We start from the raw sequence: 72,089 nt of genomic DNA on the forward strand, positions 1-72,089 counted from the left end.
TATCAGAGGAGCATCATAAAACACACAAATAATTATAAAATAAATAACTTTTTTGGATAATCTGTTTTATTAAACAAAATTATAAAAACATGAAATAATATTAAAGTAAATATGTGAAAATAATAAAGAAAAAAGGTAACTATCAAAGAGAAACGGTGGTAGATGATATCCCGACATTTACAAGGGATGAATTAGATTACGCATTATCCAGGCATAATCGCGTAAGAGCTCTGGGCTGGGCGGCGTTCCGGAAGATGTTCTTAAGAGTTTTTGCCGGAGCATCACCGCTAGCGTTCCTGAAAACATTCAATCTGGCTCTCCTAAAGAAAATACTTTCTAAGAGTTGGAGAGAAGCTCGACTGGTGCTGGAAGCAATGCTCGCCAGGAGGCTCGGGTTGGACTTGGAGCGGCGGGGAGGTCTTTCTGAGAAACAATATGGCTTTAGAAAGGGGCAAGCCTCATTGGGTGCAATCAAGAGGGTAGTCAAGATTTCGAACGATGTGGCAGCCGGAACGAGGCATACGAGAAGAATCTCCACGGTCATTATGATATATATAAAAAATTCCTACAACAGCGTTACAAAGGATGCAGTCATTAGAACAGTAGGAAGAAAGGAAAGTGACTCCCTATCGGGTGGTTAGGATGTACAGGATACCTGACAAGTAGGAAGATGAAGATTTATTTGAATTAGGGGGAGGAGGTCTTCGTGGCAATGGAGCGCAGGGTGTCTCAGTGGTCAATCCTTGGCCCCCTGTTATGGAACGTTGTTTTCGACGGCCTTCTGGCTATGAGGCTTCCGGTTGGTACTGAGTTCGTCTCTTATGCAAACGATCTCGCTGTGTTGGTGAAAACGATGACGGTTAGGGAGGTGAAGTGGCTGGCCAATAGATTTATGATAGACTTGGTGGATTAGCTAAAAACAAGAGGATTATCGGTGTCTCCACATAAGATGCTTATGCTCCATATGACTGGCAGAAGACGCATCCCACAGTTCTCGGTAAGATCATTGATGTGACCCATTCGGTTAGAGCCAAGTACCTGGGAGTATGGCGTATGGACATGTAACTGAAATGTTTAAGAAGGCGAAGAGATTGTCTTGATTGTCTTCCTCGGTAACTAGAATGATGGGGAATGTTGGGGGCCCTCGAGCCACCAAAAGAAAGATAACAGCATCCACAGTCGTTTCAGCCATTTTATATGCGGCACTGGTTTGGAATAAAGCCCTAAGAGTACAACGCAATAAAGCTCGGTTGCATAATGTCTACCGGAGACTGGCGTTGCGGATAACACAGGCGTACCGATCGTCTCTACTTATTGCGTCACTGGCATACCACCAGTAGATGTGATGGCGTTGGAGCAGCTTGTTAGACGTCGGGATAAAAATCCTACGGAAGCCAGGAATTTGTTAATATGACAATGGCAAGAGAGATTGGACGGTGATAGGATTGGTAGATGGACGCATCGACTAATCATCACATGCATAAGGACCTGGTTAATCAGGGAGCAAGGGGAGGTGGACTTTTGAACGGTCCAGTGGCTGACAGGCTATGGAGCGTTCAATGTCTACCTCTACATCAGAGGGAGGCGTGAGACGCTGGTGAGTCAACACTGCGAAAGAGAAGATGACGTGGTGCATGCATTTTTATGGTGCCCCAGATGGATGTCAGAGAACCCGTTCGAGAGGAAAATTTCTCGGGAGGAGTTAATGGACATCATAGTTGGATTGAATGAAAGATGGAACCGATGGTCGAGCTTATTTAGGAGAGTTCTAACCAAGAAACTTGAAGAAAAACGGAACTGATAATAATAAGTAAGCCAAGGGTGACGGTGGAAGAGCAGCCCCCGGGGGTACAACAGGATCGTCGCTGCTGGATGCCCTCAGGGACGCTGAAAGCTTTCACTCAAGGATGACAGTGGGAGATCCCAAATACACACGTGGTGATGATGGCAGGCCTACCGTTAATTCCTTCACCACGTCGTGTGTGGGGGAGGGGTTTTAGTGGGTCCCTGATTCGGTAGGAAACCCCACACACCCAGTAGTACGGACTGCTGGGCTTCTGGTTGTAGATTTTCTCTCCTCTAACGCAAAAAAAAAGAAAAGAAGTTTATTCTCTAAGGCAAAGTAGCATAGAGTGGATCATGTATATTGAACACATATCCATGGAACAACGGGTAAAAAGTAGGTCAAAAGGATTGTTTCTATTTCTTAATTGGCGCTTAAAATCATTCACCTAAAAGCTAGTTATTCATCCCATTTTATCTTGAAATTGATGGTAATGTAACTTAGGATGGGATAAACAATTTTCCATCTACTAGCTAAAGTATATAAGAAGACTTACCTCGCAGAGTTATGTGAAAATATCCCACTAAACTAACAGCTGTTGTCTTGCTAGGTTTCCAAGGAGAATTATCAGTTCTAGTATATTCTAAATAAATTCGAAAATAAAATTCAGAAATATTTTAAAAAAAGTTGATTTACATATCTTATTATTTTATCTGATATGCTGTTTGAGAGAAAGAATTTTAAAAAAAGAATTGGCCCGAATGAAGACTAAATAAATATTCATCAAACTCTATTAACAAACGAGCTACCATGGGTACCTAAAACAGCTGAAGAAATTATTACAGAACTAGGAATCCAAGAACAGAAAATGAAAGGTAGAGATATTCAGAGAATATCTCTACCTTTAATTCATCTCTAAATTCAAAGAAATTGAATTTGAAACTTGAAAAAGTAAAAGTTGAGAATCACACCAAAGTGAAATGGTTGGAAGAGGAAAAAGAAAGAGAGATTGGACGGGAAAAGAATGAAAGAATATTTGGAGAGAAGAAAAAGAAATCAAAAAAATGTTATCTTCTGGTCAATAGTTGTCCTTACCGAAAAAAATCAATTAAAATAGCCCATATACAAGCTATTTAAATCAACAGCAAAATATTTGATAAATAAGTTATGTTTAAAAATACATATTACTTAAATTTCTTTTATGAAATAATATTTTGCTTGATAGATTTTCTATGATTGATTATCTTCCTATGTGACAGAACGAGGGCTTGCTGAAATAGATATAATTCAAAGATATCAGGTATACAGTTTACTGGACACCATTGTATTATTACGTTAATTAATTAAATCCTACACGTGCCTTTTGATATGTGAAACAGATAAACTATTACAGGAAACACAACTTTCAGTGGAGTCCGGATTCAGTAAATTTGCGAAAAACAACTACAAACTTTCAAAATATTATATGAATTAATAAATTACTTGAATCCATCCTCAGTCATATAAAATCTATCAACAAAAATAACTTTGAAATCTACACGTTTTTATTTAAATCAAAATATTTTTAAACGAAGCTGTTTTTATCTGTTTACTTTTTTAATACATTTTGTGAAAGTATATGCAAAAGGAAACGCTGTTTTCATTAAGAATTTGTTGGATCTTCGTGAAAATGTTTAATTTATTTATTGATTGTTAAGACTTCAATCAGATTTAAATTGTCAGAAATATTTCTTTAAAATCAGTTTCACTGTTATGCGGATCTAAGAAGAGGGGTCTTAGGATATTTCAACAAAACTTTCTTCAATTTTGCAAGAAATGCAAAGATCTCAAAGAGCAGATATTTTGAGTTACGAACGTTAAAAATTCGTTCTTCAAAAATTAAGAGAGTTAATACTTTGAAAATATATAATGTTATTTATTAAAATAAACATTTTTTGTGTGTGTGTGTGCTTATATATATGTGTACAGAAAATATATGTGTTATTTATGTAGTCTTAAGTGTTTTTTTAATCTATTTTTATCTTTTTTTTAATATATGTATATACACACACACACACACACACACACACACACACACACACATATATATATATATATATATTTATAAATTTGCATATACAGGTAAAGCGTAATGTCGACCATATTGCAGTCTAATAATTATAATAATAAAAAATTAAAAACAAAACTGAATGGGTCTCTCATCTTGTGGTTCATATTTACAATCATTTTTCTCAGTCTTGAAATTGTAAGAACGCTTGATGGAATCCGAGTGGTGAGTGAAATGATTGAGTGGCTGCCTTGAAAAGATCCGGAAAAAGATTGTCTGCTACAATACAAGCCATATAATTATTTTATTGATCTTTTTTTACTTTCTGAACGGATGAAACGCTACGCTGATGAGCACATCCAGTCATCTACTTCAACCCTCTTTATTCATAAATTTAATATTAACATTTTTTCCCTTTTTTTTATTACATCAAAGCGGGTAATTGAAAATATCCGTTTTGTTCTTTTTTCCATTTAAAATATTAATCTTCGACTAATCCTTAATTCATGGATATCTTAATGAATAGACGTGTAATTAATTACTTTTTATTAAATTAAAAGTACTGTAGACTGGAGAAATTTCCTATCTAATTAAATTAATCAGAAACGTATACACGGTAAAAATAACATATAAAAGTAGTAAACTAAAAACAAATTCCAAATATTAAAAATAAAATGTCAATATCTAGATTAAAAAACAAATTAATAAAAGTTATAATTTGTGTAATTTTGATTTGTTTTAATATACCTTACCAAATAACTTTTCGCGAAACTAGAATTTTGTGTACATTTGAAGTTGAAACTTATATTTAGGATATGAAACACATTAAAATTTTACAAAACATAAGTTTTTTTATTGTAGCACAGTAATTTATACAAACATATTTTTTACAAACACATTTAATTATAACTAAGCCCTTCTTTGAAACTAAAAGTTCAAGGAAGGTTCAATTAATTGTTATTCCTCCATCTTTTGAATTTACTGATTTTATAGACAAAAAACCCATTACATAATAGAATATTTAAGTACTTATAGAAAAAATAAATATTACGTTCCTATTTGTTTGTTAAATATTTTTCAAAAAAAAAAAAAAAAATATTTTATACTAGTTTAGTATATACGAATAACATTCACATTTTAACTGAAACCAATTTACAATCAAAAACATTCGTAATTTTGACCTTTGTACCCTATTTAATTTTCAACATTTTTCTGCAAAAAAATTTCGTGTTTTTTGTTTTTTATCATCTACTTTCTTTTAAAATATTTAACAGATTACACCGTAATAACCCATAAAAATTGATCATAAATCTTACCCATGTATTTTAGAATAGTAAGAAATTAAATAATGATTACATACAGATAATTACTGGCTACGTATCAAAAAAAAATAGCAAGTTGGCTGCAGAATAAATTAACAATAAATGAAAAAAACACAGTAGGTGAAATCATAACGTGAAATATTTTTTAGTTGCCTGTTAACAGGCCTCACACGGGGAATTGAAAAAAGTAACAAACCACTGAAAAAGGCTTCAATCGAAAGGAATGTGTCCTGAGACTATTTAGAAGAAAATTTTAAGCATAATATTAAATGTTTATCTTTAACAATGATAATATATGAATATGTATTCTGTAGAATATTTTAAAATATTACGCGATTACTTAATTCACAATTAATGATTTCCTAAAATTTTTTTTTTTTTTTACTTTCTTAAAAATTGATTGTAACCCTTTAAAATAATCACGAAAATAAAAATATTTAGGTAGATTAAGTAAAATTAAATAACTCTTTTAATTTTTGTTTCACGATAATTCTTTAATCTACGTACGTTGAACATATACCGCCAGATTCAGCTGATACAGAATTATAGACTAATAAACTGAAACGATATAAATATAATTATTGTATTGTAATGTTGATTTAAATTTTATTTATTGTAATCGTTTTTAATCGAGAAAGAATTTCCAATTTTAAGAACCTAATATAGGATTAAACAAGTAAATAAAACATTATTTTCCACAAATGGGTAAATTATTTGTTGCCTTACAATCTCAGTCATCGTTGTTTTGTGACGCATGAAAATCACCCGAGATTCAAATTGAACTAGTCATAGTGTCTTTTTTTCACAGTAATGATATTTATCGTATACTCGTAATTAGCCTGTAATGAACAGAGTGAAATTGTCACTTGTAGGACTGAATATCACATGGGTTTCTGTGGCTTTGATTCCTGATACACAATAGTATGTTTAGTTAATTTCAGAAGACAACGGGAAAAAATTTCATTCTCTTTTCCTTAGCGTGAAAATTATAGGATGCTTTTTAGAATGGCTATATTATTTTAGCAAGTGAGTGTCTAATATCAGAACAAATGGCGTACATAATTACGGTTGTCACCTGAAGTTCATACAGAAATAATTTATCTAACTGGACACTTAATTTGTAGATACCATATAATATTCGGCATCTTATCAAGAAAGCTGATAAAAACAGGAATAAGTACTTGCATTTATGATTATTTATTTGAATTGTATGACATAATACTCTTTCTTCGACTAAAGTATTATGTTGTAAAAACCACATCATAGGTGAAAGACAGCTTAATTAAAGATCTTTCTGAAAAAATAAAACCGGTTTTGCTGTGGATATAATTCAAATTTTAATTATTTTTAATCAAATGTAATACGTCATATTAATTTACATTCAAATCTTTTTCCCGTTATACTAAGGTGATTATTACGGGGGAAAAAAACGATACAAAATAGCTTTTATTTTTAGTTTTTACCACTCTTATATTAATCGCTCTTGGACTATGTATATGAGATTCACGGTACAAACATTTCAGTCGAATTTTAAAGCTTACGCTTATCCATTTGCTCTGAAATTTTTCATGCAGGTTTGCTCCTGATGACAACATTTTAGCAACATTTTCAAGTTTATTAATTGCTAAATGAAAAAAATGCCCCTTGAACTTATGCAACCTCATTTACATGCATATTTTCTTAGTGATAGAATTATCATTTTGTGCTATGTCTCGGGAACGGTTAGACCAATCCCGGATATGTTTGGTATTGTATCCGTTTTGGCTCCTCCTTCCAACGGGTGCCACCACTACACTCCCCATAATCCGACCGCTACAATTTTTCGAAAATTTGGGGTTTGACCATCAATGACCCTCCCCAAAAAAATAAACATCCTACAGACCCCCAAACCCAGTTTTTTCGTATTTCAACGAAAACAAAATTGTGCTAATGTCAAATAACTCCACACTTTAAGCCATTCATCACGCATACGAAAAAATGACAAAAACATCAAATTTTTAATTTGAGGCTATGACTTTTCACATAATCTTACATATCACTATCAAAGCTTGTAGTCAAATTCATTCTGAAATGCCGTCCTACAATTGATTTTTAACTTCTAGTGCATTTAATTTAAGTGGTGTTTTAACATTTTATTTACATACTTTTTATTATTGTTCTATAAACAAATACCAATAAGGGCAAAATTGAGTTTAAAAAACAATTTACAATAAATAATTAAATAATTAAATAAATAAATAATTATAATACTTAAACACAATGTTATTATACAAAATAATATCCTATTGTTATATATATATATTTTTTTTATTCACCTTATACCAGTAATCTTAGTGCTCGAAATATAATATTAAAATTTTGTAAACGTATCAAAAATTATAAGATTGACTGGGTATTTGATTTCAAAATCTTCAGGATGAAAATCTCAGTCACTAATATTTTATCACGGAGATCGCAATTTCGAAAATTTTAATTTAATATTTTTTAAAAACTTTTTCATCAAAATTCTGATTAATGTTTACTTTCTTAATTTAATAAAATATTAATAATTTCTTAATTTTTTTAAATTAATTAATTCATATGTCGTTCAACAGTTTTTGCCCTGTAATAATTTTATTGAAACCGGGTTAGTAAAATTCATAACGAAGTGCTTTTTTCATAAACTGAAGATAACAGGAGTTTATTGCAAAAATAGAAAAAAATAACAATAACAAATAATATTAAAATTGGTTTACTACATAATAATCAATATTTAAAATTTCTTAATATTAAAAAAGAATAAATAAAATAAAATATGTACGAAATAAAAAACAAGCTGATAATGTATAAGGCAGATTTTTATCATGATTTATTATCATGCTCCAAAACACAGAAATTAAAACATTAAAGAAGAACAAAGTGGACATATTCAAACCAGGCAAACGAATTTTTCAAAATAGAATAATAATATTTAAATTAAAACGTTAATCCTAATTAAAAAAGAAATATAACGCTTTGCTTAAAGTGGACAATTTAAAACAAAATTATTTAGCAAATAGAGATGAGGTTTTTTTTCAAATCACACAAGGAGTGTGATAATAACTTCATAAAAAATACTAAATATATTTGCTACAACATATAAATACAAATATAAAAGCTACAACAAGTATCAACCCTTTAAGACTAATTTAATTAATTATATTTATTAAACAAAAATTATTCTAATTTTATTTATTTTTTGCCAAAAGTTATCCCATTAATGTTGTAATTTTTTTTTTTTTAGAACAGTTTCTCTCAACTAAGTTGAATAGAAAATAATTATAATATTAATGCTATTTCTACTGAATTAATTCAAAGACGACGTTTTTATACCGATAAATAAAAAACTTGAGAGAATAAATATATATATAAATTAATAAATCATATTTTATCCACATGAGTTTTATTGCTACAATAATAGATAAATATAAAACTTTAACCATACTTGTTCATCAAAAAAAAAAAAAAGAAAGAAAAAATATTTCATCATTCCATTTACATGACTCAATACTATTACCTTTCGTTATTCACTTTATTTACGTACCATTTTCATCTTTTCAAGTTGTATATGGATGAAGATATATGGATATTAATTTACTGAATTTAAGTTTAAAATTGATGTAATATTATGCGTTATAAATTTTACACCGTTGAGAATTGATATTTTTAATGTGAAATGAATTAAAATAAAATTACACGTTTTATTTTTTAAATTATTAGAATACAATTTAAAAAAAATCTAATTAAAATAAAATCTTCGTAAGAGATTAATTTTATTAATTCATTAGAAAGAATTGAGTAAAAGAGAGCTTTTAATTAAATGTAGGAAAATTATTTGAAAACTGGTCGTTTCACCTACACCCAGCTGTAAAAAAATATTAACTATAATAATAGTAATAATTTAATTTTACATTAATACCGTAATTTATTATTTATATAAATATTATATAATAATTTTTAAAACATTAAAATTTATTTACAAAAGACATTTACTTTTCAAGTAAAAGAATTTGTAATTGTCTTGTAGAGATATTTCTGAGTAATTTCAGGTCTTTTTAAAATAATGATGAAAAAAATTCTCAAAACACAAAATGCTTTTCATATTCTCGTATTCGTATATACTGAATAATTAATTACGAGAAAAGTAGGATGCTTCGAGTTATTCTTCAGGGGTAGGATTATTTTATTCAAACCGTGATTTATCCCATTTTATCCCATTTTTTTTGGATGATTAATTCTGCTTATTTTAGTTACTTCTATAAAATATTTAATTATTAAGTATATTTTATATACATAAGTATATTAAATTATCAGTTCCATATTTTCCACACACCTTTCCATCATTTTGAGTTCTGCGGATATGTCAAACAATAAGGGATAGTCTTATTTATTTGTAATGAAGAAGGGTCGATTATGTGAGGACCGATCCAGGAATTCAGCAAGGTGTTCAAAAGGTACACGCAAGCCTGATTGCTGAAGTGTTTATTAGTAAAAAAGCGTCTCCTAGTTATTTATAAAATATAAATAAACTACCGGTAATTCGCGCACAGTAAATACCACAGTTTAAATACATGGTGAATATGGCTAAAATATAAACACAATCAATGCTGACCACTTGCAGACGCGTGAACTATGCTTACATGCTATTTGCTGATCACGCGTATACGAGTGGTAGTATTGGGGCTTTTCTATCTTTAGTGGTGGGGGTGAACAAGTTGCAGTATCGTATGTAAGAGCATCAGAAAAGCATATATTTTTTACTATGCAGTTCGTTAGTAGTTACCATGAACAGGCTTTTTTTGGTGGAATTTTAATTTTCGTGAACTTTCATCAATTTTGAAAGACGACAGATTTATAATAAATTTGACTCGTTTTATAAATTATTTGTATTTCAGTTAGTATTGAATAGATAATTATGTTTTACTTTTATTTTATAATCAATACATTGACACAATTTTCATTTTAAATTAATATTTTTTGGCGATTATTTTTATTATCATATATAATAAAATGTGCATTGTATAAATATTTTTAATTTTACTATTATTCTTTTAAATAAAAACTATAAAATAAACAATGTACTATAATTGTTAATAAACAATGTGTTTCATTATGTGTTTAAAACAAACAGTATAGTTATTTGTTTGTCAGATCTAGTCTAAAACTTTCAAAAGAATTTACGTAAAAAACGTGTTTCAGGTCGTAAACAAGTCAGGTTATAGACGAAATTGAATGAAAATAAACTGTAAATTAACTGCTACAAAAGTAAAATAAAAAATTCTAAAATCCACAAACTTAGGCGTTTCTTTTTTCATAAAACGAAGAAATATACACTCAACCACGCGGTATAAATCCAGTGCATGGTCGTATTTAGGGGGTTTTTCAAAAGTTTGATATTCCAAAACATACACAGATGCTGATATCTTGTATGCTTAAGTACGAGAGGTGGATCAAAAAATTAGTTACACCCGTGCCGTGTTCTTGAACTTAAAGGATATTTTAATGTCTTGTGGTGTCAGCACTGGTGTTGTCTTCGCGCTCTCTTCACGCTCTCCCAGCAGTAATTCTGCACTGCATTCAGTACGTGTGTAGTGTCTTTCTCAATATGGCGTGTCCTGTAGAGATTTCGTCCAGCATAGAAGTGCGTTCAGTAATTCGTTTTTTGTGGACAAAAAATTAAAATTGTAAAATTCATCGCCAAATTATTGATTTATACGGTGAGAATTCAATGTTAAGAAACGGAAGAACAAATGTCAGTGACAAACTCCATGCTGGGCGTCTTTCATCTGCAAACATGACGGATAATGCAAAACGCGTCAATGAATTGTTCTTGAGTAACCGGCGCATTAAAATTAGAGAGATTACAAGTAATTTAACATAAGTTATGGTAGTGTGTTTGCGATTATTCACGATCAGCTGATTACCGTAAGATGTGTGCACGATGGGTGCCACATCTGTTGACCGACAACCAGAAACATCAACGTTTTGCGTCTGCTACTTCATTTCTTCAGCGTTATTCCAGGACTAGACCACAGTTTTTGAAGCAAATCATCACAGGGGATGAGAGCTGGGTGCTTCATTATACTCCTGAGTCTAAACGAGCATCACATGAAGAGAGACAAAAAAGTGAATACATCCTCACATGTTTGAAAGTTTATGCTGATAGTATTTTATATTCTGAGTGGGTTTTTTACAGTGAATTTAAGCCCCCATTACAATCAATGCCGAATCTTCCTGTTTGAATTTAAAAAAATTTCGTGAAGTCATTAAAGTCCAAAACGGAGAAGATTATGCGACGGGATCGTTTTTCTTCACGACTGTGCTACTACTCTTTCAGCTCTGTGACAACAGAATTACTGCAAATATTCAAATGGGAAGTGTGGTCTCATCCGCCTTACAGCCCTTAGCACTCTGCGACTACCGCCTGTTTGATCCTCTCAAGCGAGACCTGGGAGAGGAGCGTTTCGCTAATGATGATGAACTGAACGAAGCGGTTCTTAAATGGTTGAAGGAAAATGGACTAAATTTTTATGAGTGGAATTGGAAAACTCTTCACAATATATGAAAAGAAAACAAGGTATGAAATTATGTAGTTTTTTGTTCAATAAAAAAAATCTTATAAATATGTATTTGTTTCATAGAGGGGGTGCAACTTACTTTATGATCGTCCCTAGTAAGTAAAAGAAAAAATCCGGCTCGAAGGGTTAATACACCGATGAAAAACAAGCACTAAATATGTTTTAATGAAATATTTGCATGGGGAGTTAATAATAATTATATGAATTATTTTAAATATAATAATTCTGTTACCGGGTAACAGAATTATGTAAAATAATTTTACTAACGTAATTTGTTGCTCGGCAACATAATTATATTAAATTAATTTTTTTGATTTTGTTTATTATAATTATTCTACCATTCGTTATATCACCAATAGGTGGTGATATAACGAATGGTTTCTTTATCAACAAAAATAAAAGAAAAATGGCGCAGTGTAATCATTGTATAAATTGGTTAGCTAAACCTATAAGAATCTTTCATTCTAGACAAACTCTAAGTAAAGAATTTACAGAAATATATCTGGATACAGATGGGGAAATGCATAATGCTATTCAAGAAATATCGGATAAAAACTCTCTTATAGAACAGCTAAAAGCACAATTAAACCAGAATCATGAGGCAAATACGTATATTGTAAATGATCTAAATGAAAAAATTAATCGGTTCCATAATGATAATAAAAGATTAAAAAATGAATTATGCGACGCCAACGAAAAATACGATCGACAAGAAAAATTAATAACAGATATCAAAAACGAACTATTTGGCTATCATAAAAAATTAGCTGACGCAGAAGAGGCAATTATCAATTATGAGGAAACAATTACCAATTTAACCGCGCAAACGATTTCAGATCAAAAAAGAATCCAGAAATTAAGTGCAATGGAAAAAGATTATAAAGCTTTTTTTGAATCTCATCAAGACTGTGATCTAGTGAAGGCAAAACTAGAAAGTTTTGATGAATTATACAAAAAACAAGAATACGTTAATTCATTTTTAAAAAATGAAAATGAACATCTGAAACAAGAGCATCAGTTAAAACTTTTAGAGTTTAATAGAGAATATGAAAAATTGAGATGGCAATTTGAAAAAGAGGGGGCTGCATTTAAGAAGAAATTTATAACAGCTTTTGCTAAACAAGATTACTTCGATATTGTACATAAGATAGAATTAAAAAAACAATTAGAAAAGATAAAGGAAGATTATTTAGAAATTTACATTGAACATAAAAAATGCCTTGTAAACAATTGTGAAGAAGCTAAAGGAAATTATTTAAAACATTTAAACAAGGGCGATCTACCAGCAGGTGAACCGGAAGGTCTTACGACCAGAGAACAGTTAACATTTGATGAAGATACTTATAAACCGGAAGAGCAGAAGAATGATGAAGATGATATGGAGTCAGAAAGTGGTTTAATTCCAAGTTGTGATTCTATTAACGAAAGTATTTGTGATATCCGGATATCATTGGGAAAATTGAATAAAAGTATTTGTCATATCCGGATATCATCGGAGTCAAACCGAAACAACATTAAACAATTGTATTCTGTTAGAAGTTTTCAATTATATCCAGAATATACAACCTCGCTACCATCATTTTATAACTTGAAGGAAGTCACGCCACAATGTAGATCTCTTTCTTCACCTAACCTTAGAGCAACTGGAATCGATAAAATATTGACTAACGATGAGTCTGAAGAGAAATCTGATGATAAAGAATATTTAGCTTCTCAAAAAGAGCCTTCAATGCAATCGACAAGGAATAGCATTTCCCCTATCCATATGGGTAAGACCAAAGAGGATGATATCCGAAAACTCACTCCTTTTATTTAAATTAACAGTGTAATATTAAAATTTGTTATAAAAAGTTCACCGTAAAAGATCATTACATTTCAAGATGTAATTACTGAAGGTAATTACAGGTCTTGTATTAAATTTGTGGTAAATTTTACCAAATATTGGTAAAAGGTCTATTTTTGTATTAAATATGTCTGGATGTATTGATTATAGATTATAATTATCTATAATGAATACATCTTTGTTTTTGTTGTTTTATAATATCTGATGGTTAATTAAACTGTTGTTTGATATTATTATTATTACAAGATATTACAAGATATTACAAGATATTACAAGATTATTATTACAAGATTATAATTATCTATAATGAATACATCTTTGTTTTTGTTGTTTTATAATATCTGATGGTTAATTAAACTGTTGTTTGATATTAATTGTAGTGTCTTTTTTTTTAGTATTACTTTAAGATTCTAATCGCTAAAGGATAAATAGTTTTTAATTAACATCTTTTATAATTAATTATTTACAATGTTACTTGTTACAAATATAAAAAAAATAATGCCCCCGTAATAAACTGTTTTATTACGGGGACAAAAAAAAAACTGTTTTTGAGAAACATAAATTTTGTATTTATTCCTAACCGGTTAATCAAAACTGAATTTCTCCAATAAACACATCCTTTCCATTCAAGTGCCGTCATTTAAATACCAATAACTTCAATGGACAAGGAGAAATACACTTTGTTAGGATTTAAAAATGTATGAACGTTAGGCGTTATAAATTAGTGCTGATAAAAAATAAAAAGATTAAAATCTAAGCTACTGTATCAAACTTCAATTATTCTGATTAATTTTAGCGTTTAATTTTTCGAAGTAAATTCTATGCAGTATTACTTTTCTGATAGTATGTGCAGGTGTTTCGTGAAACAAGAGATAAATATTAAAAAATAGAACTGCCAAAAAAAAAAACATGACAATTTTGTATATAATATTTATTTATAGTATCATTTTTTCCTAATTATTTAAATTAAATCAAACTCACAGAGACTAACACACATTTGTATAGCCTATCACAGTTACAGTAACATAAAGATTCTAATGCAGGGTCATAATCTATGTCGGTTCAGCCGTTAAGCTGTTACGATGCAACATACATCCTAAATACATTAAACTCTGTTTTGGACAGTTGTGTAATAAGTGAAGTGGCTAGGCTGGAAAGGATGACCGGTCTTATTTAAATGAACAGGTCGATTTCTTTTGCTGCACTTCTGTTTAAATAATACTGCTTTAGCAGTTACCGTTAAAATCACAAATGTCTATTGGTTTTGGCAATTTTACTGTTATTGAATTAACATCAGAACTGGAGACAAATATTAATTTAAACATGGAATTTTGTACAACATTTTATATATAAGAAAATTGTTTCTTTTTAATTTAAATAAAGGAAAATTTATTATTATTATTTTTTGTTTTCCGGGCATCGACTGCTAAGGTCATTAGCCCTCGTTACATTCTTAAAAAGAGATTAGAATCACCATCAGGATCGTCATATGTAAAGGGCGCTTATATTTTTATTTTAAAACACGAAGTACACAAAACATTTAGACTCAAAAATAAACAAACAACACTTACAGGGTGTTGTTGGGCCCTGATCTTAAAAAAATTTGATAAAATATCACATAGAACATAAGTGTAAAAATACTAGTCTTTACAATACCATTATCTCCTTCTACCTGTCTCGCTTATTTATTTATTTAAGCACCCTCGGGGCAACCAGAACCGCCGTTAAGCAGCATATCAGTCGCCTCAGGATGCACTGGCAGTAAACTCCCCCCTATAAACAGTACCGTAGGACGTAACCCATCGGGTTCCTCCCAGAGTCATAAGAGCAATCTGACAACCTGTTAAGGACGGCCAAAAAGCCCCTTGCCGGGGAGGCTACCCTTCCCAGTCATGACCTACTTGGCTACAGGCATGCATTGAACTTACCCATAGCCTCACACTCTCAGTCCACCCTTGAGGGTCCCCCATGCCCACACACCCCGACTCACTGCTCTTGCATGCAGGCGAGCCAGGGTGGCCTAGGTAAGAGGGCTACCTCTCGTCACTACACGTGCCACGCTTCGAGACTCTTATATATATAAAACTACTTATTAGAGTTTGTTTAACACCGCTTTAAATTTTTCACTTTTACAGACTTCTAAGACGTCCACTGGCATGTAAATAAGCAACTATCTTTTCTTCATTTCCATTATCCAGATCAGTAGCAGTATCATTTCTTAGCCGGAACCTCTTTTTGAGGTCCTCGTATTATGATACACTCTTCTATTAGATGCTTAATTGTAAGTGTTTTATTACAAACACCGCACATTGGTCTCTCTCTTTGCCGGTTAACAAATGTAAATTTGTTATTCGCGTGTGACCGATTCTAAGTCTGGTCGCAGCTACTTTTTCTCGGCGAGTCAACTTCACGTCACTTTTCCATTTATACGGAGAAGTTTTTATCGAGTTTAATTTTGTATTTAAACTCCTCCAATCAATATTCCACTTGTGTCTTATTGTGTTAGTTAGACAGTTTTTAACATCTGCCACCCTTACAGGAATTGCATCCAAAACATCGCAGACTGTTGCCTTCCTAGCAGCTTCGTCTGCGCTTTCATTACATGTAATACCAGCATGCCCTGGAATCCATACAAATACGCATCGCTGTCCTCGTTGACTTAGAACGGTCAAAATGGACAGGATGTTTGCAATTAGGACATCCTTAATGTTCTTGTTCCGAATTGTAACAATTGAACTTAGAAAATCGGAACATATTAGCACTCCCTCTTCGCAATAATGTTCTGTGTACCGAAGAGCTTGCTGTATGGCAGTAAGTTCTGTCGTGTAGACACTGGCCATATCTGACAGTTTCCAAAAGTGGGCCTCTCCATTTACATATATGGAGCATCCAACACCATGTTCGGTTTTAGAACCGTCAGTATAAATTCTAATATGTTCTTCGTAGGTACTGACGTTTGCTAAAAATTCCTGTTGGATAACTAACTGCTGGCTTCTTTTTTATTTCTCCCTGAGAGAGACCCAACCTTATATTTACCGCTGCCTAGAGCCATGGCGGTATTTCTTTCGTGGAAATTGCTGGTGTCTCTGGAATAGCAATTTCGTATTTTCTTCTTAATTTGTGGTACCTAATTCCGGCTGGTCTGGAATAGGTAGCACGATATTCATATAATGCAGCCAAAGGATGGTTGTTAAAAAATTTATTATTTATATGAGCAGGAAAACCCCATATCTTTGCTGCATATCTTAGAAAAAGGATCTCTCTTCTATAATGTAGAGGCATTATTCCGGCTTCGGACATTAGACTAATCGCCGGACTTGTGCGGAAAGCGCCTGTCGCATATCTTATTCCGCTATTATGAAGTATAACTTTTTTAAATGCGTTTTCCTAGCGGATGAAAATACAATACATCCGTAGTCTAGTTTCGATTGAACCAATGCCTTATACACTATCAACAATATATCTTTATCTGAGCCCCAATTGATCTTCGATAAACATTTTATAATGTTTAGGGCTTTTTTGCATCTATCACTCAAGTCCTGCATATGTAATCCCCACGTAAGGGATTTATCCAACACCAGTCCTAAAAATCTCATATTGTATCCATTAAAGTTAGTGGGAATCTCGACCGTCTGTTAGAAATGTGTATAGTCATTATATAATGCTTCAAGAAAAAAACTCGAATATTATAATAAGTTGCTGTAACAAGTTGCAGTATCGTATGTAAGAGCATCAGAAAAGCATAAATATTTTTACTATGCAGTTCGTTAGTAGTTACCCTGAACAGTTTTTTTTTTGGTGGAATTTTAATTTGCCTGAACATTCATCAATTTTGAAAGACGACAGATTTATAATAAATTTGACTCGTTTTATAAATTATTTGTATTTCAGTTAGTATTGATTAGATAATTATGTTTTACTTTTATTTTTAGTTTATTATTATTTTCATTCAAAAATTATTACTTTTTTGCAATTATTTATATCTTTTACAATAAAATGTAAGTTACATAATTTTATTATTAATCTTATCATCAAAAATCATAAAATATACAACGTATTACTTCATTATATGTTTAAACCTAATTGTACAATTACTATACTTGTTTATTCTGAAACGTACAGAGAAATTTACGTAAAAACTAATTTTCAGGTCGTAATTAAGTCAGATGATAGATGAAATCACGTGAAAATAAGGCGTAAATTAATCCAACAGATAAAAAAATAAAATAAAAAATTCTAAATCAATTATTCATGTACGGAATAAATTTGGAATTTATTGCACGTAAATTTAATACAGATTTTTTAACTTATGTCATTTCATAAAACAAAAAAAAAATTATTTTTATCTAATTAAAAGACAAGAAAATTAGTTAACATAAATTATATTATCAATCACGCGCGAGTGAATGTTTACCGACCGTATAAATCCAGTGCTTTTCGTCTCCTGTGTGCAACACGCACTAGCGAGTGATGGTGTTTTTTTGGGATTTTTAAAAAGCTTATGTATGTAAGAAAATATTTATGTGTTTCGCATTGCTTCTGGCATTATATCTCAGGATTGAACATACTGATTTCTTCAAATTTGTCTAAAATATTTATATATATTTCAATTTTCTTCAAGAGGCATTTTAAGAAAAAATTATTAAGCAAATTTTTTACTACGTTGCATACATAAATTTCAAAAAAAAATTTAAAAGATGAACGCCAACCTCTTAAAATTGAAATATATGTTTTCTTTGTTTTCTGTCTATCCTTTGATATAAATATTCTACAAAAACATTTTGAAAGTTTATATTTCATATAGAGAACAAACAAGAAATATCTATAATGTTTTTTTTAAATTGTAGACCCCCTGACTTAAAATTCAGGACAGCTATTTTTGGGAAATTACTTTTTCTTATTCTAGCCTTTATTGAAGAAGATTTAAAAAAAATCTATACTGAAGCAACGTTTTTAAGCTTTACCTTTATATGAAAATATATACAGAACATTTTTTTAAATTTTATTCTTCACCTCTAAAAGAGTACATATTCTGATTTTAGTTTTATAATTTTTGTGTCAGTAAATAAAAACAATTTTTCAGAAAAAAAGAGAATTTCCGTAAGAGAATTATAATAAATTCTGGAAGCATAAAAATATAATAATAAACTTTAAAATTGTTTTCCCAAATTGTAAACTGTTTTAGGATGAAGATTAATGCTTTATGTAACTAAATAACGTCTTGACTTATCCCATTCTTGTAAATTACTGAGGATTACCATGATTATTCGGAATTATCCTATAAATTATTCCGAATCCAAAATGCATGTTGATTAATAAGATTGTTTATGTATATTAAGTACCTCTTATATTGCTATTGTTTTGCTATTGTTCACACAGCCCAAAACAACAAATAATAACTAACATTCGGAAATTTCTTCAATATAACATGTACAAACTATAAGTCTTTATGACTTGAATATAGAAAGTCAGCAACAAACGTATTTATTTTTCATCTAACTAAAAGGAGGGAATTTAATAAAGAACTGTTAAAGTAATCAACCATTACAATGAGCACTTTATGTTTAAGTCTAATGAAAAACTGATTAGAAAAATTATATGAAATTTTCAAGATTAATATAATGATTATAAAGCATTGTTTTATTACTTTTGAGAAAACCTTTGATCGAGAGACACCATAAGTTAAGAAAGTTTCTCCATATTTAATTCCCATTCTGTAATATTACTGCTATTTTTTGAATCACGATAGTTTATAATAAAAACAATGTTTCACACAGAATATACTGCACCCCGTTTCTTGTTATACGTATATTTGTTAATTCTTCAATTAAAGTAATGACGTAATGCATTGTATGTCACCACGCGTTAGATTCATTGCGTATATGGAATCATTTTTAATACGTAATTTACTTACTTCATAACAATATAGAGTACGAACGGAAACCTTCTCTTAAAGTTCAAACCACATGATTAGAGCAACCAATTTATCAGTCTCAATTAAAACTAATTTTAATTAGTTCAATTTATGCTTAATAACACAGGACGATAATTATCAAAACTATTGTTAACAAAAAAAAAAATTAATTGACTTTTTTTATTTTAATATTTACCAAAATTTACAGTCTATTTTAATGTTAAAAATAGTCATTTCATACTGGTAAGAAAATTTTAATTTTTAATAAAGATACGAATTGTAAAAAATTAAGTAATAATAGATAGTTTTCCTTTAAAAGTCATTTTATATGTAATTTAAAATTAACTTTCTTTTCCATCTTTATAATAACTAGTGACCCTTGCTGTTCCACGGTTATTATTACAAAGTAATATTACATGTTATAAAAAAATCTGGTTAAAAACCTACCAGATATTCTACATCACTGATCGGGCTAATGTTTTTTTTTTATTTTGGTCGGAATAGCTTGCAGATACGTCATCAACCATTGACGGACCTTCAAAGTGACTTTCTTACGGGTAATAACTTTAAACATTTCTCAATTAAGGAATAATTGAATTTTTTTTCAGCGTTTCTCTGAGGGAACTCAAGTTTAGGATCCGATGACGCTTGATTACATATCTGTTGATCATTCCAAGCAGAATAAGAAATTCAGCCTAATCTATGCAGTAGAATATGCTCACACTGACTTAAAATAGGTTTACAGCCCGATCTTTTTAATATACATGTAACGTTACGTAGATCTTATGTAGTTAATAAAAATATAGTGTACAAAAATTTCAGCCGCGGTCTAATACGTTAGTTGTGTAAACTGTATACATTAAGTAATTGCCGGATAACCAAATATTATTAAGCACTTCCTTTATTTACTTTTAAATTTTTATTGAATTAATTAATCGTTACGTTAAATCATAACAGTTTAGTACTTTAGTTAAATACACATTTTTAAATATATGTTTAACATACTGCTTAGCTAGAACAGATACAAAATTAGTAATGCTGTTTAGTTCACATCTTAAAGGAAAGTACAATTCATACAATTAATAATTCTACAATAATTAAGATCAGCTGGTTCCCAACAAATAAGAATATGACACTATTTGTTTACATTAGGTAAGTGGTTAAAGATAATGAATGAATCTTAACATACTGCCCGTCAAAAAAGAAGTTCTGTGAGAACATCAATATAATTGATTTTTTAGTACCTAAATATTATAATACAAATATAAATTATACTAATAATATCGTTCAGTAACTTTTTAAAATGTAATAAATACAGATAAATCAAGTATACTATTATAATACAATTGAATACATAAATTTTTTTTTTTTTTTTTATCAATAGAATATATAACAGTGATTACAAATTAATAATGACAATGCATAATAATAATCATAATGCTCATAGCATCAATAACTTAGTTACAATATACGTAAATATATATATATATATATATATATATATATATATATATATATATATATTCTTGCAAACTTTTACCTAAATGTTATAGATTAGGATTTCTTTAAGTATGTTATTCGTGACGCACCTACTGCGAGAATATTTGTCCAATAGTCCGAATTACCATGATGCCAATGGCTTGAAAGTGCAAACAATGATGACTTATTGAACATTTAGCGACTTATTGCATCTAATATATATTTGTGTGTGTGTGTGTGTGTGTGTTTATGTTGAATATGTTGTTTGTGTTGTCTGCGTATGTGCCTGTATGTAGAATATATGTACATGTAAATATAATATGATAATTAGTCTCTAGATGGTTAGAAGTATAAGAGCATATGAGTAAGGTATAAAGATATTGATATAAGTGCGAAATATTAAATTATAATGACAATATAAAACATTTATGAACACACTACGAATCACAATTGAAAGCATATTAATAAAATACAATAAATAAATTACAATAATAAAATACAATATCAAATTAACAAAATTATTATTTTTAAAATATTCTCTATTTTTTAATTTTTTTTTTTTTTTTTTTAATAAACAATATTCAATTATTTGTCAAACATTGGCAGTAAACATAATGTATGCACAAATCTTCGGAGCTGACTATTAGCAGTCTTTAAATCGACAACTCAGGACTAATTGTTCAGGAACTGTATACATTTTAGTGATATTCCGTATTTCCACTGCACTGGTGGAAAATTTCCTTGAGATTAATACTACGTCACCAGTCAGATTACGCGAAGGAAAACACAATTTATTTCTCTGCTAGAGATAATGATGACAGTCCTTAGACCGTCTTTTTCAGATGGCTTGGACAAATTTCTGGAGTAAAAGCCAACGCTCAAGGCGGTTAATTTCAATTTCTTGGTAATCGGGTTCAGGTAATGACGTAAGTGGACAGCCGATAAGAAAATATCCAAGCGATAGGGGTTCTGCGTCCCTATGATCTGTAGAAACAGTAAAAGTGGAGCAAAAATTAAGACAGGCCTCAACCTGTGTTAAAACCGTATGAAATTCTTCAAAGTTCAGAATTGTTTGTCTTACTAACGTCGTAGATGATATTTTACGCTTTTAAATGATTTCTCCCATAAGCCTCCAAAATGTGGCGGAGAACGTGAAATATATTATCATAATACGTTTTATTTGGGTGAAAAAACTTGAATGTTTCATTTTAGATTTTCTGAATTTAAGAATTTGAATAAGTCATACAAAATATTGCTGGCAGAATGGAAGTTGAACGATTATGGGAAAAGATTACGGGTAGGAATACCTCTTCGTGAAATAAATTTCCTGAGTTTTTCTATGAATGACTGTGTAGTCAAACCTGAGACTAATTCTAGATGAATTCCTTTAGTACTGAGGCATATAAAAAGTGCGATATAAGACTTATGTAAAGCTTTGAACCGCTGCCCGTTATGATGAATCAAAAGGGAACCTCCACAGTCAATTGCACGGACAGAAAATGAACGGGAAGGTACGAGTCTGAAAGGTGGTAACCTCCTAGATGTTGCACTTGAGTTTTTGCGTTAAAACGAAAACAATTCACATAATTATTAATGATTGATTAAATGCTTGTTTTTGAATTTAAGAGCCAGTATTTCTGGCGTATTGAATGTAAAAGATGCTCAGCAGTAATAATTAATTTTGTTATATTTGCCTTTGAATGTAGGATAATAGGATGTTTAGCTTAATAATATAATAAAGAGTGTTGCAATATACCGCCCACTCGTAATATTCCTAAGTCATCCAGAAATAAGTCAAATGAAATGATTTTACTTTGGTTAGAAATAATTTGATTTTTCTTAAGTTTATTTCAATACTAAACTGTACATGTTGAGATTTTTTGTGGAAATGTTAAGGGTCTGATTTATTTCCCTTGAATTTATGTAGCCAATGGTTCATTCAGACCGATTTAATTTAATATTGTAAATAAATCGGAAACAAAAGCTAAATATGGGAATTTATTATTTAATATAATAATAACTTATGTAAAGATGAAAATTGTTGTATATTATTATTTGTTGTTCTCCGGGCCGGATAATTAAAAAAAAAAATATGGAAAAGACCGTATAATATAAAATTATCATAAATATCGGCTATTTTTTAAAGTATCAAAACGGATACATAGTATCAGTTAAAAGAAATTCAATGCAACTTTGCAAATTCATTTACACACAAGCTTCATTGGTGACCTTCATTAATAAAAATAGTTAATTCGTGGATGAAATTGGATATCGATCATGAAGTTTAATTATGCTACAATGAAACTGGTTTCGTAATTTACGCTAATATATTATCTATTTAATATTATTTGTTTAATCTAATTTACTTTGTTTTTGACCATACTAATAAATGTAATTATAATGGATAAGGAACAATTATTAATGCAAAGAGAATCAACTAAGGCCTCCATTACAAGAATTGGAACATTCGCAGATAAATTTGACACGTCACAAGGTGACAGCTACGCTTTTAAAGTCAAATTACGAAATCTTCTTGATTTGCACAGCAAATATGATTCCATTCAAACACAATTAGAAATGGACTTTGATGATGATATTTTGTCTTTAGGACGAGTACAAGTCTAGAAAAATTTATGCAACATAGAATGTAAATTGCAACATTTATTAAATAGTCATCATACGGTAAATAATCAAGACCATTCGTAGATAGAGCTATCAAACAATTATAATTGCTACCTATTAATTTACCATTGTTCAAAGATAAAAATGCCATCACTTTTGTAACATAAATAATGATTTAATCTACACTCGAAAGAATTTAAACAAATATTCAAAAGTTACATCACTGATATTCGTCGCTAAGACTCGAAGCCTTAACCATTATTAAAAATCTTCCAATAACCAATGAAAATTATAAAAACGCGTTAGATTTATTGAAAAAACGATTTGACAATAATTTATGATTGTATATTTTACTGCAGACCCCATTTTAAAAATACGTTCATTACAAGGAGAATCATTAGATCTTTTATCTAAATTCATTAATGACATTTCTTTATTTGTCAACTCGCTTGAATCAATGCAACTTCCAGTTAGCATAATTGAATTCATTGTAATTCAATTTCTAACATCAAGGTTAGACATTAATACTGCCAGACTATGGAAGTAAAATAAATACGCGTATTTTTAGACGCCTCCATTAAGGGCTGTTTTATCTACATTTGAATTTCATTTTCCAACCAAAAAATGTCATGTAACTTACTTTCTTCCTAATCAAGACTTGCCCTTTTAAAGCAAATAACACTACCAAAGCTTAAATTATTTGGTTGTTTACTACTCTCACAACTACTGGTGAAGGTAATCAATGCTCTAAATGTACATATTGATGAGATACATTTGTATTCAGATCCAATAATAGAATTGTCTAGATTCAAGTACATCCGTCTTCTTGGGAGGTATCTATTAGTAATAGAATTACTGAAATTCAAAGAGATACCTCAAATGCTAAATGGCACTATGTTAAGTCTTTGGAAAATCAAGCTGACGTATTGTCTAGGGATTATAATCTAATTAAATTCATTGATATGTCACTTTGGTTGCATGGTCCTCCTTAGCTTTTACAATTTTCATCTCACTGGGCAAGTACTCATATTAACTTTAGTAACTACAGTAAGGGTTCGGAATGTCTTTTAGAAAAACGGAAAAGCATATCAATAACTTTAGTACATACTAATTTAATTGACTACACACAACAATTTTCATCTTTACATAATCTAATTCGCATATTTAGCTTTTGTTTCAGATTTATTTACAATCTTAAATTAAATCGATCTAGACGAACCAATGGCTCAACTAGAAGGGAAATAAATCAGACCCTTACCTTTTTCGTATAAAAAAATCTCAATATGTACATGTTAGTGATCACATAAACTTAAGAACATCAAATTTTTTCTAACCAAAGAAAAATCATTTCATTTGACCTATTTCTGGATAACTTATGACTATTACGAGTGGGAGGTAGATATAACAACACTCTTTACTATAATACCAAGCTAAACATCCTATTATCCTACGCTCAAGGACAAATATAACTAAATTATTTTTACTGAGCATTTGCGTCTTTTACATTGTAATATACAATTAACACCTTATTTATTAAATCATAATAGCTTCATACTTTACTTAAATGCACAATAATAATAAATAATATATGTTGAACATACTATCTGACTAGAACAGGTATAAAATTAGTAATGTTGTTTTCGAGGAAAGTAAAATTCTTGTAATTAATAATTCTACAATAATTAAAATCAGTTGGTTCAATAACAAATAACAATACTTGTTTACATTAGGTAAGAGGAAAAATAAAATGAATGATTCTTAACACATAACTCTTGCTGATTCATTTGAACTCCTATTACCATTACTTTCCAAAATTCATCCGCATTAAAATTAATTTAAAAATATAAACTTTTATGAAAATAAATTTTACAAAGTTTTAATAAAAACTTATTTAATTAGGTTTTGTTTAAATCTTATTAAAAAATATTATCAGTTGCTTTCAACCACCCTTAATGATCCTACTTTGATCACTGGCTTCAGCTGATGTTATTTCTGGTAATTTTTTTTTCTCCAGTTAGGCAGAAACGTATTTAGAATGTTAGTTGTTTAATTTGAATTGTGCTGTTCATTCAGTATATCTATATTTTGTGTGTTGTCGTTTGTTAGCAATTTTTAATAATTTTTAAGAATATAAAATTGTATTTTAAAAAATTTCAGATTGCTGTCAATGTTAAAGGATTTTTATCTGTATTTATAAAATAACCAGATTCAGAGTACGGTTTTACAAATAAATATGTCAGCTGATGTCAGTATGAGAACAGCGATAACAGTAATTAAAATGTTTCCAACTGGCAACTTTTTCAGTATGTTTATTATAAAAATTATTTAAAACATTTTCTAAAATTTCTCAATACAACCAATTAATTTTTTTTAAATTAATACATGAACTAAATATCAGTGTATTAGAAATGTGAGCTGTAAGAGATTGTTTTGTGAACAAACCTCATATGCTTTCAGTAGATAAACAGTAGATATTGATATGAGCTAGAAATAAATTTCTCGATATTTTCCATCCACCTGCATTAAATATAAGAAAATAATTACTAAAAAGTTGTTTTTAATTGCTAATAATTCATGTATATACAGTCGAACTTTTCTATAAGCGACTTCTCTTTTACAAAATTCACTATAGTACGAAATTATTACAAAACCTTGACTTTAAGAGTATTTTCTGTGTGTTATTGGTTTAATTTTCTGCATTATTATGTGTACGAACAAATGATTTCTACACAACAAATTTTTTGGGCATAATAATAGTTAAAATTTTTTTTTGTTTTGTATGAATTAGTTTTAAGTAGTCAGCTTTTATTATGATGAAACAGCAATAAACGATACAGTATGCTACTTGATGACAGCGGCTACGTGACTCATGGTAAGGCAGTCCATTTGTTCACTGCTGCAGTTAGCATTTACAGTAGTGCGTGTTTAATCTCAGTGTGTAACAGTTAGTGAATTTCTTTAATGGCGGGCTGTCCTTAAGAAACAAAGACAGTTTTTTTTTTGTTTTTTATCTTATATATTGTACTTAATTTAACGTCTACGGTTGTTTATACCATTAGTACAACGAAATGGAAAGCGTAAAACTTTATCTTTTCAGAATAAATTAAAACTTATAGAAGACAAAAATAAAGGTAGTAAAAAATAAAATGTTATATTACGTTACAGAATAGCAGCCAGTTCATTATCGATAATTTTGTCAAATTGCAAAACAATTAAAAAACAGTCTGACGAGAGTTTGTTGAATTAAAGAACAGAAAACGTTTACTTCAGTGCATGTATTCAAATGTCGACGAACTGTTTTAAAATAGTTTTTAGTGGTTCTAATTGAACGCTAGCGATTTACAAAATGTCTTTTCATTAATACGCGCTGGAATACAACAGCAAATAACCGTATACCGAAAGAAATGTTTATTTATGTAAACAAATTAGAATCTTTTATTGAAAACAATACAATTTTTAATAAAATGGAAACTAAAATACCCTTTTTTTTAATCGAATGATAACAATAAATAATAGTAATTCATAAACTTAAATAGAAAAGCTATCTCTAGAATATTATTTATAATATATTAAGTAGATTCAATTTATGTGAAATAAAATATATTTCAAATCTTTTTAATAGTTATAATTTAGGCATACTATTAAAAGTTATAATTATTATTGTAATCAGTTACTGAAAAACAATCAATAACCGAGATATAATAAAATCTAATTAAATAAATAAGTTATAAATTATTATTATTTTTATTTATTTTTTAAATATTTTTATTTATTTTTTAAATATTTTTATTTATTTTTTAAATATTTTTACTTTTTATTATGATGGCTAAATCCAAAACACTGCTGTTTATGTAGTGGTTTAAGAGGTTATTGGGTTTAAAAATTTCATTGATTTATGTCGTTCCTTTAAACGTAATAACATCAATTTTTTTTAGATCAAACAGCACATGGGTTTCCTGATTATTATGCATATTAACATTAATTTTTAAAATAATCTAAAATATAATTTTAATTTAAAGTTATATAACAGTAGCTTCAAGATGAATACATTTTAGAGCATAATAAGTAATTTATATGGTATAGTAATTATTAATAGAGAATAACTAAGTACAAAAAGGAAGTTCAAGTAATCGCTTATGAATACAGTAGAGATTTTGATATGAGAAGATAAGTAATTCATTCACTTCTAAGTTCATAGGTAGGTGAGAGAAGACTAAGAACCTGCTTCTATTGCCTTAGGCTTTCAACATAATTGATCATCCTATGAGCACATACGTTTTCCAATACGCACAACCACCACTTCATACAGTTCCCCCATTATGTAATCACCAGTTCAAAATCTTATCTGATTTACAGGCATAATCCCTTATACATAGCTTATATCACAAAACCCCTTTACGCGCTTTTACACGTACATACACGCACACAAACATACGCATATAAAAACCAACTTGTAATATCAATGATACGTATGCGTGATAGGTGTATATTTCCGTATTTGTTGGCAGGAACCATTGCTTTGCTTATGTTAATAAGTTACAACTGTTATTTTACACGAAACTCCTAGTTTATCAGAATATAACATAAATATATTATTACAGTGTAATCACTATATTCGATGGCGATTTTCAAATAAGTGTAAGTTACTTTTTAAAATTTCCTTTCAAATCTTCTCATTCTGCATTTCTTTGAAGAAAAAAAAACTGGAACGAAATAGTTATATATTTCTATTTAAAATATATTTATGTTACAAAATAATATCACAGTACAATATTAATAATGAGATATAATATAGTACCGAAATATTAACAACGTAAGGAAAACTCATTCTGTAATAAAAAATGCATAATAATGTTAATTTAAGAAATATTTTTAACAAATTTTCAAGAAAAACAAAAAATAATATTAACAGTAATTTAAATAAACAGTAATAATGTATAAAAAAATAATTATTGTTATTTTTTACTCTGTCTTAAAACTATTTGTTAACGGCCATAAAGTATACTTTAAGACTATACACTTTTTATAAGGCCAAAACACTCTTAAAAAATTACTGCAAGAAAAATAAATCATATTTTGGTATTGAGTTTTATTTCTACGATCTTTGGTAGAGAAATGAACTGTTTTTGTTATGCTTACTAAATATAGTTTTTTGTGTATTGTTAGTAATTTACCAATGTTTGGTAATCGTATAAGATATACTAACAATCTTTCTTCAATTGTAAATTAACTTTTAAACCTTAAAAAAAAAATGTTTCTCATACCGTTAAAAAAATCCCTATTTTGGATTAAAATAGGAGATTAAGATAGATCTTGGTTATCATATCTCTGTAATTCTTGCGTAACTAAAAACCTTTAATAAGTATAAAGTGTACTATTATACGTATTTTCTTAGCAGCTAAGTGAGAAGACGCAAATGCCTTTTGCTTTTTATTCTAGTATAGAAAGAGCCTAAGAACCACTCGAAGGACTGTTATTTTTGTATACAAATATTAAAGTCATCACCTTTAAATTCAAGAAATCTATTGCATATTCCAATTTTTTTTCAGCTGGATGACTTATTACACTCACTAAACAGTTACCAGCTCCAGCTCCTTCAAAAACAAGGAGTTCAGAAGAAAATGGTGATCAATAAGGCCATGGTAGTTTAAAAGTATTGAAAAAGATGAGGATGAAAATTTCCAATGCGGGAACACATTACCACACAGAATTTCTCAAGCAGAATTTAATGTTTTAGTCAGTGTTCTTAATTTGTAAAAATACAGTCAGAGTTATTGAATTTAATGTTAAAATGCAGGAGCCCTCTCGAAAGTGGTAGTAAAATATATTTTTTTCCGTATTAGGCCGAAAATATTTTTGCACCTGTTATCCTTAAAAAGAAAATATAGTGTACTATTATGATGTAAATTCTTTATTTAACTTACTAGAACATCACAGTCCTACTAAATGAATTAGTTTATAGATTTCTCTAAAAGAATTTAAAAACAGTCTTCCATCACATCGGCAATGAGAAACCAACAATTCCTCTTGCTAATGCAGCACAAACGAAGATGCATGAGAGTATCAAATTTTTACTGAATGAATGCTGAGACAGTAGAAAAGTACTTTTGGCACATATGAGAAGACCAAAAGTTGATACTAACGTACTGCTATTTCTTATGTGAATGGAACATTACAGACAGGTAAAACTACTATATTCAAGAGAACTGGTCGAAGAGAAAAGTTACTCATAGCTGGACAGAAAAATGTTACTTTCCAAGCTTTAGTAAATCAAAAAGGATGTATATCTTACACCATTACCTATATAACATAGTTTGATAAAGCATTATGTAAAATCAATGAATCGTAATGACCAAAATTTGTAATACTTTAATAATAAGTTTCCCAGGACCAGTGAGGTAAAAATCAAAAAAGAAATATTTGTTGAAGCACAGATATTTACCTCGATGAAGGATGTAGGCTTTGAATGAATAGAGAGTTTGAATTGATCTGAGAAAGCAGTATGGATACACGCTGCTTTCAAAATATTTTTAAATCACTACTCCATAAGGTTGATAATTTTAAGTAGGATTGGTGTATGAACTTCTTAAAAAATCATAAAATCCGGGATGTAATATATCTCTAAAATTACATACGTTGCATTTCGACTTTTTACATCAAACCTTGTAATCTACGATAAAAAGACGGTAAAAGCCTTTTCCGGGATATATCGATGATGGAATCAAACCACCAGAGAGCTTGAATGTATTTACCAATCAATTGAGAGCCCTTTGAAATTAGATGACCCTAAAATTGATCCCTTTATTACAACATCATGTTTTTACCCAATTCTCATGATTTTAAATTCAAATTAATTTCTTTTATCTTGACATAAATCCTACGTTTCTTTATTAATGCACCTTTTCTTTCTTTTTCCTATTTAGCCTCCGGTAATTGCCGTTCAAATAATACTTCAGAAGATGAATGTAAATGAAGGTAGTCTTGTATAGTCTCAGTTCGACCATTCCTGAGATGTGTGGTTAATTGAAGCCCAACCACCAAAGAACACCGGTATCCACGATTTACAGAGTAGATCGTGAATACCGGATCGAATAATACAGTAGCATCCGTGGAAAAATAACTGATTTTACTAGGACTTGAACGCTGGAACTCCCGACTTCCAAATCAGCTGATTTGGGAAGACGCGTTCACCACTAGACCAATCCGGTGGGTTTATTAATGCAGCCTACTTTCCGGTGGGTTTTTCTAATCCCCAAACCAAAACTTACATAATTTTCTAATATTAAATAACGTAAACTTGCTTGGCTGGAAAAATACGCTGTAAAAATAGCAGCATAAAATCAGCAAAATATTGTAAAATATTATTTTATTTTGCAGTTTATAACTTCTTTAAATACTTAGTCCTCTCTACTACACTCTCCCTCCACAACATACCACAGTTATTTTTTTCTGTTAACACACTCTTTCATAATTCAAATTCAACATATTTCAAATAGCAAAATTAAATGAATAATTTAGTACAACCTATTGAGAAAAGTAAAGAAAAGAAGATAAGAAAAATATTATCGTACTGTGGGCTGCAGAGTTTTAAAAAACAAAAAAAAATCAGGTATTTTTTTAAAATCCGCTTTACTAAAAAAGTCCAACCCTTTAAATTTTCATTTGCATATATAAAATCAGCGGAAAAAATTTTTTTGAAAATTATTTTTATTTGTGTGCAGATCAGTGTAATTAATATTCAATAGCATTCGGATAACGGATTCCGGATTGCAAGTACTGATTATAGTTCATGAAACAAATGTTTAAAAATTTATAAAGAAAGTGAATAAATTAAATTTTATTTTTTATAGGTAAATGATTTCACTGAAAACTGTATAACAGGATAAACTGAATTTCATTTCACGCTAGGCATTTAACATTGTAGTTCCGACTTACTTAAAGAATTCCAATCAAGTTAAAGGTTTGTATAATGAAACTCTACGAATCTGAAAGATCGATACTGAGTAAGATTTAAGATAGTTCAATGTTTCCTGAAAGAGTAGTTACTTATAGCATTATTGAAGAGAAACAAAGGTTATCTGTACAAATTAATTACTAATGCTCATATCGAAACTTATTGAATGAATTTCGTTTAAAAAAGAACGGAAGATAGTGTAATAATTAATTAACATACTACTTAGGAGAGATTTACAAAATAAATTTGAAAATATACATTACGAATTAATTTTAATACGCTGAAAATACAAATATAATTTAACACTTAGATAGATTAAATAAAAAAGTAATAAAGACTATCTTTTTGTTTATGATGTTTTTCATGCTGAATAGGGAAATGAATTCTTATTTATGCGCATTTTTTCCCCTTTGATGCGTTTCACGTGACATCATTTAAACTTCTTAAACTTATTTTAAATTTAAATGTATTCTAAAGAATTAAATAATATTTTAATATATATATTTTTTTTTTGTATAAAGTAACTTTTAAATCTAAATAAAAAAATGATCCCTTTATTACATTCGTCTTTTTACCCGGTTTTCATGAATTTTTTGCAATTTATGAGAAAGCGAACTAATTTTTTTTAACTTGGCATAAATCCTAAAACATGTATTAATGAAGCTATTAGTGCAACGTTTATCAATGCAAAATTAGCATAGTTTAGCTTTGATACGAGTAGCCATTAGACGCCTAAAACAATTTTGGAGTTTATTGTAACATTTTATGTGCCTGCTAACTGTCAAATATCTTTTCTTCAATTGAGATAAAATTTTATGCATTCGTTGCACACTATTAATAGTTAGTATTTTCAGAAAAGTAAACTTTTTTAAACTACGCATTATTATAGTACTCAAATATATCATTTAAAATAATACATTACATAAAATGATGCTTTCAAAGAATTTCTTTGTTAACTAGTTAATACTAAACCTAGAGTATTTATAACCTAGAATACAATTAAAAAAAAACATCCAGGGTATAATAAAAATAATTAATAATATCAACAAAACGATACATAAAAAATTAAAATATTAATTTTAGGTAGAGATTGTAAAATTTTTAATAAATTATTAATGTAATTTTTGAATTAAAAATATTCTGATGAAAATGAGGAAAGAATGTGTTTAGAAAGAAGACAAAATAACTGTGGTAGATTGTGCGAAGAATGTAGTAGCGAAAAGTATCTATTTCAAGATGTTATGAACTGCAAAATAAGAGTTTACTATACTTTGTAGATTTTATACTACTTTTTTTGAACATTTTATTATTTTCAGGCAAACAGGTTGTAGTTTTACTTTGTTTAATATTATAAAATTACGTAAATTTAGCTTTAGGCATTGGAAAAGTGGGTTGATTTAAATAAATTAAAAAATATAGTTCTAGGCAACATAAAAATGCTTCTGTTTATAATACTTCCGTTTGAAACAAGTAATTTACTAGCTTCAATACTTTGTTAATAGTTTCGAATCAAGTTATGCAATAGAAACATTTAAAAATTGCCAGTCGAACAATAAAAAATAAAATTATTAGTTAAGGTAAACACAGTATTCAGATGCTGTGTCTGAATCGTGATTTTACCTTAATATCTGTTTTTTCTTTAATCTTGTCATTCCCATATTTAATTACCTCGTACAACATAGAAATTAAAAATCAAAAATATTTTTATAGTACGAAGGATTTACACTACCAATTATGGATTTAACCCCAAAAAGCCCTATTGGGGATAAAGCTGTCAATTAATATTATTCATTTAAGAAGAAAAAAATGTATAAATAATTAAAAATTAAATTAATTTTTTTCATCATGGTAACAAAAATAAGTTTAAAGTCTGTGTATTTTAGTTACCTTAGTTACTACTATTCTAGATCGTGGATACCGGTGGTATTTGGTGGTTGGGTTTCAATTTACAACATATCTCAGGAATGGACGAACTGAGACTGTACAAGACTACACTTCGCTTACATTCATACATATCATCCTCTGAACTATTATCTGAACGTAATTCCAGAGGCTAAACATGAAAAAGAAAGGAAGAAGTTACTACTATTCTGTCTTTTGTAATTTAGGTTTTTTCCGGTCTCTATACAGCCTGAATACTGTAAATGCCCTGGCTAGAAGTAATGACAAGCGAAGTGAACTCTGCGGTCTTTGGAGTCGGCTCGGTGGTCCCGGGGCTTACCTGCGCCGACTTGGGCCAAGGGGTCTTGCCTAGACCAGCAAGTACAATATAAAAATATCTTGATACTAATATAAAAAAATTTAATAAGAATACAGTAACACCAAATCAACCACCAATTTATACAGTCATTTTTTAATACATATAACATCAAATTTCCTCACAACTTGCGCAAGTAAAAATAAAATCGAACCATAATTAAAAATAATACCATTTAATTTATAAGATTTGGTTTTTATGATATATAGTTAAAGAAAATAAATAATTACCTTAAAGAGAAAAAAAAATTGATATTTAATAAGAAAAATTTACTGCAATATAATGGAAAATTTAAGAGTTCCAACTTGTAATTTGTTGTAATTTAGTAATACGTTCGTACTAAATTGATTTTGATTAATTATGATCAGCTATAATAGATAATTATACTATACATTTATACTATAAAATAAAAAAAAAAAATGTGTAATTTTATCTAAATATATACGTCTAAATTATTATACATAAAAATAAATATAACCCCACTGTATCACACGAGATAGTAATATCAAAACACATTTATACTAAAAGAAACTCATATAATATATATATATATTAATATGAGCATGGTTGAGGAGGATGAAATGGGAGAAACAATACTGAGATCTGAATTTAAGAGAGCATTAAAAGATTGAAATGGCAGAAAGGCTCCTGGAATAGACGGAATACCTGTAGAATTACTGCGCAGTGCAGGTGAGAAAGCGATTGATAGATTATACAAACTGGTGTGTAATATTTATGAAAAAGGGGAATTTCCGTCAGACTTCAAAAAAAGTGTTATAGTTATGATACCAAAGAAAGCAGGGGCAGATAAATGTGAAGAATATAGAACAATTAGTTTAACTAGTCATGCATCAAAAATCTTAACTAGAATTTTATACAGAAGAATTGAGAGGAGAGTGGAAGAAGTGTTAGGAGAAGACCAATTTGGTTTCAGGAAAAGTATAGGGACAAGGGAAGCAATTTTAGGCCTCAGATTAATAGTAGAAGGAAGATTAAAGAAAAACAAACCAACATACTTGGCGTTTATAGACCTAGAAAAGGCTTTCGATAACGTAGATTGGAATAAAATGTTCAGCATTTTAAAAAAATTAGGGTTCAAATACAGAGATAGAAGGACAATTGCTAACATGTACAGGAACCAAACAGCAACAATAACAATTGAAGAACATAAGAAAGAAGCCCTAATAAGAAAGAGAGTCCGACAAGGATGTTCCCTATCTCCGTTACTTTTTAATCTTTACATGGAACTAGCAGTTAATGATGTTAAAGAACAATTTAGATTCCGAGTAACAGTACAAGGTGAAAATATAAAGATGCTACGATTTGCTGATGATATAGTAATTCTAGCCGAGAGTAAAAAGGATTTAGAAGAAACAATGAACTGCACAGATGAAGTCCTACGCAAGAACTATCGCATGAAAATAAACAAGAACAAAACAAAAGTAATGAAATGTAGTAGAAATAACACAGATGAACCACTGAATGTGAAAATGGAGGAGAAAAGATTATGGAGGTAGAAGAATTTTGTTATTTGGGAAGTAGAATTACTAAAGATGGACGAAGCAGGAGCGATATAAAATGGCGAATAGCACAAGCGAAACGAGCCTTCAGTAAGAAATATAATTTGATTACATCAAAAATTAATTTAAATCTCAGGAAAAGATTTTTGGAAGTGTATGTTTGGAGTGTCGCTTTATATGGAAGTGAAACTTGGACAATCGGAGTATCTGAGAAGAAAAGATTAGAAGCTTTTGAAATGTGGTGCTATAGAAAAATGTTAAAAATCAGATGGGTGGATAAAGTGACAAATGAAGAGGTATTGCCGCAAATAGATGAAGAAAGAAGCATTTGGAAAAATATAGTTAAAAGAAGAGACAGACTTATAGGCCACATACTAAGGCATCCTGGAATAGTCGCTTTAATATTGGAAGGACAGGTAGAAGGGAAAAATTGTGTAGGCAGGCCACGTTTGGAGTATGTAAAACAAATTGTTGGGGATGTAGGATGTAGAGGGTATACTGAAATGAAACGACTAGCACTAGATAGGGAATCTTGGAGAGCTGCATCAAACCAGTCAAATGACTGAAGACAAAAAAAAAAGAGCATGGTTATTAAAATATAAAAAAAAGAGATTCAATTTTTATTTTTATTTTATAACATGGTTATTGTATAATTAGTAAAGTGAGATCTCTTTAGATTTAAAATGTACACTAAAATGCAGTAAAAAAAAATTAAAGGTTAATAATACTAAATGATCTCGTTTCGTACTGCAAACTAAATTTACTCCATATTTCCCTAGAAAATGGGAAAATTATCTTTCATCAAATGGCATTCTCTTTTTGTTCTATTAGATGTTACGCTACACTTAAAAAGAAAGACAATAATAATAATAATACTAAAACAATGAAGTACTTTGTTCTTCTTTGTGAAACAGAAGCAGAGATTTTAGAACCTGTATATATACAAAAGTAAGGGTGACTGCAACATTGTATTTTACCGTTTGATAAATCAAATTACTCAAGGTTTTAGTTACATAACATCAAAGAATATATTCATGTTTATATATATATATATATATATATATATATATATACATATATATATATATATATATACATATATATATATATATATACATATTTCATAGAAAAATGCTAACAAAATATCCCTGTGTTATATTAATAAATAACTAACTACAAAATACAAATATATTTAATTTCAAAAATTCACGCTTACCACAATGGAAACAAAAACTGTTGTACGGCCTTGAATGTTGAATAAAAAAATATACATGGTTACTAACAATTTGACTTTTTACTGAACATCAATCCATTAAACCTTAAACGTATTGTTATAGTAAAACACAGAACACTAATACACTAAGATTAAAATACGATACACACACACACACACACACACACACACACACACACACACACACTCACACATACAACATATATATATATATTCTTTAGTTTGCATTATTTAAAACAATGAAATGAAATATTTTTTGAAATTCTATAGTTGACGGAAAGAATCATTAAAACTAATGAAAAAATACATTGCTGTCTATCTTTCTACATTCTTTTTCTTGTTCTACGGTCTTAATTAGAAAAATTTCGATAATTTTCAGTTCGTCTAGGAACAAAATTAACATTTTATCTTACATTAAATCTTTAAATGTATTTTCAGGAAAAAAAACTTTTATACTTTTTAGCATCATTTTTAGTTTGATTGATTTTTACAATTCATAATTTCTTATTTAAATCTACTGTCATCCTTTTTTTATTTTTTTTTGTAATAGTGATAGTATTTAGGTTATCTCATAAAACAGAGACCATACGGTTTCAATCTTTCATAAGATTTAAAATTCTGATTGTTTTTTACCAGAAATGTGAGAAATTATTTCTAACTAGCTTTTTCTAAAATTATTTTTTTAAACAAATGTAATTCCCAGATCGAGAAACAAATCAATTGACTTTATCATAAGGTCAAGTTTTGACTTTCCAGTAAAATAAATAAATATGGATGAAGAAAATTCTTCTATTAATTTAATCATAATAAAATTTACGATGCTAACCAATAACAAACTCCAATATATCTTATAAAACAGTGTAATAAATTTCGTTAAATATCCAAATTTAAAATGCACACTAATATTTTGATTTACGAGGAATTGTCCTGGGAACTATAATTCTCCTTTATCAAATGGTATACGGATTATTTTTTAATGCTGTAATTACGGCGATTTCAATCCTATCGTAGTTATTTTCAACTAAATTCTTTTAAAATCACTAACGATAAAGACACTCGTAATCGTAGTTTAATTTTGTTAACACAAAAGACGTCTTCTTGCACAAATTTTAAATTTAAGCATGGCAAAGAAATTCTACAATATATTTACCTGGAACGAAATTTTATTTTTGTAATTGAAAAATAAACGATCAGAATAAAAAGAAAAACAAACAGAAAAATTATAATATTTCATGGTTTGAAGAAATTGAAAATTATTTGGGTAAATAGAATTCAAAATTAAGAATACTTAGACAAATAGAATAGGCTAAGAATAGAATAATAGACTTAGGCTAGAATAGTTTGGCCATTATAATAAGACATCCCGAATCAGTTCTATATAAAACTGAAATTATTAAATTTATGTAAAAAACTTAATTTTGATAAAATGAAGAGATTTCATACTATGAGGGAAGTATTAAATGAGAAAGGAAGTTTTTAATAAGTGATTATAATAACATAACACACCATAAAATATCAATAAATCAAAAACGTTAAAAACTCACAAAATTAACTATTTAGATAAATTATTACTAAAAATCTACAATTTAATCTAAAATTTAATTATTATTAAAAATCTACTACTTGTGAATTAATGAAAATACAATTTTTTCTTTTTAATAAGTTTTCACACACCGATTTGAAAGTATCTTCTTTTGTTGTTATACTATCAAGGAGAAATATTGCCTTAAATAGAATTATTACAAAAAGAATTTTAGTATTTTTAAAACTAAAATATGTTTATACTTACTATGATTTAAATAGTCAAATATGTGAATAAAGATGTTTTTATAATTTTAATATTATAATACGCAATTATAGTAGAAAAAATTATTAAACTCTGGAAAATGTACTTGTACAAAACCTGTGTTTATAACGTGTTTTACAATTGTGTTTATTCTACGTGACTATTAATTAAAACCTATTGGAAAAACGTATTAGAAATAAACTAAATAAATACGATTATATTACTGTGCTTAATGATATAAAGTGACTCAATTTCACTGTTTTGTCAATAATATAATGAGGGGAAAATATTTAATCCAAATTTTGGTAAAATAAATAATTTTTATTAAGATAGAAATTATGCAAAACATAAATTATTGATTTTGCAAAAAAAATTGAAATTTTTTTATTATTATGAAGTATTTAAAAAAAAAAAAAAGAAGTGTACTAGCGGTTTCTTTTAAGTAAAGAATAACAAAATATTATATATGTATATATATTCTACAGCACAGTCACCACAACCCAACAGATACTTTAAATTTACAACAGCTCGGTAAAGAGTAAGTTATTTTCTTAAATATTAGTTCAAATAAAAACAAAGCGTAATTTTTTCACAGTAGCTACTATTAAATTAGTATCATGAGACCCTTATTTGTGTATTTTTTTTACAATTATACAATAAGTATGTTATATAAATAATCCCACAAAATTGGATCATCAGAAATTAAATTCTAATAAATACATATTAAATAAATGTTTAATAATATTTTGTATTTTAATTATTTTAAGTATTTCATACTAGTGAATGTTTTGTACGATGCTTTGAAAACATTAATAGAAATTTAACCTTTCTTTTACTGGTTCTTAAAAAGAATAATTCATTTTAGAAGGAAATTGGTTAAATCAATGAATCAGAACAGAGGAAATAATATCGCAACTTTTAGTGATAAAAGTTTGTTCTTCATTTTCTACTTAACCTAAATGTTTGATTAAGAAAGACATAACATCTTAATTTTTTTCGATTAATTTATTATTAAATTAATCGAACGATCGTGGGATCGTTCGGGGAGAACCGCCTCGCCCGCGCCGGCGAAGGACGACCGACCCGACACTGCGGGGCTCTGGGGGCCACCACTACCACGTTGTATTGGAGACCCAACTGCCGATGAGGAAAAGCCCGGTCGGACTTCAATGGACGAGCCGCAACTCCCCGACTTTGCCGGAGACCAGCTTTCGGACCCAACAGCATTTCTCAAAGCTGACGCAAAAACATTTTTTCAGGGCCACCACTACGTTATGAATTATGAGCCGTCGAAGCCATTCGGCGACAACATTAAGAAATGAGACTCATATGTCAAATAATGTTTATTATTATTATTAATACATAGAATCGCTGTATGCTGATGATCTAAAATTATGTAGCACCATTTTTAATAATATTGATGATCTCCTTTAGAGGATTAAATAGTATAAATTCCCGGGCAAAAACCAACTTAATTACATTAAAGAGAAATTTTTATTTCACAACAGTCACTTGTAATAATGAGACCCGTCTTCTGTTGGGCATCACCAATCTTGGCTCTAGAAGAGCCTTTTTTTGATCTGGTACATTTTTACCGTCTGCTACACGGAAAATTTATCCAGGAATATTCAAATTCGTATATCTTGTTTCTCAGTAAGGAATCGAAGATTAATTTTGTATGAACGAAGGTGTGATCTACCAGCTAATGAGAGATGTAAAGAAGAAGCCAGTGCTTACAGTAAGGAGATTGACTTTCTTCAGATCAATGAAAATAAATTCCTGAAGAAAAATTAAGGAGGTAATATGCCCATAGGTAATATATCCCTGTAATTATTCTGCAGTAGCCTAAGCCTAAAATATTTATTCCACTGTGCAAAATAAAATAAAATCATTATTGTTATTAATATTAATAAGTACTATTATTAAAATCATTATTATTATTATTTCTCTCCTAAATTATTATTATTACAGTCAAAAACTATAATAATAGATTGAGACAGAATAGGTAGATTGAGATAGAATAAGTTTTTAAATAATACCGGCAGTTTTAGGACTATTAAAGTGTACTGAAAAACAATCTCGCCTTAACATTAGACGACGAAAATGTAATTTGCATTTTTATGCACATTGACTGTAATCAATATATAAAGTACATGTGAAAGAGTAATTTTTGTAAATATATATTTTGATGTTTATTATAAGGAATTTACGATTAATATACAGATTTGTTTGTTTTTTGTTGGTTTTTTTTTCATTAAAACATATATATATATATATATATAGTATAAAAAATATTAAATTTTTTGTTTAATTTAAGTGCATTAATTACATTTTTATGTTGTAGAGTTATCATGTAGTATAACATAATAACATTTTTTATAATTAAAAATATTGTGTTCTGCTTTTTCTCGTGGAGTGCTTAATTAATGGTTGTTTTCTTTTTTCAGATAACAGTCAGAGAATTTTTAAAACGTTGTTATAATTTATTTTTGAACATCATATAATAAAATGAAAAAAATTATTTGTTATGTCTGGGATTATTATTATTAGGTTTCGCATTGACTATGTTAACAATATTCATACATACGTGTTTTGTGCTGACTGTGCTGTACAAAGACTTAAAAGTAGCCGTCCTGTTGTACATAAAATAAAAAAAAATGATTAATCTAGTTATCATGTCAAAGTCATGCCGCTCTATATAGAAAACTTGCCAATAGCATTCTTTATTTTACTTTACTTGACTAAAATAGAAATGTTTTCTATCATATATTGATTTTATAACTGCTTATTTGAAGGATAAAAACCGCATAACACTATTTCGATACGCAGTTCTATTATTAATTTTCAGTACAACATTTGTTTAGAGTAAATTAAAAAAACAAAAACCGCTAAAGAAATTATGATATTCATAAAGGCTTACTACGATTCGCGCTTATAAAGCTAAATCTCTTCTTCATACAAGAATAAATAAAATAATTTAGCAGAAAAAGAATATTTACTTACTTTTTTAGAAAACTTTCATTTCCTTAAAATAATACAACTTTGTAAAAAAAAGGACATCATTCCAAGAACAAATAAAATATTGTCACAGATATTCTATTTCACTGGATCAGAAAATAAAATTGTTCATATAAATTTTATGCTATTTAAAAAAAACCACTAACAAAAATCGCTTCACCATTAAACAAATAAATAAATACTGGGTTTCATAATAAAAACTAAACAAGTTCTTTTATTTAAACTACGCTTGGATAAAAATAATTTTTGTGCACCTGTGTTTGCTCGTATCTATACAAAAAAATAGCAAACTTCATATGTAGATTTAAAACGTATAATATTCCAGATTTATTTATTTATCAGCACAATAAAAAAATGCGAAACAGTTAATATTTCTCTAAATTTTGTTAAAACAAATAAGGAGAAAAATATTTACAACAAAGGAAAAACATGAAACAAAATTAAAAATTGTACAAACAGTTTTACTAAGTTTTATTTTATTATAGTACTAATTTATCAAGTAAAATGTACTAACAGAATCAAGTAAAATATTTTCATAATTTTATTACATAGCTCACTTTAAGGGAATAATTTTAAAGTTGCCTTATAAAACGAAATTACTTAAAATTCTTTGGTCATGTACTTAGTATACTATTTTATATGCACAATAGAATACTGTGTAGCTTAATATTTGTTCAGATATAAAATCAAGTAATGATTTTTTCTTAATTGTAAAGAGTCCTGTGAACCTATTATTTCTTATTATTCATCAGATTATGAACGTACATATTGTACTTAATTTCTTTAGTCTTGAACGATTCACCAAACGAGTAACATGTCTCGTCTTTATTAGAATCCTAAAAGTTAAACTATGTAAAGTTTTAAACAATGTGTCAAATCTTTACTCGTAAAAGTTTTTTATGCTGCGCAAACTCTAAAATATTAAAATGACACGTTTATCATTTTAAATAAATTAGTCTAACCTAAAATATTTTTGTTCACTTCATTATTTATATAACCGGCAAATCCGTACGATTCATTAGCTAACCAGTTAAAAAACGTATGACAAAAATTAAACAATATCTAAGAATCGACTTCAAACAAACTTAGCCTCAATACCCAACTTACATTTTATTTTATTTATAATTTACATTAAACCTGCATTTTTTTTATTTCACGAGAGCGCAACATTAAAAATTAAAATAAATCTCACTGGCTAGTTAACTAATTCTAAATAAAATATTTTAACATTAAGAAAGTAGGAAAGATTTTCGTAAATTAAAATTAGAAACACAGATATTCACTTCACCCACAAACAATTGCAGTAATAAAAGAAATTAGGTATTAGATGTAGAAAGAAATCAAAATCACTACTAACAGAGGACAAATAACGGTTGCATACATATTACTTAACAGTTGTACAAAATTTCCAGTAATTTTCTTGAAAGAAGATTAATGTGGCTTTCGAAATTACAAAAACAAACATAAAGTAAAAATAGGCATTGAAAAATAAAGTAATCCCAAACTACATAATTTAAACTTAAAAAAAAATTCAATAAATATAAAAATGAGAAAATCTGAGATAAATTACAACTGTGATACAAATAAAAAATACATATACCCTAAAAAATGTAGTGTTGAAATGAAATCTAACCTTACCAACAATTCGTCCACGTTCTTTTTTTTAGCACTTTCCGTCATTCAACCAATCTCAGGAAACGTTATTCTTCAATTTCTGATCACTAAAATTAATTTATGTAGAATGTAAATTTATAAAATGTTAAAATCACAGCTGGTTGTCATAGTATAAAGTTAGTAGTCATGTCTGTTATGTAAGAAGATCGCAGTTGTGAATATTAGTGGTTGGAAGGAGACAGGTTAGGTAACTTGAGAATTTTTATACTTGCCTGAATAAAATATCGTCCTCGAATATGGTCTGTTCATTGATTAATTTATTGTTATAATAGTATATATTGAAATTTTCGAGGATACTAGTTTTATAAAAGTCATCGTTAATATCTAATAAAATTTAATAAAATTATCGGGATTATGGTTGTGTATATTTTGTAATATGTGTCTAGCGTAATTTGATTTATTCAAGTAGCCTTGTTTTATATTGTTAATATGCTCTTTGCCTCTAATAGAAAACGAACGGTTGGCCATACCTATACATTCTAAACGGCAGTCTTCACATTTTAGACCATAGACTCCATGTTTATCTAAGATATTTATATTTTTGTAATTTGCTATTTTAGTATGATCGTTATTGTTTATAAAATTTATTATTACATTGTTGGTGGTGTATGTTGTCTTTAGAAAAATGTATTTTATCAACATTTATAAAATAGGATAAATTCTATTCATACATATTTTTTTTAAATTCATTACGTGACAATTTTATGTTGTCTTTTATATGTATTTTATTTTTAATTTTAAAGTATAATTTATTGTCCAATTTTTATTGTAACCATTTAATACTGCTATATTCTTTACAATATTTATTTCCGAATTTAGTTTTAAATTCTTGTGTCTGAGATATTTAATAGCTCTATAGATTAAAGAATTAAAACTATATTCCTAAATAAATATTATAAACAATACAGCAGGATTAAATGGTTACAATGAACAACTGGACAATAAATTATACTTTAAAATTAAAAATAAAATATACATAGACATCATAAAATTATCAATATGACTAAAAAATAATTATATAAAAATAGAATTTAACCCAATTTATAAATATTGTAAGCCTATAATCCTTCTTTTTTTGTCTTGTTTAACCTCTTAAGTATTGCTTCAGAGGATGAGATGAACGATTTGTAACGTGTGTGAAAATGCCATATCTGACCGGGATTCAAACCAGGGACCTCCAGATGAAAGGCCGAGACGCTACCACTCGCACCACGGAGGCCAGCAAATTCTATAATCTCATAGACAACATACACCATCAATAATAAAATAATAAATTTTATTAACAGTAACGATCATAGTAAAAATAGCAAACTGAAACTTTATAAATATCTTAGATAAACAAGGAGTCTATAGTCTAAAATGTGATGACTGCCATTTAGAATATATAGGTATGACCAACACTTCTTTTTCTATTAGAGCCAAAAAGCATGTTAACAATATAAAAAATGCTACTTGGTTAAAATAAATTATGCTAGACACATATTACAAAATAAACACAACTACAATCCTGATAATTTTATTAAAATATTAAATATTTCGAACAACTTTTATAAAACCAGTATCCTCGAAAATTTCAATATGTACTATTATAACAATAAATTAATAAATGAACAGAACAAATTCGAGAACAATATTTTATTCAAACAAATAATTAGTAATTTTCAATATACGTAAACTACCTCCCTTCGACCACTAATATTCATAACAACTGCGACCTTCTTACATAACAGACCTGACTTTATACTATGACGACTAGTTGTGATTTTAACATTCTGTAAATTTACATTTTACATAATTTAATTTTGATGATATGAAATTGAAGAATAACTTTTCTTGACGATGGTCGAATGACCGAAAGTGCCAAAAAAGAGAACGCGGACGAATTGTTTGTAAGGTTGTATTTTACTTATTTATACTCGTATATAAATAATATTATATACCAACTGGACCATGTTTAAAAAAAAATTAAACTTGATATATAAACATTTTCAATAATTATTTTATCCAGCTGCACAGTATTGGATATTTCAAATGTTTTTTTTTTGCTACTAATTATCTCCAGAAACACTAAAGTCTTTATGAATGAAGTAAACGAAAATGTCAATTGAAATATTACAGTTTAAAACAAAATTTCGGATATTATTGAATTTTTCTACTCATCAAGCAGTGTATCAAACCAACATAAAAAAAAAAAAAAATTTAAAAAGCTTTGATTAAAAGATAATATACAATAAGAATATAAGTAAATTATTAAAAAAGTGAAAATTCACATTACCAGCAAATTAAATGTGTTTCTTTAGATCTTTCAGACCTCAGACCATCGTCAGGAGAATAAAATATTTTTATAAAATAAAGCCAAAAAATTGAAACGATTAAAATCAGTGATGGCATGGCTAGTTACTAACTAGCAAACAGTCATAACTGCTTAATTATTTTTAATTTTTGACTTTATTTTATAATATTATTTTATTCTCCTGACGATGGTCTAAGGACTAAAAAAAGATCTATAAAAACAAATTTAATTTACTGGTAAGGTGGATTTTCATTGTTTTAATAATTTATTAACATATCGGCCACCACGTTTGAGAAATTAATATAAGTAAAGCTAAAACAATAAAAAAAGTTTAGAATATTGTCAAAATGACGAAAATAAAAAACAAACCACACACATTATATTTAATGTAAATTTAATCAATTATAATTAGGAAAAGTATTAATCAAAAAATCATTTCAATAAAATGTTAAAGAAATTTAGAGAAATTACTACAGAAAAAACACTTTTATTTCGTTTATTTTGTTACAAAAATTGATTTTTAGAATGTAGTTTATTTGTAGTCGTGTTTCCTTTTTCATGTAAAGAATTTCTAGAAAAATACAAAAATAACAGGATTTAAAATAGACTTCCTCAGACAGAACATTTGTTAAAAGAAAAGTGACAGAATAAGTCAACCAACTATCTACATGTATTGCAATATTTCTTTTCTTGATTCAAAAGAATTAAAGAGCTGCAAAACTATCAGATTTTAGACGTAGTATAAAAGTTTAACAACACGAGAATTGAAAAAGCAGAAAATTTTTAAAATTTATATTCGTACTGTGTTTTACTTTACATTAAGCAGATGAAATATTGGCAATAAAAGCGTCTGGACAATTAAGAAAAAGTATGAAATGCGGCGATTTCATAGCTAAGCAAAACATTCTTTTAGATAACGCAATGCGGAAATTTTTCAATACTTCTTTTTTTACCCATCGATGAATTTTTGTTAATTGCTTGCACTAATAACGGTAAACACGTTGCTTGATAAACATCAAAATGGTTACACAGAACTTTACAATTATAAGTCATTGGAAAGAAGAAGTTTCCGTCATCCAACAAAACATTGACACTTAAAATCTGATTAGTATTAAGTGATTAAGTAAAACGGTTAACAAACCATCTATTCTTTATCATTTTTATTTTTAAAAATAAATAAGAGAAGTTTATTAATATTTTTTTAATTTTTTTTCTTTGATGATATACTCTTTAGACATTTTATTTTGTGGTTGCGGGAGAAGTTTGTTAGGATTTCATTTTGCCACTGAACGTTCTTTCCCACGCCGAACTACTAGAAGGAATATATTATAAATATGCTCCGCGCGTAAAAATGCCATGCCTTACCGGGATTCACCCCCAATCTTGTGAATAAAATAAACTGTTAATACTTCGTAATGGAGGTCATCAACCTACTGCAGTTTAAAACTAAATCCGAATTTATAAACTGATAATGATTTTATTTATTTCTTTTTAATATAATACTAATATGATTTTTGCAGTCATTTATAAAATCAAATGTTTCAGTATTTTCTTACTGAAATTTTTGTACTCAAATATTCTAATCGATAAATTTCTTATAGTTATGATAAAATAAATAATAAATTAACATAAATTTTTTCCACAAAATTTTGTTGGATTGGCAAAAAATTAAAACTAACAAAAATAAAAATTATTTTCCGTACGATCTTAACATTAACAATATAAGCAAACTGTATTTGTGTGTATTTTGTTAACAAAATATTTTCCTCTTCTAGAATTGTGTAATTATTGAAAATAATTATAAAAAATAATTAATTTCAATTAATATGTAAATACGTCAGTTAAAATACAATTTTCAGTATTAGAACTTAGAATACTCAATTTAAACTATTCTTCTTTTAAATACCAGTCAGACATTGTTCATTTCAAAAGATGCACAATAAATCTGGTAATATCTACAAAATAAAATATGAAATAACTCTAATGAAGACATAGCCTTTGGTTATTTGAGTAAATAAACTTAAAACAATTTCTATATATTTCTTTATTTATTGCAGGAGATCTCAGACAGTAAATAATACTAAAAGAGAAACAAAGTCTGGTAAGAAATTCAAAGTAAATTTGCATTTCAATTATTCCTTTCTAAAAGGTAAAAGAAAAAAAAAACATCTTTGATGTGAGTATATATATATATATATATATATATAAAGAGAGAGAGAGAGAGAGAGAGAGAGAGAGAGAGAGAGAGTTTCTATAATAGTAAGCTGGCTATATCTTTTTCGGATTTTACTTACAAAACTAAACAAAATACATTCTTAGGAAAAATGACAATTTCTTCTTCGTTCTCCCACTGTCCGCCATTTTGTTATTTTTATATAAAAAATTATATCTGAAGTACGGATAGACGGATAAAATTAATATTTGATAAGCGTCTTGGTAATAACGTTTTAAAATTAGCAAAATATCAGAACTTAAATACCTACGCAAATTACAAAATGGCGATTACATTTATTTTTCAATCCGTTATATCTTCACAAATATTACAAATAAACATGGCCGCCATTTTGTAATTTACGAAGATATTTAAGTCCTGATTTTTTGCTGATTTTAAAACTTTATTACAAAGACGCTTACAGAATATTAGTGATTCGTCTATCCGAACTTGAAATATAATTTTTTATATAAAAATAACAAAATGGTTGACAGGGGAAAAACGAAGGAGAAATTTCCATTTATCCAAGGAAATTTTTTTTCTTAGTTTTTACTAAGTAGAATCCGAAATAGTATTATAGCTAGCCCAGCATTTTAGAAACATACTGTATGTATGTATGTATGTATGTATGTATGTATGTATGTATGTATGTATGTATGTATATATATATATATATATATATATAAACTAGCATCCCCGTCGTGACTTCGTTCGACCCCGTCTAGCCAGAGGGTTCTGCACCGTGGACCTTGCTGTTTTCATTAAATTAATGCTTGTGAGAATAATAATGATAAATTAAAATCTATTCGATTTATAAAAAATATCAGTGTATTGTTATTTTTTCAAAGTAAAGTTTGGTCAGTACAGAACCCGAAACATTGAGTGAACTATGAATGTGGGTATCAAAATAGACTGCCTCAATTTTAAAAATATTAGTTTTTTCCCTACATCCCCGAGCCGGACATCCAATTAAGTATACTCGGCTCGGGGAAATATCCTTGCCGGATCTTTTATTTGCCTGCCTCTAATCTCCAACAGAAGAAACCAGACCCGGCTATGCCGTCCCCCCCCCCCCTGACAGAGACCGGGTCTCGGTCTTAACTTTTGCCAGCCTCAAACCGGCGTCGCAGGAGCCAAAGCGTATACAGGAAACCACACCGCCGGCCGGGTCTCGGTCTTTTCATTAATCCACACCTAACGGACCCCAGGATTCCCCGCTCCATCACGGTAACCGACACACCAGGGCATGTGAGCCCTCAGGAACAGGGCTAAACTAAAACCCTCAGTATCCCAGTCGTCTTGCATCATCTTCTTTTATTCTTAGGACTGCTCTTGCGTATAGTGCAAAATTATCGCAGTTCCCGGACATAGCCAAGAGCCTCTTCGACAGCTGCTCCGGTCGGGTATATATCAGTCCCGCATTTATACGATGTTCCTCCCATCGCCTGCACTCGAAAACAGTGTGTTCGGCATCGTCAACCGCATCGGAATAACAGCAGATGGATGACTCTCTCCTGCCAAACCTATGCAGGTGTTGTTCAAACGCACCATGTCCCGGCATGAGTTGCGTTGTATGGTAATCTAATTCGCCATGAGAGCGATCTAGCCAAGCATCCAGGTCCGGGATAATTCTTCTGGTCCATGCGGCCACTGCTGAACCCGTCCATGCCACCTTGCATTGTTCCCGTATTATAGAATTGGCCTCATCTTTGGCTACACTGGACGCCCTTAGTTTTCGTCCTTTGATCTCCAATTCAATCGGGGGCATCGAAGAAAGCATGCAACTATGCCTTAAACTAAAAAAAATATTAGTTATATCTGGTTATCCGTACTTATAACGGGTAAAAATGTATGAATGTATTTTCCCAGTTCTTAGTGTTACTCGACAAACACTTCTAGGAAGTGACTGTATTTGATTTCTCATTTCTTAAAATTTTTTTAATTACTTTTATTTTTTGTTTTTGTCAAGTAACCGGAGTTTCAAGTGCAGCCAGTCGCGTCGCACGTACAGTAACAGTGGTTTGTTGTTTAAGCCGTTACACCGTACACCGTCGACCCTTAAAAAATCAAAAATTAAAAAAAAAAACCGAAAGTGATTTTTAGATATTTATGTGTGCCAGCCCAGTCTAGCAATATTTCGTGTAATATATATGGAAATGAGGAAAATTTCTCTCTTCACCCCTTTCAAGGTCGAATATCTAAAGATTTAGAATTTGTTTTATATTTACATGAAAATTACACACACCAAAGATCAATTTGATATCTTCAGTTCTAATCGACTTATTAAAAAAATAGTAAATTTCATTGTTACTTCATTTAACCTTTAAACTCGGAATTGCATAAAATCCTTTCTTAGTTTGCACTTTCCGTAAGAAGAATATGTATAATAGTTTTTATCAATTTGTCTTCAGTAATTTTTTGCTGAACAAAAAAAACTTTATGAATCAGTCAGTATAGGTCAAGACAACTTGCTTTATAGGTACAGATATGTGAAGTATATATATATATATATATATATATATAAGTGAAGCGCGGAAGCAACTCTGTATTTAAATAAGGTTTTTTTTAATACAATCTTTCTACAGTTTTCTGTTAAGTAAGACATGCCATTTTAATTTTTAAAATATCGCTTGACAGGTAAACACCATTACGATTTATACACAATTATATTCCTATTCGAAATAATTTCTATTACTCGGTATAACTTGCCTGGTACAATGTGTGAAACTTCTTCTTGAATCTATTATTTTCATTTTGCTAACGTTTACGGTCAGTCGTTCAACCTTGCTTTTGAGCTTACCACAAAGGAAAAGATCGCGTAAGGAGAAAACAGGAGCTTTAGACACTCAAACAATATTCTGATTTTTTAACAGGATATAATTCGGAGAGAATTCTTCACAGGAGCAGTATGACTTGTAGTGCCGTCTTGCAGGAATTACGTAGTTGTGGAAATCGAATTAGTTCTTTCCAAAAAAATTCTGTAACTGTTCTTGGGTAACGTGCTGCATGGTGGTAGCTGTTCCCCTGTTCATCAATCGTCTTGAAATAATGCCGGGTAACGGAAGTTCTCAATACATTGTAATCTTCGGACTATGCAATAGTTTTTTTAATTAAACTAAAGTGGGTTTCCGGTGATAAAATATCAACAATTCTGCTTACATACAAATCCGTTCAGGTGAAAATGGATTAAGTTTTCATCACCATCTAAACGTTGAAAATTTTCTTGACAAAAATTAATTACTCATATTTAATGCTAATGCTTATTTAATTTCAGAACTGCATGTTTTGGGCTGCGTGTCGCAGTCAAACGTTTCAAATTCTATCAATATTTTCTAGCGTTTTAATACTTTTTCCCGATCCTCTGTGTTTGAAATTTAATTTGGTCCCAGATTTCTCAAACCCATAAACTAATTGCATGAACAGAAGATAGTCGCCCTATTGAACCAATAGCGAAAAACCTTTTTATAATTGCCGAGGATTCATCATTTTTAAAAAACCAATTACACAAAAAACACGCTGCACATCTGACCCCTGTTCCACATTAACGAAATGGCATTAAATAGTTGACAATATATCACAAAATTCAGCACCCTCACCAAACGTTAGTGACCAAACCGATACTGACCAAATTGTTACTCTGAATAAATCACAAAACAGCAGTACACTATAATTTGTATAATTGTAAGAGGCTTTAATTATTTATCATTATTATTCTCACGAGCATGAGTATAATGAACCCAGTGAGGACCGGGGAGAATCACCACTGGAAACGTAACCATATAGCGCGGCAAAACTTCGACGGAGATGTTGTAGTCTACACCTATAAAGTACGAGTATATACATTATTTATATATATATATATATATATATATATATATATATACATATATCTCAGCGCACACATATATTTTAATTTCTCAGTATGAAGTATGATAAATGAGTATTAAAAAAAAATAATTCTTTCGCTTCTCATTATTTTATATCATTTATACATTTTCAACAAATCTGGAAATAAAATTCAGAGAAAACTTTTAGAGTTTGTTTTTTTAAAATTAAAATCCTAAAAAAATTACACGTCACATGGCGAAGCCGTGCTCCGGGAAAATCCTACACCTGTGGGTTGTTTCTGATGCACCGCTTATACACACATACCCACACAATTTAAAATCATTTTATTTAAATATAACATTTTTCGTTTATTTAATTCAATGATGTTAACTATAGCGCGGGCACATACTGTATTTAATTCTCATGGATGTGGTGACGGTAGTGGTAAGGGTTGGCACTAACTAAACTAATGTAATTTCACAACTTAACATGTAAAATATTTTGCTTGTACGGTCGGCAGTCAGGTGTAGCCGCTAGGCTTAACGCACAAGGTACCGTGTCAAGAGAGTTCGAGACGTCACCCGACCGAGTTACATTTTAACAGTTTAAATGTTATTCATTTATTTAATTCCACCGCTCACTGTAACGTCACAACATAGCAGACGACTATTACAGCAATTTTTGGGGTGGGGGTGCGAATTTTCAAAAACATTTTTTTTAAATATTATTTTTTAATATTCCCCAAATGTGCCTAAGAATTAGGTGAAATATCGAGATATATAGTGTGGTGACCTTGCTCTACAGTCTCACTCCCTTGAAATTTAACGTTAAAAATGTACATAGTAGTAATACTTCTATGTAAATAATAGTAATTTACATAGTAGTTATACATAGTAGTAATCCGACCGAGTTTGGTCAAAATCGGTCCAGCAATTACGGAGAAATAAGGTAGGTGATTTAGAGGCCTACACCTCCATACTATGTACGTGTGTATGTTTACGTACAGAAGAACATTTACATCTGGAAAATCTCCATACGGTTTTTATGGCTTTTTAGGTTCCATAGTTGTCAAAATGTCAAGTTCCGGTGAAAACCGCATATTCCCAAACTAGACTAAATTACAATATTTTCCCTTCTAGAGCTATAGCTCTGCTATAGCGCTATCTAGACGGAAAAGTCTATTTTCCTACCACAGTAAAGTAATTATATTCGAAGTATACAAGTTATTTGACATCCAAAAAGGTAAATTGTTCTAATATTACATATTTTATTTAACTTTTTATAAAAATCATGGTCAACGAGAAAAAAATTTATGTCCTTGACTATCCTTGAAGAGAATAACTGTGTCTACAACAATTGTACAAAAAATACTAGCATACTATACTAGGATGTTTTTATTATTAATTACTTGAATCCACATGTGTACATTTAAATCAATTAAAACACGAAAGTTGAAGTATCATAGATAATGTTGACAATATAATTTAAGAAAGAAATGTCTTGTAAATTAATCTGGTTAAACGAATAGCGCAAATGAGGATAATGCTCTCAAAATAATAATTTTCAAAAAAAATAAATGAACAAAATTCATTATGCGAAATCACTAAAAAGTCAATAAAATAAAATAATATACTCATAAAGTTAAAAAAACAAATAATTTTTTTTTCACTAATTATGATAATTATAATGTATATTTTCATAAAATAGAACATCTACGTCGCTTAAAAACGTATAAACTTTGTAACATGTATTAAATAAAACCATACTATATAACAAAAATAAAAGTAAACAGTTCTAGTTTATACGTTTTGGCTGTAGGCCCAAACTCGGAAAAAGTACAGTTTGCTTTTGAAAATAACGGTTTTCCGTGTTTCTTCCTTTCTTTGAATTACTTTAGTACCAGAAACAAAACATAAAACTAATTAAACAAATAAATAAAAAACAAACATGAATTTATATATAAAAGTACATGTCCGATCTAAAAAAATTTCTATACCGAAATATAAATTATAAGTAATCTAAAAGCAATGATTTTAAAGAAAGCTTTAATGTACAAATTTTTGAAGTTCATTAAAGCCAATTCAACCATTTGTTTTAATTGTTACTTTTAAAAAAATTTAAAATTAAAATTTAATAAGGATTTTTGTCTTCACCAAACGATATATATATATATATATATATATATACCAATATAAATATATTTTCTTGCTGTTTATAATATTCTCCAAAATTTTACAGAATATTTTAGGATATTGCATACAAATTACTAAAAGGAAATAATCCAGATTTTTCAACGTGTATTTAAAAATGTTAGTAATAAAATCTGAAGTGGTTTAGTTTATTCCAGATAAAAAAAAAAATTAAAAAAAACACATTATGTTATTAAAATAAGGAATGTTAAAGCATTTATTAATAATGTCGGTATTTTTAATATCAAGCAAATATTGAAAAAAATTAATAAATATTCATTCACTACCGCAAAAAGCAAGAGAAAGGGAGAGAAACAAAGTAAACGAAAAACATCAAAAGAAAAAGAATAAATTATTTGTTTAACTAAGCGAATTTATGACCAGCAGGTAGGTCATCTCATTTACGTTTGAAAAGTATAATTTGATTTATAAAAATACAAAACAAACAAAAGAAAAAATAACATAAAAATATGAAAATTTACAATAAAAAAATTAAATTCATAAATAAATACATTTTAAGGACAATTAATTAATATAAATTAATAAATGATATAACTTTAAATCAACAATATTACCCATAATTTCACATTATATCGAAACAAAAACTTGATTAAAGAATAATAACAAAGAAATAGTTCAGCAGCCTATATACATATATATATAAATACATCAGCATATATTATATATATATGTAATATAAGTATTTAATGACCTTCCAGATTATTAATAACAAAAATTAAAAGCATTGGAGCCAAAAAAATAAATATTTTTTTTTTGCGGGGAAAAATTTTACAAAACCTTTTCTAAATATATTCATATGTAAGTTATGCTTATGTAAAAAAACTAAAACTTTTTAAACTAACTAACTTAATTATTATTAAACTTTTTAATAAAACCCTAACACCAGCCTACATTAAACAGTAAAATAAGAAAAAAAGAAAATTTTCAAAACAATTTTTCTGTATTTTAGTTCTACGGTTAATAATTTTTTTTTAAATATGTAGGCGTTTTTGATAGCTGTATATAAGAAATATAAACTTACAAAATATGTTTAAAAAATATTTAAACTTGAGTTAAAGCAAAAAAAAAAAAACAAAACACCTATATTTCAATTTTAAGAGGTGAGAGTTTATTTTTGGAAGATTTTTTTGGAATATTATTTATATTTCATTTCAGGTAACAAATTTGTTGTAATGACATTTTCTCTAAAATATGTCTGAAGAAAATCGAAATTGGTTTTGTCACATTAATCTCCTTTATGAACTTTTAAAAACAAAACTAAAATGTTCAGTGCCCCATATTTAGAAATACTGAGCCAAATTTTAAGAAAACCGGTTGGAACAGTACTGAGATATAAGGACAAAAGTGATATGCAAATGTACGCAGACATACACAAACATAATTTGTTTTTGGTTTAGACGATGTAGTTGGACCGTAAAAGGTAAAAATTTGCAAAATACCCCATACCCAGTTTTTGTCATTTTCACCATACTTTCTCTTTAATGTAGTTATTCTGGCTACATTCACTGATAAAATAATATATATATATATATATAATTACTAACTAAATATAATAGAGAAAGCACTATATAATTACGTGCGATTCCCGTCGCGGTCAATTTTTAATTTTTTTATGTCTATTAGTCAAGTATCGAGAGGCCGGTACAACCAATCGCTTTGCACATATAGTAATAGTGACAGTGGCAGTGCTTGTTGAGCCACCGCGCCATACAGCGTCGCACTCCTTGAATGGTTTTTAGATATTTATCTAAAGACTATTTGCAAACCCAAATGTACTGAATATCAAGTTCAGTATAGTAGGAAATAGTAGGAAAAATAAAAAATTTGCAATCATTGTTTAATCTTTTTTATATTTTTTTGATCCCTTTCAAGATAGAATTTCAAAAATTTAGACATTACCATGAAGACAGTACACACGAAAAATCAGGTTGATATCGTCATTTGTTACTGAACAATTAAAAAAAGATAGCAAAGTTTAAAAAAATACAAAAATCCATTTTAACGCTTTGAACTCGGAATTTCAAAAAAAATAAATTTATTTTTAAATATTCCCGTGATGATAACATACATCAAAATTCAAGATATCTTTATTGTTCTGAAAAATTAGAAAAACAGTAAATTTCATTGTTACTTCATTTTAGCCTTTAAACTCAGAATTTCTAAAAAATCTTTCATAGTGTGCACAAAATATAAGTAGACCGTGTATACAATGTTTATTAACTTATCTTCATTAGTTTTTGCTGGGTGTTAATTATGAATCATTCACAGCTTGTTTTATATATATGGATACATGCAACATATGCTAAACATCCTCTTCAATATGTGGTACATTGAAGAAAAACACAAAATAGGATATTACCGAACGTATATTTGTCAAAGGCATACATATTTGATGTGATACTTTTTGACATTTTACGTAACGAGAAATAATATGAGTAGTGAAACAAAAGCAATAGGCCTTGGGCGTTAAATATTAAATAATGCTCACCATCAGACAATTCCTTTCAGGTAATAATATTTTCTGATTATAAAAAACGTATTTGATGATTAAACTTCATCTAATTTTCATCCGCTAATTAATTCTATATAAAGAACGCTATTACTATATTGACCTAAATTATAAAATAATATTACTCAATATATAGAAACTGTAATTGTTAATGAAACTATAAATTATAATACTTACTTCATCACAATCATTATAAAAATAATAAATAAATATATATAATAATATCATTAAAAGTCCATAAGTTACTTTAAGAATTACTTTTTGACAATTTACTTTTGCCATACAATGATAGATTGTAAAAGCTATATAAACCTATCAAAAACACTGATAACATAGATATTCAAGGTTATTTAAAATCCTTTCATTTTTTAATAAGGCTTGAATAAATAATAATTATATTGTAAACAATATACACCTGTCCAAATCACATTCTATCTCAAAATTATTCATAAAGATACTTAAATTGGAATCACAAAACCTTTGATTTTAAACATTTTTACCGGTATTGCATAAAAATATTTAAGAATAAATATTCACTTCCTATATTTTATTTAATTTCGTCTATTATTTAAAACAAATACACATTTAAAACAAATTTATGGGGAGACAGGATAACATTGACGAACAAATCCGAAAAATAACTAGATATTATACTGAAAATAAAAGAAGCAATTAAAAGCTACCTTGCACTAATTTGCAGACAATTACGTGAATTTTAAAAAGGAAAAAAGCAGAAAAGATTAATTAGGGATTAATTAACTAATTCCTAATTAATTGATTAATTTGGAATTTTTTAATTAGGAAAAAGACAAAATATTACAATCGAAAAAATAATCCAAGGAATGAAATGAAAAATAACTCTTATGTTTACTACATTAAAACGGCATAAACCGATGAAACAAAGATAACTGATCCAAAATCAAAGCTAACATTTATAATAGTTATCTTAATAATTTATTTTGTAAAAAAAATTGAGATATTTCAAAGAATTTTGGTTCTATATTTTTTAGTAATATTATTTTAATAAGCCAGATTTATCAAAATATTTTGTAATAAATTAAAACATTCACAGCATCAGTCATTAATAAAACAATAAAAACCGAACCAACTCATTGTTCTGTGAGGAAAGTTTGAAATATAATTCAATGTCTAACAGTGCTAATAAGGAGAAAAAAATCTCAGGGAAGAGTTAAAAATGTCTTAAACCAAATATTCAACATGAATGAAGAACATAAACAAAAATGAATGTGATCAACTATAAATACTGCTAATAAAAGTTATAGACGACTACAGATTATCATTTCAGAATTATTTTTTTAAATAATAAAACAACAGATAGCGAAAAAAATATTTGATTTACTTAAATGGAACTACTGATAAATTAAAAAAAAAAAAACACTAAAACCAAATACGTAAAAATTGTAAAAACAGACCATAAATTATTTGATTGCTTCAACTGAGTAATACAACAATCAATTAAGTAATTTATTGCCTTATTGAAATATAAATAAATGAAATAACAATATTATGCAAGAAAAAAAAATTTTTTCAAACATTTTTGGATTTGTGGTAAAATACGAGAACATTGAATACAGCCTTAAAGAAGAAAACGGGAAGCTAAGAAGTGAATTCTGATGAGCGTTTAAAATATGTGAATTAAAATTTATGGAAAGCAACAAACAGAACTACAATATGAAATTATAAATATGTAGAAAAAAAATCAATAATTTTTGCACTCAAATATAATTTTATATAGTATTTCATTTTAGTTTAGTATAAAATACAAACATTTTGTTATTTTCGATGAAACGAGTTATTTTTAACAGAAAATCCATATATTGTATCCGCTTTGCAGCTGATATGGTGTTACTGGCGGAATCAGAAAGAGGAATGGAGATTATGTTAGAAACTCGTTTATATCATACTAAACCTATATCATACTAAATCTAAAGTACTAACAAAACTTAAAATGAAAATTAATAAGGAGAAGACAAAGATTATGATAGTAGGAAAAACAAAGGGAAGGTACAAAGTTTGATATTAAATTAAACGGTACTGTTGTAGAAAAGGTTGACAGATTTTGTTATTTGGGAAGTACACAGTCACGAGCAATAATAAATGTGCCACAGAAGTAAAAAGAAGAATAGCGCTGGCAAATGAGCTTTCCAGGATAAAAAGAATATACTGACAGATAATCATATGAGTATGCAAATAAGGAAACAGTTCGCTAAAACTTATCTCTGGAGTGTTCTCACTTATGAGTGTGAAACATGGACGCTTCGGAAAGCAGAAAGAAGAAGACTGGAAGCAATGGAAATGTGGATTTGGAAGAGAATAACATGAACAAGCTGGGTGGATAGGAAAAGAAATGATCAAGTGTTAGCAGAAGTGAGTGAAAGGAGGTCTTTGCTAAATGTTATACAAAGAAGATCGAAATTGAAAGGACATGTAATACGACATGATCAGTTCTTGACGAATATATTTGAGGGCATGGTTTTGGGTAAAAAACCTCTAGGTTAGAGGTAGGCCGAGAGCAACCATCATTAATAATGTTAAAGTGGAAATTGGCCTTGGTTCATGTAATGAGTTGAAGAGAGAAGCGGAGATGAGAGTGACGTGGCTAAATAGACTAGGTGTAGCCTTTAGTGAATGATGATGAAGATATGTTTAACTACAAAATAATTATCAAACATAATAATAATACTTTACAAAATAATAAAAACCGCAATTATTTTACATTTTCTAAAATCAAAATTATTTAAAAAATAATTTGCATTTAGCTTGATGATAAATTAATAATACGTAGCTTTCCTTTATTCATTATAAATGTCTAATTAAATTTTGAAGGAATCTCTAATTTTTAATTAAAATTTATTTTATATTCATTAGAGTTTCGTGAATAAAGCATTCAAATGTATATTAATACAATAAATTTATTACTATTTAGTTTAAGTTATACCTACAACTATTTAAAAAAAATTATATATAAATATATTTGTGTGTGTGTGTGTGTGTGTGTGTGTATGCGTGCGTTAGCACGCGCGCGATAAGTTCGTATGTTAAGGAAAAAATACATTAATATACTTTTTAAATATTTTTTTTATTTTTTTAGTTCTTTTTCGTAATCCGACAGCCACTTTTTTAATTTCTTTAAAGAATGCTTACGAAAAGTAATTTTTTAGATTTTTAAAAATTTTACCATTTGCAGAGAAATTATAATACAATATAATCTAACCAAACTAAACCTCCGTTCGCTACTCATGGTTAGTGAGCGAAGCAGCCGTAGGTTAAGTTTGGTTGGGCTATATCTATATTTATACGCAATAGTGCTTACATGGAACCTCTCTCAGGCACAAAAAAAGGTTTTTTTAAATTGGCTGTGTGATTCTGGAGAATTACGGTTTTTTTATATGACAGCTGACTTAAGAGTTAAAAAAAACTGATTTGATTAATTTACAAAAAATGTATCTGGTTATTTCACATCATTATGTTATATACAGTTTAAGTCAGTTATTTGGTACTAATTTTATGAAAATTGTTGTAAACGCTCTAGGATTAGAAATTTTTCAATTAAATATATCACCTACAATAAATTCCTCCTAAATGATAATAATGAAATTAGTACAAAGTGTGAAAACTGAAATCCAAAAAGAAACTGGAGTGATATAAAAAATCGGTTGCCCTCACATTATGTGAAATTACAAAGAAGAAGAAGAAACATTTTTAGAAATAAGAGTTTTTTTTTTTTACTAAAAGCACTGTTCACCAATTCGGTTTCTCAAGTCCCTTATAATCCGATAATTTATTGAACAGTTCATTTATCATAAATTTTAGGTGAAAGAAGTACATAAAAAACATTAAACAGATAAAAGCTATTTTTCTGGAATTCGAAAATTCAAATCAAATCCTATATAAAATGATATTCAAATGACATGAAAAATACATTTCCATATTTCATGTGTCATGAAAAAGTCTTACGTTATTTTTTAATACTAAGATTAATACTTTAGCTAATACTATAAGTAAAATAAAAATTGAACATTTGTTTTTTGGGGACAAGAGTTTTGGATAAAAGAAATGCTAAACGGAACAATAATGTTTTTTATGCATTTTATAAAATTTGTTAAGTATCACAGAAATATGGGATAAACCAACAAAATAAAACAACTTATAGTTTTCTATGTTTGAAATATGAAGCAATATAATTTTAAAAAATACGTAAAAATTGTAGTTTGTGTTTTTTTATATTTTTGTTTAATTATTAACCATTAGTCATTCAGTTTAATTTTTAATTTTTTAAACAAAATTCTCTGTGGTAGATTTTCAGATATAGGCTACAGGTGTTCCGAAAATTTTCTGGACAGACAACTCAAAGAGAGAGTAATTTTTTATCGCGTAAAACTTTTTTTAACAATTTAATAACTTTTAATAATTTAATAATCGACAAAAGAGTTTTAACGATTTTAAAAATTTCAAATTAATTTTTTAATAGTTAGCATAAAGTGTTTTGTGAATAAAACGACTTTTAAATGTTAACTGTTCAGACTAAAAAGCAAAAAAAATAACAAAGTTTTTGTCAATTTATCATTTTTTTATAGGTTATGACAAATAAATTGTAGATAAATAATACTCCTAGATAAAATGAAAACAGTTAAACCAGAGAACAAACATTTATTTAATAATATAATGTATAACACGCATTTTATCTAACTTTTACTTCACACTACAACTCGTACGTATAAAAAAAAAATTCGTGGTAAAATAAAAACGTGAGTTCATTCGTAAATATTAAGAGCTTTTATATGTGTATAAAATAAAAAAAAAAAACTTTTGTAGATGTCTTTCTTTTTCTTCCCACAATAATTTTATTTGCACTATAAAATTTCAGAGATTCTAAGATAGTACCATTAAGTATCAGTCAAACATACACTGTAAGATAATTTTTATCATGAATAGCGTACGTAAATAGCGTACGTAATTAAAAAATTACACATATACTCGTATATTTTTACAATTATTTTTTCATTATAGCTATTTCATCATAGCTTACAACTGTATATATTTTAAACAAAAAAACATCTACTCCTTTAATACAACTATTAATGATGGTCTGTAAAACATGAAATCAATCATTATTTTTCAAGCGTAGTTCTAAGAAAAAAATGTTAGACTGGAAATCATCTTTTTTTTATTTATCTTGTGTAACAGATATACATAAAAGACAAAAAACAAAACAGGAAACTATATTAAATAAAAGAAAAGTATTACTATTAAACAAAATAATTCAAATTTTTCAAGGATGAATTGACGCGTTTTGAAATATAGTCTAAACAAACTAACAAACTGATACGGTAACAAAATAAATCTAGTTTGATTTTTTTTATGTTTCCCTTAATACAAAGAAGTACGTTAATGTTAAATTCACTTTTATTTTTATTGGGATGATTAGTCTAAGAAAACGAACAAAAGGTACATTATCTTATTGTCAGAACTACATTTTAACAGATTAAAGCGTTGATTGAACAAAGACCAATAAATAAATTAAAAATTTGACATTAAATAAATTCAATATCTTTAAAATATTTTTCAATATGTCAACTCAAAAACATTCACAAAGCTGAAAAATCCGTTAGGCTTATTTTTTTGTGTATAATTAATTGTTTAATATTTCTAATCATAAATATAATTATTAGATTTCATTGAGAGTTTCTTTCTTGCTCTCTCTATGTATATAGATTGTAAATAGTCCTTTAATTGTAATTTGCCGTTAAATAAAATTAATAATTGCTGGTTCAGTAAAGAAAAATAAATTTGTTTCAAGTTGATTAAAAATTTTAAGATCAAATTAAAAATTTACACAGACAATGTTTAATTGGGTGATTGTTAGAGAAGAGTGATTGGGGACATATTTAAGGTAAGTGCGTAAATCGGGAAAATATCATTATAAATAGTATTAACAGTGTATTTTCTACCACAAAATAAAAGCCTCTTATAAAATTACAAAAAAACTAATTTTTATATAGAACTAAATTTTTCCGGTAAATCATAAATGTATTCCAGTGAAACGATTAGGCCTATTTTATGTTCTAGCTGTATAGCTACTACAGCGTCCATTATGAATTTCTTTTGTAGTGAACAGTTTGGTAATCAGGGGAGCAAATGGTGTTTTGCTAACGAATCACAATCTGTAAGTAAAAATTAACCAGATGCTACGTAAATGTAATTGATATCGAATTCAACTAGAAATATTACGTTGTCAAAAATTTAACAATAAATCAAAGGTTTTACTGAAAAGCTTAACACTGTACCACTACTGATGAACATACGACATTTATTTTATTTCGTTGAACTTCTATGCTCATCTCAATGCTTATTATTACATGATAACGAAGTTTTCACGTTAAATGATAAATTTCTAAATGTTTAATTTAAACGGTAAACTAAAAAAATTAAATAAAAAAGTTTTTTTAGAAGTTTTATTAAAAATAAAAGTAACAATAAAAAAAAAATACATTTTTATGTAACTGACCATCTTTAGCAGAATGTGCAGCCCGTGCCAAATTTGCCAGGGTGAGCCATACCAGTAAAGGACCCCAACGATTAGGCGAAGGTATCATGCCAAGACACTGCACTAACTGTATTTTTTTCAACTGACCGAAGGCTACAGTGCCACAGATTGTGTCACAAATTCACCACCACAGAAGCGCGCACGAGACTGTTAACGGAACGGCGTCTCCTAACTGACTGGCGCGTCGCGATGCTGACCGACCGGTGCGCATGCCCAATCCCTTGCCACTCACTTCTTCTACTCACACTTTATAATTGATTTATATTCTGCCTATTGCCCAACTATAACCTGCATTTTCCTTAAGCATACAAAGCTTTCTCTCCCACTACTGATTGTCGATCAGTCACCAACGACATAAAGATTTTCATGTTCAAACCTGTTTGTCTACAGAACAGCGGCAGTAATAAAAAATCAGTCATTGGTTAATTATTTCCTTTTAATTAACATCTCCAAAGCATTTAATAACACAAATGTTTTAGAATTAATTTAATTTTTAATTATTACATATTTTTAAAAACATTTTTATTTATTATTCAATTTTCTTTTATTTGTTACAAGATGTTTTAGTAATTATAAAATCAACAGTTGGAATTATTAATGTTTAGCTACATTATTTTTCATCAATTTTTCAATTCAATCAAATCATTTTATCAATTAATCTGCATAAACGTAGAAAATAAAATAAATTTATCTTATCCCATTAAATATATTTAATATTAATATTTGTAATTAATTTGCATTTATGTTTCATAATTTACCAATAAATTAATTATTGTACTAAAGATTGTTAACTATAAGTTGTCATTCAGGTCTCATACTACAGCAATATTTTTTAATTTATTATAATTAATTATAATACGATAATCTGACGCAGCATTCACATTAAAAATAGCTTGTTTATAACTCAGAGCAACAACTTTTAATGTAGTCGCAGATAAGCAAATTAAGCTCATCAGCCATTCTATTGATACGAATAGTGCTTCACAAAATTGACTAGTTATTTAATGAACTTCACTACGGTCAGAAGTAGAAATCCAATCTGTGCTTTTGAACTAAGGATTCTTTATATGTTCAAATAAGACTGAGTAAAATAATATAAACAAATAAATTAATAAATACATATTTCCCAAGAAAGGTTGCATTATATACATACTCTACATTAAGTAGAGTGTTTTGATTTTTAAAAGTAATAATTAATTAAACTTTTTTTATAGCAGTTAGTTACTGGTTGTAATTTGCGTTTCAATTAAAATTACTTGTAGTTATGAACTGTCCAACAACCTAATTTAAGAGTATTTTTTAAAAAATAATTTAAAAAACATTTAATTAAAAATATAACATAATATAACAAAATATATATAGATACATGCATAAAATATAATATAATATAAAATATAAAATATAAAATAAAAATTATTTAAAAATATAATTTTTTTATGATCAGAAATAATTGATTTTTAAAAAATATAATTATTATATTTCACATATTAATTTCTGATCAATAAAAAACACTACAGTTTTTATACAATTGTAATGCTTTTATTTTATTTCTATGCGGATTATATTTATGCTTTCATTATAAGTAAGACAATAAATAACCTTTTTTTGCTTTTCTTCCTGTTTAGCCTCCGTGAATCACCGTCAAGTATTACTTCAGAGGATGAATAAGAATGATATATATGACTGTAGTCTTTTACAGTCTCAGGTCGACCATTTCTGAGATGCGTGGTTAATTGAAACTTAACCACCAAAGAACACAGTTATTCACGATTTAGTATTCAAATCCTTATAAAAGTAATTGCTTTTACTAGGATTTGAACGTTCGAACTCTCGACTTCGAAATCAGCTGATTTGCATGGTCGCGTTCACCACTCGACCAACCCGGTGGGTTTAAGACAATAACTTAATAATTGCTTTCCTCACATATATATGAGTAGCTATTTAATGTTGGTGGGGGTTTCAATCCTGCTATTCATACAACATTTTTTATTAGAATTTATGTGTTTTATTTTTCACGGAAACCTATTTTTGTATTTTTTTTTCTCGATTCAGGCCATCTACGGACCACTTTAAGAACTTTACGTACGTTTTTAATTTGTTTACTCCAGTAATTTTTAATTTTTGTATATTCAGCTATTTTCTTTCTCCTGACAAGTCAAGTTGTTCTGTCACCTCTTGAAGGCCACTGAAACTCTTAAATTTGTCTCGAAATATGTACCGGTCTTGTGTTTCTTCATCGGTGATGTTTATTTCTCTTACCTTTACGGATACTGTCGAACTATTAATTGTTCTTCTGAGTGCTGATGTAAGTGAGGATATGTTTTGTGAGTCATATCATTGATGAAAGAGACGTTGCATAGAACAGGATCATACGTTCTTGAGTTATATCAGTAAGTTTTTCATACCGTGAGAGTTCCTTGATGTTTGTAGTTGTGATCCGTTTTCCTTGGGCCTAGGATTTTCCTGAAGATCTATCTTTTTTGCCTACAATTACCGCGTTTTAGTAGTGGTCCTTTGCATTCTGTTGCACTCAAGCATTCGAGTCCAATATATATTCATTACCTTTATAGAAAAAAATTACAAAAAATTGTTTATTAACGAAAGTGTACAATGATATTTTGTAATAGATTATTTAATATATTCTTCTTTCTTCGAATTATATCTTTTTAGATCTCGTTGCATTTTCGTTCTTCTTTTAATCTTCATTCCGTTGTTTTCAGTACTCTTTTATTTTTTCTGATAGTGTGTGTTTTTGCTCCTCGGAAAATTCTCTGGAACTGTTATTTCGTTTCGTTTTCCATTTCATCTAGTTTGAAATCCTCAATTGTTATTCATAACTCTAGTTTATCTGATATTATTTTTTCCAATATTTATATAGTTTTTCTAAGTCTTGATTTACTTTTTCCGGTGCCAACCTATTTTTGATTTTCTATCTTTGTAAAATTTAAAAAAATTATTTTTATATTTATTGTTATTAATTCTTTAAATATGATCAAAAAACCTCATTCTTCTTTTCCGTATTTCCCTTTCTAAATGTTTTGGTATATTTCTTTGTTATATTTTAACCTGTAACTTCCTCTGTTTTTTTTTTGTCCAAAAATCTTCGTTAAGATTCTTCTTTTAAACGATTTCTTACACTAAACGTTCCTAAACAGTAGCTTGCATAAGGATTATAGGCAAATTACTGTTTGTAGTGTCGTAGTTTTGCTTTATAGATAAAAAATGTCTTATTGTAAACTTCCGCTGTCAGTTAAAAAGCTGTTTGTATTTTAAGAATCCTATTTTTAATTCCTTCTTTTTTGAGTATAGTTGGTGTAATTATCTCCCCAAGTAACATGAATTTGTCTACTTTATGTATTTTTGTCCCTTTTCAAAGATAATTTCTTCTAGATTGTTCTTATCATTGGTTATAAATTATATTTCCTCATAAGATATTTCTAAACCTATTTTTTGATTGTTGTCTGCCAATAGATGTACTTTTAATTTTGTTCCTCAGTATTTGTCATCTATAAATGACTACGTCATCTATAAAGGCTTTAATGGCTAATTTCTTTTTCCGCGTTCCTAAATATAAAGATTCTGATATTCGACGTTTTTATTTTACCGTAACTTAAGTTCTTGGTTACTTTAACGTTGTACTGAGGTTTTAATTCGTTGAGAAGAGGAGTAGTAAAAGATTTAAATAACTGATTAGGTTAATTCAATAATATATGATAGAACGATCGGGTCTGTTTAAAGAAAAATGAGTGATATCGTAATTGTAGGTAAATTTTCATGCTGACTTTCATTCAATGAAAGTCTTCATGGAGATTAAGTTGATGCATCTATTATAATACTTTTAAGATTTGTACTTAATTTTCATTAAGTCTAAATATTCTGATTTGATTTAGTCCTATTCTTAGATTTTTAGTCTTGAGTGTTGAAGTAACAAAGATATTACAAAATGATCTTTGCAATCAGTTCTAACTTCGAAAATGACTCATTTCATAAATTCTATTTATGGTAGTATAAGATGATTCTTACTTATATTCATTCTTGTGAAGTCCAGATAAGGCGATATCATTACGTTGGCGTCACATGAATTCGCATAAATACGAGTCCAGCATAGATTTTGATGCACTACATTCCTTCGTCTTTTTGGTGCAGCCTATAAACTATTTATTATCTTTGTATGCGCACTGGTAATTTTATGTTACTAACACTTAGTAACTTGTTTTTTGTTCAATCGCATGCATGTTCTCTGTAAATTCCGGTAAACACACACTGCTGAAGGTAAACCGACCCCACACTGTATTTTCGCATTGAAAAAATCTATTTTCACGTTTAGACTATTCTCGCCTATTATTACGGTTACAGAGCAACATGTCCACGCGTAAAGGTAGTATACAATTTTTTTTTAATTCGTTTATAGCGCCGTTTTTAATTCGTAACCATACAAACCTTTTCGTTACAAAACTTAAAACTGGTATGCGTAAAGAAAATAAACAAGAATTTTCAATTTTAGTTTTCTGGATTGCTACTACTGCTCCTTAAACGAGCAGAATTGCAAAAATTCGCCTTTGCCCAAGACCGTTTACTTTCTCTTTCGCTCAATGAAAGAACTATTTCATGACCCTGTACGCAAAACAGATTATATAAAATTCCTTTGGTTTGAAAAAAACTAACGCTGTATTTTTTATCTGGCACCTCACGGACTGTCAGCAAATCCATGCCGTATGAAAATAACTAAAACAGCAAACATGTGGCCAATTTTTTAATCAAGATACACGACGAAAATAATTAACTGTATCGACTAATCAACAGCTAGCGACATAACTATGGTAAGATGAAACAGGTTGAAATATAACAACTCCCAAATAACAGATAAGATAAATATTAAGAACTAAATATTGTATATTATTCCATTAATAATTTACACAACGATATTAATAACTCAGAAAATTAAAATTTAGGAATGAGTCTGCTTACGAAATAAGACTCTCTACATCTCTTACAGTACAATTTAATGTTAACATATTTGTTTGTTATTTGTTTGTCGAAGTATAACAGAAGCACCTTGTTAGAAAGTATTGTTACTCTTTGAGAATTTAAGTTGGATGTAAACTTCGTCAATTAAAATTATTTTAAATCCTCGTATAAAGTAGAACTAAACTAACTCGGTAGTTAGTTGGAGCCCAAGTAGTTTTGGGCTTCAAACTTAAAGTACTTTTTGAAGATTTAATCCTAAATTATTAATTTACATCGACAATCGATTATATTATTACGACTACACAAATAAAATATAAGAACTATAAATCAAAGGGCGGTCCTTCAGTTATAAATTGTAAAAAAATTTCGATAAAAAAATAAAATACTGGCGAAAAACAATGAAAACAGAATTTATTGAACGAAAACAGGATATTATTAAACGAAAGGAATTGAATAATGTTATTGTTAACACTATATTGTTTTAGTTTTTGATTTATTTAATTGTTTATCGCCCATTAATTTGAGTAATTTTTAGAACAATTAAAATACCTTTTTAGAGAATCGTTCTTTGATTTTTTTTTTGCTCAATAATAATTATAATTACAATCGGCTTTCCTGCGGAGTCATAAGTAAGTCTCCTGACAAAAGCACGTGGTAAGAAGGTCCTTAAGGAACCTCCAAAATAAATAATACACAATAAATAATTGTAAGCAAACTTAAAGTCAAATATGAAATTACAAGCTCAGTCATAAATCACAAACCAATAATTTCAGCACCATACAGTCTACAAAACAAACATTAATAACAAATAAAAAGAAAGAGAAGGAACAAGAAATTAGATACGACACTACTAAACTTGATTCCAAACTGTTACGCAGACCCTAAGTCAAGTACATGGGCTTGTTTCAACCGTCGGACGTCTCTGCTGTTATCGAGTAGATTAATTTAAAAGTGGTTTACATGATTCTCAAGCCTCTGCAGGTATTGACATTGCGCTGTTGTGCAATCTCACGAACCAATGGGAGCTCCAGATAATCCTGAATCTCATCCTCAATCTCATCTCAAGGAATTCGTTAACATCCATATCACCGGGACCCTCAGCATCGTGGTGTCGGAATGTTACCTTTAGGTGTGAAGCAAACAGATCGGCCTTTTCTCTGTCAGTCCTCGCCCACGATCCAGTACGCCCCTGTAGGGCGGGGAGCGTTCCTGATGATATTTGCAGTCTCTTTTTAGCTTTCCATAAGGAGCATCCGTCCCCATTCAGGTGAGAAAGATTTCATATGTACTCCTTGAATGTCTCGTCACTGATAGTCCTCAACAACCTCCTCAGACTCCGCGCCATCCTATTAAGAAGAGTCCTATCTTCTGTCCTCTTGAAACGCTGCCAATTCCGCCGATGACGCCGCTTCGAGACAATTAGTTCTGTCACCTCCCTCGGATAGGTATTGTCTCTGGTTGAGTGCAAGTCATCAGGTGTATACCGCTATGCTCCCTCCTGCATGACCGACGTCAAAAAGTAGGTCGCGTAATCAATACCCCAGGGGTATCGAGTGGAAACGGGTCAGTCAGTTTCTCTTCGATCCAATCCTGGTAAGAAACCCAATCCGTTCGTCTTTAGGCCTTTCTTTCCTCCTTAGCACCGTCGTGCTCAATGTAAGTAGAACGGGCGAGTGGACCGACGATGAATCATACTTGTTCTCCACCAAAGTGTATGCAGATGATATACCCAAGGTAACAAAAAAGCCAAGCGAACCCGGGATCTTCATCAGATCCGTAGGCCAGTATGTCGGCGGGAATCCCGATACCACGTCCAGGCGCAGACTTTGAACACATCTCTTCAGCGATCTACTCCTGCCGGTAGTCAACCGGGAACCCCACAATGGGTCTTTTGCGTTCCCGTCTCCCCGGCAATAAATCTAGAACCCAGATTCGCAAAGAAATCAGAAAATAACTCATCAGTTACAGTATGCCCCGGAGGGCAGTACACAGAAGACAGCCAAATAGGCCCCACCTAGTCAGTCTGTAACTTCAACAGTGGTTGCCTAAATCTGGTCAGTGCAGAAGCCCGGAAGTTGATGATGTCGCAGAGAACTCCGAATCAGAATCGCGGTTCCTCCATGGGTCCTCCCATCTGGGTGATTCGTCACATACCCAGAATAACCGTGAAGCCTGAGGTAGTTCCGGACAGTAAAGTGCGTTTCCGATATCAAAATGACATCCAGGGAATTTGAAACTGTCATAACTCCTAGCTCCTCACGGTTAGAAAGTAGGCCGTTAACGTTCCACGCAGCGATTCGTAAAAATCTGGACATCAACAGATTTTGGAGAGCACCTGGGTGAGCAATGCTATCAGACTCCCAATCTATTGAACCAGGAAGTCTATATATGATGAAAGCCTGTCCAAGTTGTCCACATTGCCCTCACTAGCACGCCCAGCTGCCGCAGCATACGTTTTACGGAGAGATTCAGGCTCCGTATTGAATGTCCTCGGCACCCCACGACCCAACGAAGGAAAGTTCTTATCATCAAGCGCTGGGCCGGCCACCTTGCGGCTAGCGGGTTCGATTCTCGGAGCAAGTTGCGAGTTCCACTTCGCCTTTCGCCTTGCTTCCTCTCCAACATCTCTTGATATACTCTACAGCCTCGGTAATTTGCCGGATGATCGGACTGACACAAGGCGCAGGTTGCAGGTGTGCTCTGTCTTTTCTGGGACATTCAGCTGTCCGATGGCCCTTCCCACATTTTCTTAGTGTGCATGTGCATACTAAGAACACCTCATGCATTGCACGAGGCCTGTAGGCTTTCGTGGCGTCTCGAATGACACCTTGCAATTGGCAATGTACTCCAATTCAAAAATGGTTTTATTGTTCTCCTGTGAATCCAGGTTCACGAAGAAAGTCGATGTGGGCTCCTTAGTTATCCTGTGGCGTGCATTTTTTTGATTTTAAAAGAAGTTTTTTATAAGTTTTATTATTGTTTAAATCCAATCACCATTTCAACTTTATTTTCAAAAATACCTGAATAGCTTTTTCTTCTTTATACTGAAATCATTTTTTCAGTAATAGAAATAGAAAAGCAAATTAGTTTTATTTATTTTTTAAAAACGTTTCTTACTATAAAATTCAAATACTTTTTTGGAAAATCAATAATCTACTTTTCATTATATATAAATAAAATTTTATTTTTATTAGATAGGTTTTTAATTATTTAAAAATATTAAATTCAAAAATTTTGTACTAGAGAATAGTCTAAAAGAAAAATTAAAATAGAATTTAATTTGAAATCCTTTTAATGGGTGAATATTATTATTATTTTAGTACTGATTGAATATTTCTTTTAACGTGATTATTTTAGTACTGTGCATTTTCAAACAGTGTTGAACAATTTTCTTTTTTTTTCAAACAGTACTTTCCGATTTATTAATAAAAAATTACAATTTGTTTCGAAAAAAAGTCGTGTATTTATGAAGAGGTTTAATGTTTACGATAGTACATGTATTTTGAACACTTCATGCGTTATTATTGCCAAAGTCTGATTATATATATAACAATTTAATTATTTTCACATGAGTGGGCAAAAAATTGACGATAAAGAAAGAAAAAATTTATTATACCTTGAAACTATGCGCTATGTATTTTCATATACATATTAATTTGCATCGAATGAAATTTTATTTTTCATTCTTTTTTAAATGATACATATGTGTTCCTCGAGAAATATTGTGATAGAATATAATAAATGCAGTATTTTCTTTTGGAGCTATATAGAATGAGCCTTTAATAGAATATCTATTGATATATTAGATTTTCCCTGCTTAATGGAACTAGTGTATATATACTACGAATTGCATATTCTCGTATTATAACACATTTCTTCATAAAATTAACTGAAATTCATTCAATTTTTGTTTTATACTATCTGTGTTCATCTTTCTTATAACTGTAATTGATGTAAGAATCCCTAAAATGGACAGGAGGAGGCACTACTCACAGCTGTTTCTGGGAGAAATTACATTCACTATACGTTCAGCCAGTGCCGTTAAGAGGATGAATGTGTACAAATAAAAACCACTTGAATTTCTGTGGCCATAGTCTGCTATTCTGCAACAAGATATTAGACTCAGTGTACAGAGCAACTGGAAACTACTTCAATCCTCACTTTCCCTATTAAGTCTGGATTATGTTTTTTATTCTTGAAATGACTATGCATTTTCATCAACTACTTCTGATTCATGAAAAATCACCCAAAATCATTATGTCCGTACAAGTCCTATTAGCTAACAATTTTCGATATTAATTACATAAAGTCTACTATAATCCTCATTAGAATTTCTACACGGCACTATTTAAAAAAATAACTTAGTTAAGATCAAATAAATAACTCGATAAATTCACCGAGGATTTACTGAGTTTTAGGGAGTAAAATTCTAGGTATGATACATATAATTCT

This window comes from Lycorma delicatula, chromosome 5, assembly GCF_047948215.1.
Source record: "Lycorma delicatula isolate Av1 chromosome 5, ASM4794821v1, whole genome shotgun sequence".
Lineage (NCBI taxonomy): Eukaryota > Metazoa > Arthropoda > Insecta > Hemiptera > Fulgoridae > Lycorma > Lycorma delicatula.